Below are 60,412 nucleotides of genomic sequence, written 5' to 3'. Positions count from 1 at the left end.
CTCTTAGATGTATTGAATGTGTGTAAAGTGCTCCTGAGATCAGTGTATTCCAGAATATTTACTTTAGAAAAGGAAAGATAGGGGTGGGCTTGAGGATGCCTTTATTGATCTGGAAGATGATAGGAGTATGTGACACAGGGCTCCATTCTAAGGATAAGGTAACCAGTTGAGAGACGATTAATAACTGAGTGATGGGTGGGGTAGAAGATGTCTACATGTGTCAGCTAAAGTTCCCTTAGTATGTGGCCATTTCTTCTGTAAACCCTGTGGGCTGCTTTTAATGTCTATTTAGAACTGCTCCAGCCAAAGGGATCAGCTGTGTTGTTACATTCTCTTGGCAAGGAAATGTAAATATGTTCTTAAAGTCTCTAATCAGGTATGTTATTAACCTATTAACCGATTAGGCTCAGTGCCAGAGGAAGTATCTCCATAAGTATTGGATTGCCTTTAAATTTATGAGGAACAGTACAGTTAAGGGGTGATCCATATTGAACCAATCAATCTCAGTTCCAAATTTTAGCTCTGCACTTTCCTTGCTGTGTGACTCTAGGCAAGTGATTGGCCTCTCCCAGTTCCAACTTCCTCATCTATAAAGTAGGTATAAACAGTAAATATCATCTGCTTCTTTGGGTTGTGAACATTAGTAACTGCTCAGTAAATGATTAGTGTTATTTAAACCATGTTCACAAGCAGACCTACAATACAGATGAGTCATATTTGAAAGATGATGAACAAAAGGCATTGCTGTGTGTGTTCTTTCTAGAAGGGGTACTTACACTGGAGTGTATGCATACATACCTCTAGGGATATAAATTATCAGGGAAGGAGAATCAGGGTTTGATGAGACTAAGACAGGCAGAGAAGGAAGAAAGGGGCAAGGACCTGAACATCTGAGTAGAACCCATCATCCATGACCCATGGTGGGCAGAGCCTGTGTGTCTATAATCTGTTGCATATATACACCTCCCATTGCTTCAGTGGCTCATGCCTGTAATCCTAGCTACACAGGGGGCTGAGATCTGAGAATCACGGTTTGAAGCCAGCTGGCACAGAAAAGTCCCTCTGAGACTCAACCACTCCAAAACTGGAAATGGGGCTGTGGCTCAAAGTGGTAGAGCACTAACCTTGAGCAAAAATGCTCAGAGACAGTGCCTAGACCTGAGTTTAAGCCCTACAACTGACAAAAAAAGAAAGAAGCCAGGCACCAGTGGCTCATGCCTATAATCCTAGCTATTCAGGAAGCTGAGATCTGAGCAACAAGGTTCAAAGCCAGCTAGGAGATGAAAGTCCATGAGACTCTAATCTCCAATAAACCATCAGAAAACCAGAAGTGGTGCTGTGGCTCAAGTGGTAGAGTGCTAGCATTGAGCTGAAGAGCTGGACAGTGCCTAGGCCCAGAGTTCAAGCCCCATGACTGACAGGAAGGAAGGAAGGAAGGAAGGAAGGAAGGAAGGAAGGAAGGAAGAAAGGAAGAAAGGAAGAAAGAAAGAAAGGAAGAAAGAAAGAAAGAAAGAAAGAAAGAAAGAAAGAAAGAAAGAAAGAAAGAAAGAAAGAAAGAAAGAAAGAAAGAAAATATGTTTCTGTTGGGTGACCAGGAGCTCGTGGCTTATATCTGTAATCCTAGCTACTCAGGATTCTGAGATTTGAGGATCATGATTCAAAGCCAGCCTGCCCAGTAAAGTCCATGAAATGTTTATCTCCAATTAACCAGCAAAAAGCTGGAAATGGAGATATAGCTCTCAACTGGCAGAATATCAACCTTAAGGGAAATAAAACACACAGAAGGGTTCTAGGGAGAATGGGAACATGGCTCCACTGGTGGCTTGATTACAAGAGACAGCTGGCCTCTACAACAGTAAGAAAGACATTTTTGTATTATTTTCTTAGGGGTAGAGTTATTTATTTATTCATTCACTTATTTTTATTAGCATACATTAGTTGTATAAAGGGAGAGTTTCATTGTGACATTTCCACATGTGAATACAATATATCCCATCTACCTCATCCCTTCCAACATTCTCCTTTATTCCCAACTTCTTAAAAGAATTTCAACAGGCTAGGCACAGGGGCTCACAGACACTGGCAGAAAAGTCTCTGTGAAACTCTTGTTTCCAATTACATACACACACACACACACATACACACACACACACACACGCACACACACACCCCAGAAGGAAATCTGGGCTCAAGTGGTAGAGCATCAGCCTTGAGCACAAAAGCTCAGAGACAACACCCAGTCCCTGAGTTCAAGCCCCAGGACCAGTACACACAAAAAATGGTTAAGGGCTGGGAAGATGGCTCAGTGGTGCTTACCTTACATGCATGAGGCCCTGGGTTCTATTCCTCAGCACCACATGAGCAGAAAAAGCCAGAAGTAGCTATGGCTCAAGTGGTAGAGCACTAGCCTTGAGCTGAATTGCTGAGGGACAGAGCCCAGGCCCAGAGTTCAGGCCCCACAACCAGAAAAAAAAAAAAAAATCGATTTCAAAAGGTTTCATTTTTCTCTTTTTATACATGTATATAAAGAACTCTGACTATATTTTTCTTTTCCATTGATACCCACCCAAATAGGTCTGCTTTACTAGATATCTGACTGGGCTTTCTTGCTCATGGCTGAAGCTCTGCCACTTGGACCATGCCTACAGAGTTGCTTTTTACTAGTTATTTGGAGATGGACTCTAGTGAACTTTTCTGCCTTGGCTGATCTCATGTGAGGTCCTCCAGATCGTACTGCCTGAGTAGCTAGGATTATAGGCATGAACCAGGAGCATGTGACTGGTGTTTGGCACTTTGAGCTTAGCATTTCTTGCTCAACATAATGCTCTCCAGCTCCATTGACTTTCCTGCAAATTTTTTATGGCTGAGTAATATTTATTCTATGATATATGGACCATACTTTTTATTCATTAATCAGTTATTGGTGACCTCAGCTGGTTCTACCATTTGGCTATTTTGAACAAGCTAATTATGGGTGTTATGTACACTAATTTAGATTCCTTTGGATATATGTTCAAGAGTGGTAAGTCAAGCCTGGCGCTGGTGGCTCACGCCTGTAATCCTAGCTACTCAGGAGGCTGAGATCTGAGGATCACGGTTCAAAGCCAGCCCAGGCAGGAGAGACCGTGAGACTCCTATCTCCAATAAACCACCAGAAAACCAGAAGTGGTGCTGTAGCTCAAGTGGTAGAGCGCTCGCCTTGAGCTGAAGAGCTGAGGGATGGCGCCCAGGCCCAGAGTTCAAGCCCCAGGACCGACAAAAAAAAAAAAAGAGTGGTGAGTCAGTCATAGGTAGATTTAATTTTAGTTTCTTTTTTTCTTTTTCTTTTGGATCCGTGGCTTCATGCATGCTAGGCAAGTACTCTACCACTAAGCCATATTCCCAGCCCTAGTTTTAGGTTTTTGAAGAGACTTCATACTGATTTCCACTGTTGTTACTCTAGTTTGCATTCTCACCAACAATGTAGGAGAGATCCTTTTCTCTTGAATCCTTGTCAGCATGTGTGTCTGTGTGTGTATGTGTATGTCCACAGGTCCTGAGGCTTGAACTCAGGGTCTAGGTATTTTTCCTAAGCTTTTTTTGTTCAAGGTTAGCACTCTGTCACTTGAACCATAACTCTGCTCCTAGTTTTTTGGTGCTTAATTAGAAGAAGAGTCTCAAGGACTTCCATGTCTAGATTAGCTTTGAACTGTGATCCTCAGACCTCAGCCTCCAGAGTAGCTAGGATTACAGGCATGAGCCACCAGGGCTGGACTTGTTTGTTTTCTTGATGATAGCTATTGTAGCTGGAGTGTCATTTCAATTGCATTTTCTTTTTTCTTTTTCTTTTGTCAGTCCTGGAGCTTGAACTCTGGGCCTGGGCGTTGTCCCTCAGCTCTTCAGCTCAAGGCTATCGCTCTACCACTGGAGCCTTAGCACCACTTCCAGTTTTCTGAGTTGTTTATTGGAGATAAGAGTCTCACAGTCTTTCCTGCCTAGGCTGACTTTGAACTGTGATCCTAAGATATCAGCCTCCTGAGTAGCTAAGATTACAGGCGTGAGCCACCGACCCTAGACTTTACTGTTTTTGTTTGTTTGTTTGTCTTTTGTGGGTCATGGGGCCTGAACTCTGGGCCTTGGCTCTATCCCTCAGCATTTCAGCTCAAGGCTAGGCTAGTACTCTACCACTTGAGCCACAGCACCACTTCAGACTTTTTCTGTGTATGTGGTGCTAAGGAGTCGAACCTGGGCCTCATGCATACAAGGCAAGCACTCTACCAGTGAGCTACTTTCCCAGCCTGTTTTTGGGGTTTTTTTTGTTATGTTCTAAAGCTCTTTGTTTAGACTGGATATTAATCCTTTATCTGCTGACTAGTGGGTGTGAGTTGTCCTTTGGTTCTTGTGATTGCTTCTTTTGCTGTGCAGAAACTTTCTTTTTTATTTTATTTTATTTTTTTGTTTTTGGTTTGGTCATAGGGCTTGAACTCGGGCCTGGGCACTATCCCTGAGCTCTTTTGCTCAAGGCTAGTGAGACACAGTGCCATGTCCACTTTTCTGATGGTTAATTGGAGATAAGAATTTCACTGGGATTTTCCTGTCCAGGCTGGCTTTGAACTGTGATTCTCATATCTCAGCCTCCTGAGTAGCTAGGATTACAGGTTTGAGCCACCAGTGCCCATCTCAGATTTTTTTTTCTTTTTTCTTTTTCTTCTTGTCAGTCATGGGGCCTGGGCACTGTCCCTTATCTCTTCAGTTCAAGGCAAGCACTCTACCACTGGATCCACAGCATCATGTCCAGTTTTCTGGACATGATAAGACTCTTACAGACTTTCCTGCCCAGTCTGCCTTTGAACCACAATCCTCACATCTCAGCCTCCTGAGTAGCTAGGATTACAAGTGTGAAACACTGGCACCCAACTCAGAAAAATTTTAATTTGATGCAGTCTTATTTGTCCATTCTTGCTTTTATTTATGGGTGATAGGAGACCTATTATTCAGAAAATAATTACTTATGCCTAGAACATCCAGATTTTCCATATGTTTTCCTGTACTAGTTTCAGAGTTTTAAATGTTATATTTTTATTTTTGTTCCATATGAAGTGGATTTTTGTATAGGGTCAGAGATTAGGGTCTAGTTTCAATCTTGTTCATGTAGAGAGCTAATTTTCCCATAATTATTTGTTCAAGAGGTTGTCTTTTCTTCAAAAATTAGATCTGGGTGCTAGTGGCTCAAACCTATAAACCTAGCTACTACTTGCTGAGATGTGAGAATCTCGGTTCAAAGCCAGCTTGAGCAGAAAAGGCCTCATGAAACTCTTATCTCCAATTAACCACTCAGAAATTAACTACAATTAATCACTCAGAAACTGGAAGTGGTGGACTGGGAAGGTGGCTCAGTGGTAGAGTGCTTGCCTTGCATGCCTGAGGCCCTGGGTTCAATTCCTCAGCACCACATAAGCAAAAAGAAAAAAGCCAGAAGTGGCGCTGTGGCTCAAGTGGTAGAGTGCTAGCCTTGAGCTGAAGAGCTGAGGGACAGCGCCCAGGACTTGAGTTCAAGCCCCATGACTGGCATTAAGAAAAGAGAACGTTGCTCTGTGTGTGTGTGTGCACATGTGTATGTGCATGTGCATGCATGCCTCTGTGTGTGTGTGTGTGTGTGTGTGTGTGTGTGTGTGTGTGTGCTGGTACCAGGACTTATATATTTTTTTTGGGGGGGGGGGCGAGGTCCGGTCATGGGGCCTGAACTCTGGGCCTGGCACTGTCCCTCAGCTCTTCAGCTCAAGGCTAGCACTCTACCACTTATGCCACAGTGCCACTTCCAGCTTTTTTCTTTTTGCTTATGTGGTGCTGAGGAATCGAACCCAGGGCCTCATGCATGCAAGGCAACCACTATACCACTGAGCCACCTTCCCAGCCCCAAGGACTTATATTTATGGCCTCGGCACTGTTCATTATCTTTTTTTGCTACCACTTCAGACACATCTTCACTTCACAGTCTTGACCTTCCTGCTGTGGTTAACTTTGAATGGAGATCCTCAAATATCAGCCTCTTGAGTAGCAAGAATTACAGGTGTGAGGCACCAGTGCCTGGTTAAATGTTACTGTTTTTGAATGTTGATTTATGTCCTGCTAAATTGCTGAAAATGTTTACTAGTTCTAAAAGGTTTTGGTAGAACCATAAGAGTTTTTTAATTATAGAATTATACCAGTGGCTGGGAAGATGGCTCAGTGGTAGAGTGCTTGCCTTGCATTCATAAGGCCCTGGGTTCGATTCCTCAGCACCACATAAGCAGAAAATATCGTAAGTGGTACTGTGGCTCAAGTGGTAGAATGCTAGCCTTGAGCTGAAGTGCTGAGGGACAGCATCCAAGCCCAGAGTTCAGGCCCCATGGCTGACAAAAATAAAAATAAATAAATAAATAAAATTATATTGGGAATGTGGCTTAGTGGTACACATAAACAGAAAATGTCGGAAATGGAACTGTGGCTCAAGTGGTAGAGCACTAGCCTTGAGCAAAAAGAAGCTCAGGGATACTGTCCAGGCCCTGAGTTCAAGTCCAAGAACTGGCAAAAAAAAAAAAAGAATTATATCATCTGCAAATAGGAATAATCTGACTTCTTTTACTGAGTCTCATTTCTTTTTCTCACCTTATTTCTCTCACCAATATCCACTATGATATCAAATAAGACTTGGACCTGGATGCCGGTGGCTCATACCTGTAATCCTAGCTACTCAGGAGGCTAAGATCTGAGGATCACGGTTCAAAGCCAGCCTGAGCAGAAAAGTCCATGAGACTCTTATCTCCAATAAATCACTCAGAAAATTGGAAGTGGCCTAATGGTCCAAGTGGTAGAGCACTAACCTTGAGCTAAAGGGCTGAGGAACAGTGCCCAGGCCCAAAGTTCAAGCCCCATGACGGACCAAAAAAAGAAGGAGTACATTCCTTTTTTTTTTTCCTGGGGCTTGAACTCAGGGCCTAGGTACTGTTCTTGAGCTTCTTTTTTTTTTTTTGGGTCCAGACGTGGGGCCTGAACTCTGGGCCTGGGCGCTGTCCCTCAGCTCTTCAGCTCAAGGCTAGCGCTCTACCACAGCGCCACTTCCGGCTTTTTTTTTTTCTTTTTGCTTATGTGGTGCTGAGGAATCGAACCCAGGGCCTCAGGCATGCAAGGCAAGCACTCTACCACTGAGCCACCTTCCCAGCCCCTGTTCTTGAGCTTCTTTTGCTCAAGGCTAGCATTTTACCACATGAGCCACAGTGCCACTTCCGGCTTTTTCTGTGTATGTGATACTGAGGAATCGAACCCAGGGTTTCATGCATTCTAGGCAAGCACTCTAACACTAAAGCCATATTCCCAGCCATGAATGGACATCCTCTTTTTTTTTTTTTTTTTGCCAGTCCTGGGGGATTGAACTCAGGGCCTGGGCTCTGTCCCTAAGCTTGTTTTGCTCAAGGCTAGTACTCTACCACATGAGCCACAGCACCACTTCTGGCTTTTTCTGTGTATATGGTACCGAGGAATCAAACCCAAGGCTTCATGCATGTTAGGCAAGCACTCTACCACTAAGCCACATTCTCAGCTCCAGAATGGATATTCTTGTCATATGTCACATTCATGACTTGAGAAGAAATGATTTCAGTGTTCTCCCATTTAGTATGATGTTGGCTACATAAGGTTTATCATATATAACCTTTATTATGTTCCGGTACATTCCTTTTGTTACTAGTTTATTTAGACCTTTTATCAAAGAAGGATGTTGTATTTGTTAAGGGCCTTTTCTACATTAGAGGAGATGGTCGTGTGATTTTAGCCCTTGATTAGGTATGTAATGTATTATACTTATTGATTTCTTACTTATTTTCGTTTTTCTTGATTGTGAGCCTGGAACTCTGTGCCTAGGCACTGTCCCTCAGCTCTTCAGCTCAAGGTAAGCACTCTATCACTTGAGCCACAACACCACTTTCTGCTTTTTCTGTTTATGTGGTGCTGAGGAATCAAACCTAAGGCCTCATGCATGCAAAGCAAGCACTCTACCACAGAGCCACATTCCCAGCCCATGCTTATTGATTTCTGTATGTTGAACCATCCTTACAACCTTGGGATAAAACCGACTTGATCATAGTTAAAATACTTTAAATGTGTTGTTGAATTCAGTTTACAAGTATTTTATTAAGAATCTTTGTATCTGTGCTCATTAAAGATTTTGTTAGTCTTCATTGATAAAGATAATTTTGTATTTGCCCTCTCATGTAGCTCTACTTTAGCTCTACTTTCCCTTACCTTTTCTCTGTAGTCCTTATATCTGAGCCACAATACCAGTAATTCACTCTTTGTTTGTTTGTTTTTTTTTTTTTTTGGGTCCGGTGTGGGGCCTGAATCTGGGCCTGGGCGCTGTCTCTCAGCTCTTCAGCTCAAGGCTAGCGCTCTACTATTTGAGCTACAGGGCCACTTCTGGCTTTTTTCTTTTTGCTTATGTGGTGCTGAGGAATTGAACCCAGGGCTTCGGGCATGTAAGGCAAGCGCTCTACCCCTGAGCCACCTTCCCAGCCCCCAGTAATTCTCTCTTAAATAATATTTTCCCCTTTCTTTTCTTTTCTTTTTTCCGGTCCTGGAGTTTGAACTCAGAGCCTGAGCACTGTCCTTGAGCCTGTGTGTGCTCAAGGCTAGTACTTTACCACTTGGGCCACAGCACCACTTCCACTTTTTCTGTTTTATGGTATTAAGGAATCAAACCCAGAGCTTCATGCATACTAGGCAAGCACTCTACCGCTAAGCCACCTTCCCAGCCTGCTTTTCCCTTTGCTGTTGTTTTCCCCCCATTTATACTTTCTTCTTTATACAATTAGAACAGCTCTCGTACGTTGTTTTCTACTTTTCTCCTCCCATCCATTCTTATTACCTGCTATTCTTACCTGGTAACTACATTGCCAAAACATCATTTGTTTTTCTTTGTTGTTGTTTTTCTGCTTTGTTTGCATGTGTGTTTATCTGTTCAAAACAGCCAAACCAAATTAAACAAAATATAAATTTTCATGCATATGTGTACTCACATACTTCTCTGGGGTGCAATAGGCTTTGGGTGTCAGCTAATTTGAAGGGTCTGGGTAAGGGGCTCTGACCACTTGGCAGTAAATATATGAAAGAAGGGGACAGGTCCTGGAAGTTGAATACTTAGTAAATCTCTGCCTGAAAACTTCGCTGCCACCCTGGCTTCAGAGGATAGGCTTCGTTTCTGGCCCGGGAGGGTAGAGCTCCCAACAAGTCTTGTGCCTTTGGTATCCCAGCTGCCTCTAAGGGTACTTCTGCCAGGCATTTTAAGCAGCAGCTGCTCTCCACCATGGACAACTACAGCGGCTGCCACACATGTTTCTGTGAGCCTCCCAAGGGAGGCTCTAGCCTCAGCCACCCATCTCTGCCAGGTGTCTCAAATAGCTGCCTCTGGCATCTAAGCTGCTAAGCTGCCTGTGCAGTTCTCAACTTCAACTTCTCTGTGGGGCCATCTCATTCTCTCTCTCTCTCTCTCTCTCTCTCTCCCTCTTTCCCTTTCTCCCTTTCTCCCCTCACACACAAATTCAATGGCAAGGTGTTGTGAAACTCCTTGAATCATGTTGTCCCTTGTTCTCAGGCTCCCAGAAGAACTCAGTTTTAAACAATGGGCACTGTCTCAAGATGGCATCTGACTATTGCTCTCTAAGGTAAAGGGAGTGACAGACTGCCTTTTATTCACCAAGGATTGGCCTGCCACACTGGGGTAATCGCTGTCTCACAAATCCCTAAAACTGGGATTAAGACTTGTGGGATGTGTGGGTTTTTCCCACAACTAGAATTGGCAGTCTGTCACCAAGACTATATTACCTTGTGATTGAATCTTCACCTTCCCCAAACTCTTCCAGGGAGCCAAGGATAGATAGGCTTGGAACTTCTTATTGTTTTTCATCAGTTGGATTGGTTTCTCTGTAGTTTTCTCCCTTCTTCTTCTTCTTTTTTTTTTTTTTTTTTTTTGTTGCTGTTGTTGTTGGTCATGGGGCCTGAACTCTGGGCCTGGGCGCTGTCCCTCATCTCTTCAGCTCAAGGCTAGCGCTATTCTACCACTTGAGCCACAGCTCCACTTCTGGCTTTTTCTGCTTATGTGGTGCTGAGGAATTGAATAATTGAATCCAGGGCCTCATGCATGCAAGTCAAGCGCTCTACCACTGAGCCACCTTCCCAGCCCTTTTCTCCCTTCTTGTCCCTAGCTTGCTTTTTTTTTTTTTTTTTCCGACCATTGCTTGCTTTTTTTTACACAACTTACTTTCTTCTGCATAACTAGAATTCTCCTTTCATTTCTTTCTTTTTCTTTTCTTTTTTGTCGGTCTTGGGGCCTGAACTCTGGGCCTGGACTCTGTCCCTCAGCTCTTCAGTTCAAGGCTAGAGCCCTACCACTTGAGCCATGGAGCCACTTCTGGCTTTTTCTGCTTATGTAGTGCTAAGGATTCAAACCCAGGGGCTCGTGCATACAAGGCAAGCACTCTACCACTGAGCCACCTTCCCAGTCCCTCTCCTTTCATTTTTTTCTTTGTGTGTGTGTGTGTGTTTGTGGGCTGGGGGTGGGGTGGGGGAGGATGTTGTTCCCAGGACTTGAACTCAGGGCCTGGTGGGAGGGGTCCTGAGCTTTTCTTTGCACTCTACCATTTGAGCCACAGCTTCACTTTCACCCTTTTTGGTGGTTATTTGGAAACAAGAGTCTCATGGACTTTCATGCCTGGGCTGGCTTTGAACTGTGATTCTCAGATCTCAGTCTCCTGAGTAACTAGAATTACATTTATGAGTCACTGGTGCCCCACAGAATTATTTTCCTTCCTTCCTTCCTTCTTTCCTCCCTTCCTTCCTCCTCTCTGTCTCTTTCTCTCTCTCCCTCCCTCCCTTCCAATCTTCCTTCCCTTTTTTTTGTTGTTGATTCTAGGGCTTGAACTCAGGTTATGGGTTCTGTCCCTGAGCCTCTGTGTGCTCAAGGCTAGCATTTTATTATTTGAGCCCCAGCACAAATTCTGGCTTTTTTTTTTTTTTTTTTTTTGGTTGTGGGGCTTGAACTCTGGCCCTGTCCTTCAGCTTTTCAGCTCAAGGCTAGCACTCTACTACTTGAGCCATAGTAGCACTTCCAGTTTTTGGGTGGTTTATTGGAGATAAGAGTCTCATGGACTTTTCTGACCCATCTGGCTTTGAACCTTGATCCTCAGATCTTAGCTTCCTGAAAAGCAAGGATTACAACCCTGAGCCACCTGAACCTGGCAGAATTTTTTTTTTTTTCAGTTGTGGAGCTTGAACTCTGGGCCTGGGCACTGTCCCCCAGCTCTTCAGCTCAAGGCAAGTGCTCTACTACTTGAGCCACAGCACCAATTCCAGTTTTTAGGTGGTTTATTGGAGATAAGAGTTTTATGAATTTTCTTGCTTGGGCTTGCTTTGAACCATGGGAATATGGGCTGGGAACATGGCCTAGTGTAGTGTGCTTGCCTAGCATGCATGAAGCCCTGGGTTCGATTCCTCAGGACAACATAAACAGAAAAAGCCAGAAGTGATATTGTGGCTCAAGTGGTATCTTTGAACAAAAGAAGCTCAAGGACAGTGCCGAGTCCCTGAATTCAAATCCCAAGACCAGCACACATACACAAAAACTCTCAGATACCACTGGCTCATTTCTGTAATACTAAGCACTCAGGCTGAGATCTAGCTGCTTTAAAGGTAGCCTAGGCAAAAATGTCCATGAGACTCTGTCTTCAAAATAGCCAGTCAAAAGCCAGGCTGGAGGCATGGCTCAAGTGGTAAGCAAGCTGAGCAAGAGCATGAGGTCTAATTTCAAATACCAAAAAAGAGAAGAAAAAAAAGGTAGAATTTCTTTCTTGACATAATTTGTACTGAATGGAGTTTTGTAGTTTTCTGTAGTTTCTTATAGTAGTTCTGTAGTTTTCTTCTCTGAATATATACATACTTTTTTGTATGGGTGTGCCAGTCCTGGGGCTTGAATGCAGGGCCTGGGCACTGTCTCTGAGCTTCTTTTTTGCTCAAGGCTAGCACTCTACCACTTGAACCTCAATGCCACTTGTTTTTTTCTGCTTATGTGGTACTGAGGAATTGAATCCAGGGCTTTATGCATGCCAGGCAAGCACTTTACCATTCAGCCACATTCCCAGCCCCTGCATACATTTTGGTAAGTAATTCTCCTTCCTCTTCTGCAGTATAGTGTGAATTTTTTCACATCTAGTCTCATAAGAAAGGGAGAAGGGTGAAGACCAATACCTGGGAATGAGTACAAATAGCTTTCTGTACTCCCTTGTTCTTTCCTTTGTCTTTTTTATTATCCTGTGAAGCTTCCCAGTGCAGGGTTTTATGCTGTTGTTTTGTTTTAGAAATACTAACTCCTGATCATAGTCTTCAATTTCTTAGTTTGCCCTTAAATTTAATATATCTGATTAGAATTTCAAGACACAGAATATATCTTTCAGGAACTATTTTCAGTATAATTTAGAGTTCAGGAGATCATCAGGGAAGAAGGGATGCTAATAAAATAGCTCAAGGTATTTAAAACAACATGTTCCCATTTTCTTTTAGTCAGACTGGTAGAAATGCAAGGAATGGAAATTGTCTGATGTTTTTCTCACTTCTCATTTGTTTTGGACCACAGGCTCCATTCTGATTTAGGAGTGTTTCCTGCTCAGCATTTCAGTGATAATTCTCCCCATGGTCTACAGGATCCCTGTTCTCCTTGTTTCTATAGCAACAGTCCTGTGTTGCTTGGCTAGAAGCAATTTTCTGCTGCTGTGGTGAAGCCCTATTTTTTCATTCCTTTCTCTCCCGTTGCCTTGGTAACCAGCCTCTTCTTCTTCTTGTTTTTTGGTGGTAAATCTACCCCCCCCTTTTTTTTTTCTCTTTCTAGTAACAGTCACCTGGTCATGACTTGGACAGTACTATTCCACCTGTGAGTAAGCATACTCTGTCATTGTCAGACTGTCATGAAATCAGCCTCCCCTTTCCTTTCTTTGCATCATTTCTCTAGCCTGCCATCTCTCTGGTGGTTGCCAGGGTAGCAATACCCTCTGAAAGTCTCCAGGCAAAGGCTCTACAGCTAACAACCATCATGTGAGAGTGTCTGCCAGTATGTGGCTACACATCTCCATTTTAAACCTAGCCTCAGGCGGGTACACAAATTAGAGAGAAGAGAGCTTTTCATCAGAGAAGACTGGGTTGAGAGAAGGCGGTACCAAGGACCAAGAACTGATGTTCTCCAAACAATATATGTGGCTATAAGGTTCAGGCTGAGTCTGTAAGAGTAGTTATGTCTGAGGAGATTCAAGTGATTGACTAATATATTGGCAGTACTTCTAGGTAGGCAGCGATATTATATGCTATATGCTTCCAGAACTCAGTCCTTTGACACAAGGAATTATTCTGGTCTAACCTAGGCAGAGGCAATCTTAGGGAAATAGCAGTTAGAATCTTTATATCTTCTTTTTTTTTTTTTTTCTGGTACTGGGTCTTGAACTCAGGATCTTACCCTCTCTCTCAGCTTGCTTGCTGGGTCATAGCTTGGAGTCATGCCTCCAAGTCTGGCAATTTTCTAGTTAATTGGAGGAGCTGGGTGGTGTGTGTGTGTGTGTGTGTGTGTGTGTGTGTGTGTGTGTGTGTGTGTGTGTGTGTGTGTGTGTGTGTGTGTGTGTATAGTGGAAGTGGCTCATCCTTGTAATACTAGCTAGTCTAGAGGCTAAGATCTAAGCATCATGATTTGAAGCAATAAAATTCAAGAGACTCTTGTCTCCAATTAAACAGCAAAAATTTGAAGCAGAAGTGTGCCTGCCTTAAGTGAAAAGCTAAGGTATAGTGCTGAGGCTCTGAGTTCAAACCCCAGTACTGGCATGCACAAAAGAAAATTGAAGGAGTTTTTATTTTTATTTTTGTTAGTCTTGGGGCTTGAACTTGGCCTGGGAATTGTCCCTGACCTCTTTTGTTGAAGGCAGCACTCTACCACTCTAAGCCACAGCACCACTTCTGATTTCTTGGTGGTTAATTGGAGATAAAAGTCTCACACGGACTTTTCTGCCCAGGCTGGCTTTAAACCAGGACCCTCAGCTCTCAGCCTCCTGAGTAGCTAGGATTACAAGTGTGCAACCTGGACCCTGCTGTAGGAGTCTTATTAATTAATTAATTTTTGCCTGGGCTGGCTTTAAACCTTGATCTTAGTTTTCTAAGTAGTTAAGATTACAAAGGTGAGCCATTAGCACCCCACTAAAAAGTGTGTGTGTGTGCTAGGAATTAAACTCAGAGCCCTATATATGGGGGCAAATGTTCTGCCACTCCAGAAATCAAATTGGCTAACAAAAAGTTGGTCAAATAGGTGTCCAGGTACTTTTTATGCACATTTCTCTGCTCTTTGGCTGCTGCATTTACCTCTTGAGGGAAGCAGATGGAATATTATTATTATAATAATACAAAATATTCAACAAATTGTGGTTGTTATGTGCCAGGCATTTTCCAGACACTTTTTTCATTATTTTATTTTCTCTTTATGGCAACCCTGAGAAGAATGTAATGACAAGAATACAGAAGTTGAGAGGTGAATTAGAGGCTTGGAATGTAATCTAGTCATGGAGCCTATGACTAGTTCTGGGAAGTCCTATCTCCCCCAATAAAAGAAAAAAAGTCGGGGGCTGGGAAGGTGGCTCAGTGGTAGAGCTCTTGCCTTGCATGTTCGAGGCCCTGGGTTCGATTCCTCAGCACCACATAAGCAAAAAGAAAAAAGCCGGAAGTGGCGCTGTGGCTCAAGTGGTAGAGCGCTAGCCTTGAGCTGAAGAGCTGAGGGACAGCGCCCAGGCCCAGAGTTCAGGCCCCATGACCGGACCCAAAAAAAAAAAAATAAAAAAATAAAGGAAAAAAAGTGAGTTTAATAAAAAGTCACACAACATATAAGTTAAAAGAGTTGGGATTTGAACTGAAGTTCACTGTATTTCTTTCTTTTTTTCTTTCTTTTTTCCCCCCAGTCCTGAGGTTTGAACTCAGGGCCTGGGTGCTATCCCTAAGCCTCTTTGTGCTCAAAACCAGTGCTCTACCACTTGAATCACAGTATCACTTTGACTTTTTCTGAGTAGTTTATTGGAGATAAGAATCTCATGGATTTTTCTGCCTGGGCTAGCTTCTAATGTCAATCCTCAGATCTCAGCCTCCTGAGTAAGTAGGATTACAGGCATGAGCCACTGAGCTGGCTTGAAATTCATCTTATTCTAAAGTCTTTTTTTTTTTTTGATGTTCCTTTTTTAGTTTTGGTGCTGGTACTGGGGCTTACACAGAGCCTAAGCTGGCTCTAGTAGCTTTTCCCCCTACTTTTCAAAGCTGGTCCTCTAACACTGAGCCATATCTTTACTTCCAGTGTTTTTACTGGTCAGTTGAAGAGTCTCAGAGTTTTCTGCCCTGGCTGGCTTCAAACTGAGATCCTGAGTAGTTAGCATTACAGGAATAAGCCACTGACACCTAGCTGTTTTTTTTTTTTTTTTTTTTTTGGGTCCGGTCATGGGGCCTGAACTCTGGGCCTGGGTGCTGTCCCTCAACTCTTCAGCTCAAGGCTAGCGCTCTACCACTTGAGCCATAGCACCACTTCTGGCTTTTTTCTTTTTGCTTATGTGGTGCTGAGGAATCGAACCCAGGGCCTCAGGCATGCAAGGCAAGTGCTCTACCACTGAGCCACCTTCCCAGCCCCTAGCTGTTTTTGTTTTGAGACAGGATTTCATTATGTAGTTAGTCCATGATGGCTGGCCTCAAATTCATAAAAATCATGTTTCAGACATTTGAGTGCTGAGATTGCAGGAATGTACCATAAAGCCAGTTTATAGTTTGTTGTTTTCTTTGGGTTCTGCGGACTGAACCTCAGAACCTTATGGATATGAGGCAAATGCTCTACCACTGATCTACAACCCAGTTCAGAAAACCTTTTTTTTTTTTTTTTTTTAACAGGTCTTAGGGCTTCCAGTAGGCCTGGGCACTGTAGCTGAGCTTTTTTTGCCCAAGGCTAGTGCTCTATCATTTGAGCCACAGTTTCACTTTGGCTTTTTGGTGGTTAATTGGAGATAAGTCTCAGGGATTTTCCTGCCAGATCTGGCTTTGAACTACTATCCTCAGTTTTCATTCTCCTAGGCATGAGCCACTAGTAAGGGCTTTCCCAAAACTGTTTTTGAAACGGAAGTGTGCAAACTCTTAAACCTTGGTCCGTATGGTCCTAAGTTTTCCCATTCTCACTGGAATCTAAGGATTGTCAGTGCTTTATCCTTTCTGCATTCCTTTCATTTCCTTTTCTAGTTTTCTGAATTGTTGTTTACTTGCTTGTTTTTCTGTTCTCTCATCATATCTTTTGTATCCTTTGGCCAAGAGGATGGAAAATTTTGTCCTACCTTCTGATTGCATCTGAGGTTGGGAAGTGAAAACATTTAGAGCAGCCGCCCTTGTGTGAGAACTGAGCAGGTCTAGTTGTGGAGAATGTCACGCCTTTTACCTCCTTACCTTCAGCACCAAACAGGCAAGTCATTCTCTCCTCCATTTAATGATTGAGGTGGGGTGAAGGGGAGAGGGAGGAGTCTATTCTGTAACAGAACTGTGCTTGCTAGGCAGAAGAGATACAGCAATAACCTAAACAGAATTTGTCCTTTGTCTTTAAAGTCAGACAATAAAATACACCAGAGGCTAATAGACAATAGTAATATAAAAGAATGGGGTGTCTTAAAGAAAAATTGCACAGATCTACTTGGATGGAGCTGCCATTCCTCTTTTAAGAGAGCAGGTAGTTGAAGTTCAGATACTAGCAGCTAGTTTAGGGCAGTCTTCTAGTGACCCTCGATAGTCTAGGCACCTTTGTCTCCAAGCTCCCTCCTCCCTAGGGCTTTCCCTGGAGAACCCGAATTCCGCGCAGGCGCACTGACTGTTGCCATGGTGACAGAGGCTCCGGCGCAGGCGCAGGGGAAACCAAGATGGCGGCAGCGGCTGCGGCTGCACGAGCGCTTCCTGTGGGCTCTGGGCTCCAGGGTCTGCAACGCGCGCTGCCGCTTGTAGTGATTCTCGGGGCCACCGGCACTGGCAAGTCCACTCTGGCCCTGCAGCTAGGCCAGCGGCTCGGTGGCGAGATCGTCAGCGCTGATTCCATGCAGGTATGGCCCTGTGGCTGGCCCCGGGCTTGGGAACCTGGGAAGGCGCTTGCAGGCCTTGGGGGAGTGGACACCGGCTCGCGTGGTCGTGGGGAGTGACCTCCGAGCTTCTGCCAGCCGAGGAGGTTGGTGAAGAGAGCCCACTAGGCCCACATGTGCCGAACCTTTCTCCTTTGGTCATCTGATTCACTTCCCACGATGTTACTCTAACTCTCGATACTATTGTGATCTCCACTTAGGGGGTTGACATTGGAGCCTGGACAAATGAAACGGCTCTCCCCTTGTCACATAGCGCGTAAGTGGAGGAAATGGTGTTTCACCTTATGAAGTTGACTCTCCTAGTAAATATCTTTTCAAGTGGCAGTTACTCCAGAGCTTTTTGCTGTAATTCTCACCCTAATACGCTGAGATCAGAATAAGTAAAATGCACCTTTCAGTGTGTACTGGGGCAGTGGAACTGGTCGGTCAGTCAGAAGACTTGTATTCTAGTCAGATTCTACCATTGGCCACGTGGCTTGGGATTCACAGTGTCTTTTATTTGGGTGTTATTTGTGAAGTGGCTGGAGTGATTAATAAAGAGATCATGAGTGCTACAGTGAAGAGCAGGATGACCTTCCCGAAAAAGGCCAGAGGTATGATAAATACAGAATTAAGATTTTTAATCCTGTGGCTGAGCTAAGGGAGAAGGTTGTTTCCTTCTCTAAGCTGGGAAGCAAGGAATATAGTTTTTCATGTGGGAGCATTTGTGCTTGATTGAGAATGGGTGAATGAATCTAGCAGAGGAATTATAACAACTATTTGCTGGAGAGAATTTGCAGTATGAATGTACGTCGTGTAAATAAGATGTTGGACATGAAATGTCTATCTGTAAACCGAGCATCAGAAAGGTCCATTCTTCTCATTCCACCCCTGAGTCTCCTGGCCTGGTTTCTACCCCAATTGGTTCACTTGGGGTGACAAGAACATCAGCACACATGAAATGATAAGGTAATTCCACAAACATTTGTTTATAACGTATTTGCTGCTAACTTTAGGAGACAGAATTTAGCTCAAATCCCAGCCTTTTACAACTTCAGCCTAACATCTCTGTGGCTTTATTTTATTCTTCTGAAAAATAGGAGGGACAAGAGCAATAACACAACATTATTGTGGTTAAATGAGATAACACTATGTGAAACAGCAAGTACAATTTATAGCACACAGAACTAAAAATATGGTGATTATTTTCTGCAAGATCCTATTGCAGAGATAAGACCATAATCCCTGTATTTAAGGAGTTTAGTCTGGTTAGAAGTGAAACATGGCAGAGTAAGTATTTATGGTGCTTTGCAAGGTGGACAGGATTGGGAGAGGAGAAAAACTGTAAATAGGTTTTATGGTAAGCTGTTAAATATACAGTTTCTTTTCTTTCTTGCTTTCTTTCCTTCCTTGCTTTCTTTCCTTCCCTTCTTTCCTTCCTTCCTTTCTTCCTTCCTCTCTCTCTCTCTTTCTTTCTTTCTTTCTTTCTCTCTTTCTTCCTTTCCTTTCTTTCTTTCCTTTCTTTCTTTCTTTCTTTCTTTCTTCTTTCTTTCTCTCTCTCTTTCTTTCTTTCTTTCTTTCTTTCTTTCTTTCTTTCTTTCTTTCTTTCTTTCTTTCTTTCTTTCTTTCTTTCTTTCTTTCTTTCTTTCTTTCTTTCTTTCTCTTTCTTTCTTTCTTTCTTTCTTTCTTTCTTTCTTTCTTTCTTTCTTTCTTTCTTTCTTTCTTTCTTTCTTTCTTTCTTTCTTTCTTTCTTTCTTTCTTTCTTTCTTTCTTTCTTTCTTTCTTTCTTTCTTTCTTTCTTTCTTTCTTTCTTTCTTTCTTTCTTTCTTTCTTTCTTTCTTTCTTTCTTTCTTTCTTTCTTTCTTTCTTTCTTTCTTTCTTTCTTTCTTTCTTTCTTTCTTTCTTTCTTTCTTTCTTTCTTTCTTTCTTTCTTTCTTTCTTTCTTTCTTTCTTTCTTTCTTTCTTTGTCCTGGGGCTTGAATTCAGGTTGGAGGCACTGTTCCTGAGCATTCTCAAGGGTAGTGCTTTACCATTTTGAGCCACAGCTCAACTTCTGGCTTTTGGTGGTTAATTGGAGATAAGAGTCTCACAGATTTTCCTTCCTGGGCTGGCTTTGAACTACAATTCTCAGACCTTAGCCTCCTGAGTAGCTAGGATTACAGGTGTGAGCCACTAGCACTTGGCTTAAATATACTTTCTGAGAAGGAAGAAATCTGTGAAGGTTGGCATGGTTATGGAAAACTCTCTAAAACAGGGCTTGAAAAATAGATCAAGGGCTGGGAAGGTGGCTTAGTGGTAGAGTACTTGCCTAGCATGCATGAAGCCCTGAGTTCAGTTCCTTAGTACCACATAAACAGAAAAAGCCAGAAGTGGTGCCATGGTTCAAGTGGTAGAGTGCTAGCCTTGAGCAAAAAAGAAGCTCAGGGACAGTGCCCAGGTTCTGAGTTCAAGCCAGGACTGGCAAAAAAAAGGAAAATAGATCAAGCTTGGATAATAAGAAAGAAAACAAAGCATACTAAAGGAAGGAACATGAATGAAGATTTTAGAAAGTAAATAGTCATAGTGAATATGTGAGACGGTAAAGACTTTCCATAGGGAGGTATGGACCAGGAGATGAGTAGTATGAGAAAGGTAACATGGCAAAACATTAGTCTATAAGCAGTGTGTGATGAATTGGACTGGTAGGATGGGGCATATAAAATTTTTGTGTGTTGGGCTGGGAAGGTGGCTCAGCGGTAGGGTGCTTGCCTGCATGCATGAGGGCCTGGGTTCGATTCCTCAGCACCACATAAGCAGAAAAAGCCAGAAGTGGCGCTGTGGCTCCAGTGGTAGAGCGTTAGCCTTAAGCTGAAGAGCTGAGGGACAGCGCCCAGACTCAGAGTTCAGGCCCCATAACCGGCAAAAAAAGAAAAAAGAAAAAAAAAACTTTTGTGTGGTATAATTATAAATCTGACACATCAGAGTCTCATATCAGTGGATCGTGCCTGTAATCCTAACTACTCTGGAGGCTGTGATCTGAGGGTTACAGTTAGAAGCCAGGCAGGGTGGGAAAGTCTGTGAGACACTTGATTTCAAATTAGCTAGCAAAAAACAGAAGTGGTGCAATGTCTCAAGTGGTATTGCACTATCCTTGAGCTAAAGAAGCTCAGGGACAGAATTTAGGCCCTGAGGGCTGGGAAGGTGGCTCAGTGGTAGAGTGCTTGCCTTGCATGCCTGAGGCCCTGGGTTCGATTCCTCAGCACCACATAAGCAAAAAGAAAAAAGCTGGAAGTGGTGCTGTGGCTCAAGTGGTAGAGCGCTAGTCTTGAGCTGAAGAGCTGAGGGACAGTGCCCAGGCTCCGAGTTCAGCTCCCACAACCGGACCTCCCCCCCAAAGAAAAAAGAATTTAGGCTCTGAATTTAGACATACAAAAAAACAAATAAAAACAAAAAATGTATGTTTGCTTTTTTTTTTTTGCGCACGTGGGGGGGGGGGGGCGCGGGGTGTTGGTGGGGGGAGATGGTACTTAGGTTTTAATTTGGTGTCTCACACTTGTTAGGCAGGTATTCTAACACTTGAGTCATGTCCTCAGCCCCTACATAGGTTTGTTTTAATCTTTATAATAACTTTAAAAGTGGGCTGAGAAGGTGGCTCAGTGGTAGAGCGCTTGCCTTGCATGCCTGAGGCCCTGGGTTCGATTCCTCAGCACCACATAAGCAAAAAGAAAAAAGCCGGAAGTGGTGCTGTGGCTCAAGTGGTAGAGCGCTAGCCTTGAGCTGAAGAGCTGAGGGATAGCACCCAGGCCCAGAGTTCAGGCCCCCACAAACCGACCAAAAAAACCCCAAAAACTTTAAAATAAAAGTAAGTATCATTCTGCTCAAGTGGTAGAACACCAACTAAAATACAAGGTCCTAAGTTTAAGCCCCAGTATCAGCACAAGACAAAGCAAAAAAAACACACAACCAGGGGCTGGGAAGGTGGCTCAATGGAAGAGTGCTTGCCTTGCATGCATGAGGCCCTGGGTTCCATTCTTCAGCACCACATAAGCAGAAAAAGCCAGAAGTGGGGCTGAGGCTCAAGTGGTAGAGCACTAGTCGACAGCTGAAGAGCTGAGGGACAATGCCCAGACTCAGAGTTCAGGCCCCACGACCGACCAAAAACCAACAAAAAAACCCACAACCAAAGGGGCTGGGAAAGTGGCTCAGTGGTAGAGTGCTTGCCTCCCATGCATGAGGCCCACATAAGCAGAAAAACCAGAAGTGGCGCTGTGGCTCAAGTGATAGAGTGCTAGTCTTGAGCTGAAGAGTGCCCAGGCCCAGAGTTCAGGCCCCACAACAAAAAAAAAAACAAAACAAACAAACAAAAAACAACCAAAACCCCCACAAAACCTCACTTTGAATTCCCTGCTTCATCTAAGGAAATATGCCTAAGTAGTGATAAAGCATTGGGCATGGAAAGTAGAGACTTTTGTTCAACTCCAGATCTGCTGCTTACTCTGAAATCTTGGGCCTGTTAACTGTGAAATAATGGTATCTACTTTTTTGAACTCAGGGTGTTGTACTTGCTCTGTTTGCTTGCTCACTAAGTTGGCACTCTTTGTCATTTAAAGCTATTATGCCTCAAGTCCTGCTTTTTGCTAGTAATTGTGGAGATGCAGACTCAGACTTTTCTAGCTGGCTAGTTACAACCCATCATTCTTCAGATCTCAGCTTCCTGAATATGAGCCACCATTGCCTGGCTAGACGGAATAGGTTCATGCATGCATTCATCTTTCATAGGAGTATGCTACACTTTGATCAGGATATAAAAGGTATTTTATATGGGGTGAATTGTTACTGTGAATTCACTACAGTATCTGTCAGGTGGAGCTGACTGGTGAGGCAGGATAAATGTTCAGAAGGATAAAATGACTACAGTTGCAAGAGATAATTGTGTGTGTGTTTTGTGTGTGTGTGTGTGTTGGTTTCCTATACTAGGATTTGAACTCCCAAGTTTTGAACTTGCTAATCAGGTGCTCTACCATTTATTTAAGCCACACCTCTAGCAGTAAGAAATAGGATTTGAATGCCAAGTCAGTACCAAAGACAGAGAATGTTTACTGGAATGAAGGGGAAACTTGGTCTTCTGGAAAACTTAGCACAATAAATTTCTTGTTAACAGCCACCCACGGCTAAAGAGTAACTGAATGGAAAATAGGATAACCAAAAAGTTTTTTTTATGCTTCTTTTTTGAGTTGTTTTTATTTGTTTTTCAGACAGGTTGGAGCTTGGGATCCTTAGTCTTGTATTCCCGACACTGGTTTTGAACCCATGGACTTGAGATCCTTTGTCTCCCAACTAGCTGGAACTGTAGCTCCCTCCCCCTACTCCTACCACCAGGGAGCCAATCTTTTTATTTTAATGATCCTTTTAGGTATAGAAGTGTATCAGTAACTTAAAAAAAATTGTAAAACATCTTAAATACTAAATTGTCTTGTATCTTATTAGCTTTTGGTTGCCCTTTGTTCTACCTTAACCATAGGGTCTTTTGCTATTTTTTTTTTTGTGTGTGTGTGGGGGGGTGGGGGGCTGGGTGCTGTGCCTCAGCTTAAGGCTAGCGCTCTACCACTTTGAGCCACAGGGCCACTTCCAGCTTTTTCTGCTTATGTGGTGTTGAGGAATCGAACCCTGGGCCTTATGCACGCAAGGGAAGCACTCTACCATTGAGCCATCTTACCAGCCCCAACCATAAGGTCTATCCAAGGCATTTCCTTTTCAAAGAAGTACTTGTTTTGGTAAATATGGATTAAGTAAGTACTTTAAGTATGGAGATTGTTATGTGATGTAAAAATATAATGGGGTTGTTAAGGGTAGCAGGTCTAGAGTGGTGGTTTTGTCTTTGGAGCCTGGTATAAAATGACTTGTTTCTAAATCCACCTAGCATCTGAAGGCGATGCATGCCTGGCCTCTGGTTTCCCATTATTCTTTTTTTGTTGTTGTGCGCTGTTCCTCAGCTCTTCAGCTCAAGGCTAATGTTCTACCACGTAAGCCACAGCACCACTTCCAGCTTTTTCTGCTTATGTGGTGCTGAGGAATCAAACCCAGAGCCTCATGCATGCAAAGCAAGTACTCTACAACTGAGCCACCTTCCCAGCCCCCAGAACTACTTTTTGAGGGCTCATTTGCTTAGGCATTCTTATTGGGCTCTACCATAGATTTCTATATGGCAGATCTGACAAAAATGAAAATTCTGTGTTTAATTTTTTTTTTCACAAACCTTGTTTGTTTCACAAATTATAGGAACATAAATAGTTCCATTCAGTAGTTGAGAACCTGAATTCAAGGAGGGACCAGTAATATAATCTCTGTTTTCCAAGATGGAAAAACTGAGATACAGAAAGATTAAAGAGCTGACTAGAGATCCTACTGCAAGATGCCTGCACACCTGGAAATTGGATCTGGTCTCCTAACTCATTTGTAGAGACTGATAATATTGCAGGAAGATGATACTGAACATCTTCTTTTCAGCCTGAGTCATCTTCTTGGCATGTAAATTCAAGGTACAATGAATCGCCTTCAGTGACTGGATGAAACATTGTACTGAGAAATTTGAACGCACTTGCCAAACATGTACAAAGACTGCCTGGAAGCACAGACTAGCAATATATACTAAGAAAAAATAAAGTGTTCTGTTTGGGTTTGTAGAGAGGAAGTATCTCTGATGCCTCAATTCTTCTAGTCATGTGGAGAAGCACTAGTCAGACCTAAGAGTACAGTTCCCTTTGTGCTTTCCCAAACCTACAAGAGGATAAAAAAATGATTTTTGGCAGTCTGACTGGTAAGCACAGTATGTGTCATCTAATAGATGTGGAGCTCTGTGTTCTTTTTGTCTGCTGTGGGATGTAATTTAAGATCAGTTTTTTTTGTTTTGTTTTTTGTTTTTGTCAGTCATGGGGCTTGAACTCTGGGCTGGGTGCTGTCCCTTAGCTCTTCAGCTCAAAGTGAGCACTCTACCACTTAAACCACAGTGCCATTCTGGTTTTCTGGTGGTTAATTGGAGGTAAAAGTCTCATGGACTTTCCTGCCTGGTGCTGGCTTTGAACTGTGATCCTCAAACCTCAGCCTCCTGAGTAGCTATAATTACAGGTGAGAACCACTGACACCCAGCATGATCAGGGTTTTCTACTAAAGGACTGTCTGCTGGTGCTCAAGGAAGATTTGTGGGGGAGAGATATAGAAGAGATAGGCTGGTGGATCAGGACATGAAATAACACACAAATATGGGTTAACCAGGAGGTGGGGCCTACCAGAGGCTTTTTGCTATAACTGTTAGAGGTGGTCTTTTTTTTTTTTTGGGTCCAGTCGTGGGCCTGAACTCTGGGCCTGGGCACTGTCCCTTCGCTCTTCAGCTCAAGGCTAGCGCTCTACCACTTGAGCCACAGCGCCACTTCCGGCTTTTTTTTCCTGCTTATGTGGTGCTGAGGAATCGAACCCAGGGCCCCATGCATGCAAGGCAAGTACTCTACCACTGAGCCACCTTCCCAGCCCTAGAGGTGGTCTTTTTTATTTTTATTTTGTTGGTCGTGGGGCTTGAACTCTGGGCCTGGATGCTGTCCCTTAGCTCTTCAGCTCAAAGTGAGCACTCTAGTACTTGAGCCACAGCACCACTTCCTGTTTTCTGGTGGTTAATTGGAGATAAGAGTCTCATGGACTTTCGTGCCCAGGCTGGCTTTGAACTGGGATCCTCAGATCTCAGCCTCCTGAGGAGCTAAGATTATAGGCATGAGCCACTGGCACCCAGCAGTCTATTTTTATTTTGTGTTTTAATTTTTATTTATTTATTTTGTCAGTTGTGGGGCTTGAACTCAGACTCCCAGTGCTGTCCTAGAGCTTTTTGGCTAAGGATAGTGCTCTACCACTTAGAGCCACAGTGACACTTTTGGTTTTCTGGTGGTTAATTAGAGATAAGAATCTTCTTACAGACTTTCCTGCCAAGACTAGCTTTGAACCATGTTCCCTGAGTCACTAGGATTTCAGGTGTGAACAACCGGCAAGATAGTCTTTTAAAATGACCATGACAAGGGGCTAAAAAGGAAATCTTAAAATTTTTGATTCATCTACTATAAATATATAAGATCAGTTTTTAGGTCCCTGGGTTCACCTCTCTTTTAAGTAAATTTAGTTTTTCTTTGGCTGTAGTATTAAGCTGTCTAGGTTGTACATATCTGGTTACTTTTTTTGCCGCTACAGGGAGAACTTTGAAGTAAAACCTTCCATGTTAGGAGGGAGGAGAAGTGACTACTGGCCAAAGAGGAAGCCACAGGAAAGCACAATGGGGCTTGAAGATTCAGACTGGTGCTGAGAGGGGTTGCCCTGATGTTTCAGTGTCTGGGGCAGGGTGCTTCAACTGCAAACACATGGTGTACATGTGTATGTACAAATATATACACTTTAGGTGTATGTGCTCAATTTGATTTAACTGAATTGGACTCTTGGGTAGTTTGATTTTTTTTTTTTTTTTGTACATTTGAATTAGACCAGGGTCCTGTTTGCCTCTTTGCTTACAATTGGCATCCTGTTTCTGAGCCGAAACCTCACTGCTTCATTCTCATTGTGGAAGCTACAGTTAAAGCCCTCACTGCTGTACTATGAATGGCAAAAATAAACAATACTGGGAAAAATAATAAGATTAATACGTATCTACCAGACACTGTCCTCACATTTATATTTTCACATACATTGTCATATTATTATCTTGGTCACAGTCTTTTGGGGTAAGCACTGTTATTTCATCCTTCCCAAATTACTTTCTTGAACCCTTACCTCCATGCTGTTCCATATTTTCCCTCTGTCTCTTTCCTTTTTTTTTTTTTTCAGGGCTGAGGACTGAACTCAGGGCTTTGCACTGGCCAGGCAAGTGCTTATCCAACTGCTTATCCTACATCCCTTCTTTCCTCTCTGTCATACTGTGTACATTTTATCAGGCACACAAGCAGGAAGAACAGCATGAGCGAAGTGAAGGAAGAGCTAAAAGTCCAGTTCTTTTGTGTGTCTTCAAAGAATGGTCAGCAGCTATTTGGCACAAAGGATTCTTGAGTGAAAGTTATAGGAGGTAACACTAAAAATAAAAGACCCTGGGAACAAATTGTTGAGGCCTTCAGAAGCCACGCCTTGAGATTGGGGTTTTAACAGGGAAGTGATATTAAATCTATTCGACGAAGTAACTCGGTGGTTGGGTGTAGAGTGGGTTAGAGAGTGAAATCAATGGAAGATACTGTGACACTAGCCTGGATGAGGGGGCTGGAGTAGGCTGTGGCTGGGGGGAAAGGATAACCTATTTTGACACTTTTGAAATAACTTAGTGATTTGGAAGCTTTAAGAGAAGAAAACCAAATGAAAAGGCCTTTTGTGTTTGAAAAAAGAGAGACATACTTACTGAAAAAGATCCAAATAACACTAAAAAGTGCAAAGAAAATAATGTCTAAAAGTGTCCAGGGTGGTCACTTTTAATATCTATTGCACATACTTCCAGAAATAATCTGTGTACTATGTACATGTGCATATGTTTTATGTAAGTTGATACATAGTTGAGGCTCTGCTGTATTCTGCTTTTCCTCTTTATTTTACGAAGCTATCATGTATGTCTTTAGCTGTTAATATATATAACTCCATATTAGTGGTATCAATCTGGAATGGTTTTGCTTGCCAAGGGAATATTTGGCAATCTCTGAAAACATTTTATTTGTAGTAACCAAGGAGCTGGTTTCCTGGCACTTGGTGAATATAGGAAAAAACATAGTGAAACATTTTACTAAGTATAAGGCAGCGCGCCACAGTAAAGAATTGTCTGGACCCCAAATAATAATGGTACTGAAATTAGGAGAAAAACATGATTTACAAAAGTCTTAAAGATAGCACTGAATTCCAGTATATATTTTGAGTTTGTCCTAATACTAACATCTTGTGTCATCCTGTTACACTCATCACAATGAGGAAACTGATTGCAGGTCTACCTAGAGTAGGCCTGGATTTTCACCAGCCTTTTCGCTAGTGTCCCTGTCTGTTTGAAAATCCAGTTTAGTATCCCATGTTACATTTAGTCAGCCTGTGTTTTTGGCTTTTTTTTCTTCTTCCAGTCCTGGGGCTTAAACAGGGCCTTGAGCGCCTAGACACTGTCCTTGGGCTTCTTTTGCCTAAGGCTAACACTCAACCACTTGAGCCACAGCGTCACTTCTGGCCTTTTCTGTTCATGTTGTACCATTAAACATTCCCAGCCTAAGTTGTGATTTTTTTTTTTTTTTTTTGGCCAGGCACTGGTGGCTCATGTCTAGAATCCTAGCTACTCAAGAGACTGAGTTCTAAGGATCAGGGTTCAAAGCCAGTACCCTACTACCACTTTGAGCCATAGTGGCACTTCTTGTTTTCTGGTGGTTAATTGGAGGTAAGAATCTCATGGGGATTTTTCTTTTTTTCTTTTTTTTTTTTGGGTCCGGTCGTGGGGCCTGAACTCTGGGCCTGGGCGCTGCCCCTCAGCTCTTCAGCTCAAGGCTAGCGCTCTACCACTTGAGCCACAGCACCACTTCCGGCTTTTTTCTTTTTGCTTATGTGGTGCTGAGGAATCGAACCCAGGGCCTCATGCATTGCAAGGCAAGCACTCTACCACTGAGCCACCTTCCCAGCCCCCTCATGGGGATTTTTCTTACCAGGCTGGCGTTGAACCACGATCCTCAGATCTCAGCCTCCTGAGTAACTAGGATTACAGACGTGAGCCACCAGCACCCAGTTCCCCTTGCATTTTATTTTATTTTATTTTATGTTTTTAGCCAGTCTGACCTCAAACTTGTGATTGTCTTGTTTTTGTCTCTTTAGTGCTGGAATATATATCTATATATATCTATATATATATATCACTGTGCCAGGCCACCCTTGATGCCCATGTTTTGGTTTTACTTTCCTTCCTTTCTTTGACCTCCATCACTAGAAGTAATGTTAGATATTTAGATATGAGAAACTTGAGAAAGTGACTTCTCCAAATCTGAAAGCTTGATTTATGTAGGCCAGGTGTTAGCAACATGATAGGGAAAGAACATTGTGAGGTTAGATGATACAGATTCAGAGTTTGTCTGTGTCACTAATGACCTGTGTGACTTTGGGCAGGTTCCCTAATGCATCTGAGTTTCATTTTCCTCATTGGTAAAGAGAGGGTGTTGGAAGCATAGAACTCAGCATTTGTGCCTAAAGTGTTCACTGTTTTCCTTAGATTTAGTGCTGTGTTAGATGCTTGGTTGGACTAAAGGTGCATGTTTCATTTCTTCCCTCAGAACTTGTACACTAGCAAGGGAGATAGAGTATTTTAAAGTCATGTACAACAAGTTCTGTAATAGAGGAAGATGCAGGTTATGGTGTGAGGATGGGGAGAGATGGTTTGTGTGTGTGTGTGGTGCCACTTCTATGGCTTGAGCTCAGGGCCTGTCCCTAAGCTTTTGTGCTCAAGACTGGTACTCTACCACTTGAGCCACAGATCCACCTCCACCTTTTGGTTGGTTAATTGGAGATAAGAGTCTCACACTTTCCTGCCTGGGCTGTCTTCAAACCATGATCCTAGCTGGGTGCCGGTGGCTCACGCCTGTAATTGTAGCTACTCAGGAGGCCTACTTCAGACTTAAAAATAAGAAGGGTGTATAAAGCCAGTGCTGGTAGCTCCTGCCTGTATTCCTAGCTACTCAGGAGTCTGAGATCTGAGGATTGCAGTTCAAAACCAGCCTGGGCAGGAAAGTCCGTGAAACTCTTTTTTCTTTTTGTCGGTCGTGGGGCTTGAACTCTGGGCCTGGGCGCTGTCCCTCAGCTCTTCAGCTCAAGGCGAGCGCTCTACCACTTGAGCTACAGCGCCACTTCCGGTTTTTTGTGGTTTATTGGAGATAGGAGTCTCACAGTCTCTCCTGCCCGGGCTGGCTTTGAACCGCGATCCTCAGATCTCAGCCTCCTGAGTAGCTAGGATTACAGGCGTGAGCCACCAGCGCCCGGCTCCGTGAAACTCTTATCTCCAGTAAACCACCAGAAAACCAGAAGTGGGGTTATAGCTCAAGTGGTAGAGCGCTCGCCTTGAGCTGAAGAGCTGAAGAACAGGGCTCAGGCCCAGAGTTCAAGCCCCATGACTGACAAAACAAACAAAAAAAACCAAAAAAACCCATGATCTTCACATAGGTTGCCAGACAAAACTAAGCTCATTTACTATATTAACTCATTTAATTCTTAAGACAGCCCTGAGATACATGTTATTGTCTCTGTTTTACTGGTGAGAGATTGAGGTGCAGAGGGTTAGAAACTGAATACTCCAAGAACAAATAAAAGTAAGTGGTAGAGTTCAGAATTGAGGCAGCTTGGCGCCAGGGTTTTCTTCCTAACCATAACCCTGCACTGCACCTATCTGACACCCATATAAGTACAGGGAAATGGAAGACAAAAAATGCTTTTAGCATCTTTGTGGGCTCTGTGGAACTTATTATTTGTTCATTCGGTGCTCTATGTAGAATCAGTGATTACAGAGGGCACATTTAATTCCCAAACACTCGTTCCTATTTTCAAACTATTATTTTCAGATCTGTTCTCCATCTGAGACCTTGCATTTACACAAAGTACACTTGAACTTTTTAGTTCAATTGACAGATCAAGAGCTTACAGACAGGATATTGAGTATTTAGACTATGTGCTCACCCCCTGAAGCAGTAATTTGGATAGATCAAAATGTTTCTACTAGAGTATAGCAAGTATTAGGGGTTTTGACTTCAAAGTGTGTATGTGTGTGTTTTATATGTATCTTTGTAGATAGGCCACTTTTCCATAAAACAGAACCAATCTTACATGAATTCTAACAACCTTTTATAACCATTTAAATCCAAGAAATATTTTAAGTATTTTGAAGTAGAATTATGAGCAATGCAAAATTTTACTTTCTTAGAGATTTGTGATAAGTAGAATAACTTGTAAGTAGACTAAACAATACAACCTCCCTTTTTTCTTTTCTTTTCTTTCTTTTTTTTTGTCAGTCGTGGGGCCTGAACTCTGGGCCTCGGTGCTGTCTCAGCTCTTCAGCACAAGGTTAGCACTCTACCACTTGAGCCACAGCACCATCTCCGGCTTTTTCTGCTTATGTGGTGCTGAGGAATCAAACCCAGGCCTCATGCATGCAAGACAAGCACTCTACTACCAAGCTACTTTCCCAGCCCTTTTCTTCTTCTCCTTCTCCTTCTCCTTCTCCTCCTCCTCCTCCTCCTCCTTCTCCTTCCTTTTCCTCCTCTTCCTCCTCTTCTTCCTCCTCCTCCTCCTCCTTTCTCTCCTTCTCTTCCTCTTCCTCTTCCCCCTCCTCCTCTCCTCCTCCTCTTCCTCTTTCTCCTTCTCCTCCTTCTTTTTCCTCCTCCTCCTTCTTCCTTTTCCTCCTCCTCCTCCTCTTCCTCCTCCTCCTCTTCCTCCTCATTTCTTCTTCTTCCTCCTCCCCTCCTCCTCCTCCTCCTCCTCCCCTCCTCCTCCTCCTCCTCCTCTTCCTCCTCCTCCTCCTCCTCCTCCTCCTTTCTTCTTCCTTCTTCTTTCTTCTTCCCATTTTTGGAGCTTGAACTCAGAGCCTGGGCACTGTCCTTGAGCCTCTCTCTGCTCAAGGCTAACACTATCACTTGAGCCATAGCTCCACTTCTGGCTTGTTCTGCTTATGTGGTACTCAGGAATCAAACCCAAGAACCTTCTTTTGATCGTTTATAACTACTTCTTACTTGGGCATGGAGTTATACACCCATCTTCTTCTTTTTTTTTTTTTTTTTTTGGTGGGTTGTGGGGCTTGAACCTCTGGGTCTGGGTGCTGTCCCTCAGCTCTTCAGCTCAAGGCTAGCACTCTACCACTTGAGCCACAGCGCCACTTCCAGTTTTTTGAGTGATTCATTAAAGAGTCTCACAGACTTTCCTGCCCTGGCTGGCTTTGAACTGTGATCCTCAGATCTCAGACTCCTGAGTAGCTAGAATTACAGGCAGGAGCTACCAGCACTGGCTTTATACACCCTTCTTATTTTTAAGTCTGAAGTAGCTATTATTTGATAAATAAGCCACTGTTGTAATTTCTTCTTTCTGTGTTGAAGCTTGTGGATCTGCCTGTCCTCTCAGACATAGACTAGACCAGGTGTTTTAAGTCAGTCAAGTGTTTGGCAGGAAGGAGGAATACACAATCATCTTCCCCATTCCTCCTCTCCTCCCTTCCCCATCAAGCATACCTTTTGTGGAGGCAGATGACTTTCCTTATGTTCATTTTCTTTGCCTAGGTCTATGAAGGGCTAGACATCATCACCAACAAGGTTTCTGCCCAAGAGCAGAGGATCTGCCAGCACCACATGATCAGCTTTGTGGATCCTCTCGTGACCAGTTACACAGTGGTGGACTTCAGGAACAAAGCAACTGCTCTGATATCCTTAAAAAAGCCAGGTTAGGGGCTGGGAAGGTGGCTCAGTGGTAGAGCGCTTACCTTGCATGCATGAGTCCCTGGGTTTGATTCCTCAGCACCATATAAGCAGAAAAAGCTGGAAGTGGTGCTGTGGCTAAAGTGCTAAAACATTAGCCTTGAGCTGAAGAGCTGAGGGACAGCACTGAGGCCTAGAGTTCAGACCCCAAAACCGACCAAAAAATAAAAAGCCAGGTTAGGTGGGGGAAAAGCAACCAAAGCCAGGAAAGGAGTTCTCTTTCTCGTGGTAGTTCCTTCAAAGCAAGGGTCCCCATGACCTAAATACCAACAGGTAGCATGACTGCCACACCTGTGGGGCTTAAAAGATACAGAGCTTTTCCTACTTAAAAGTCTCAGCCACTCACAGCTGGTTAGAAATGCTGAATCTTAGATACTTCTCCAGAACTACACAACTAGAATCTGCATTATGTCAAGAGTGCCGAGTGATTCTTACGTATAGTAAAATTTGTTTTAATGACAAAACTCAGATTTAGGACTGAAAAAAGTAGTTCTGGATAAGACTTAAGTTTTTGAGAAAAGATTAATATGACTGTCCTTACACTTCAAAGTCTAGATTTCCTTTAGAATCTGAAATGCCAGATATTAAAATACTGAAAATTCATGACAATTATACTATGGAATTTAACATGAAGTTTAGCATGGAATACTAGAAAAATTATGGCACAGACTAGAAAATCCAGTTAGAGGTTCAAATGGTTATGAAGGTGGCATTTCACAATAATAAGAAATGAGGAAGTTGTTAATAATTATTCCTGTGACAGTTAATTGTTTTGGAAAAAAATTAGGTCTTATATTACATATGCCATAATAAATTTCAGATTGGTTTTGATATCTCTATATCTATCTATCTATCTATATATCTGTGTATATGTCTATGTATAAAATGAAACTGAAGTAGATAAGAGAGTATACATTTGATTGAATAGAGTCTTGTTGTTGTTATTGTTGTTTTATTTTGTTGATTGTGGGGCTTGAAGTCAGGACCTGGACTTTGTTCCTGAGCTTTTTTGCTCAAGGCTAGAGCTGTACCACTTTGAGCCACAGCACCACTTCTGGTTCTGGTTTTCTGGTAGTTAGTTGGAGATAAGAGTCCCACTGACTTTTCTGCCCCGGCTGGTTTTGAACTGCGATCCTCAGAACACATTCTCCTGCATAGTTAGGATTATAGACGTGAGCCACTGGCATTTGGCTCATTAGACTGTGACTTTAGAGTTTTGTGGAGCTTTGTTGGTAATCTTTTTCTTTTTTTGGTGGTACCAGGGTTTGAATTTAAGGACTTGTATAAGATATTGCACTTAATAGTAAAAATGTAAATTCCTAAGTTCCCACTCAGAAGAGAGTGTATAAAATTTGTTTTACTAGGGCTGGGAAGGTGGCTTAGTGGTAGAGTGCTTGCCTGACATGCTTGAGGCCCCGGCTTCCATTGCTCAGCACCACATAAGCAGAAAACTGGAAGGGTGCTTTGGCTCAAGTGGTAGAGACTGCTAGCCTTGAGCTGAAGAGCTGAGGGACAGCGCCCAGGCCCAGAGTTCAGGCCCCACAACCGACCTCCCCCCCAAAAAAATTGTTTTACTTATATAAATTCTTTTCAACTGTGAAAATGAATAAATTGTAGCTACGTGCATCAGTTGGAATGGAAGAATCTCTTTTTAGAAAGAGTGTAAATGTGGGAAGTTACAGAAGAGTACCTGTGTGTATATCCTATTTATGCTACTATAAATGCTAAAAAGGAAGCAGAACTAACCAATGTGTACTTCTTTATTGGGGACCCATACACATTACTAATAATGTAAGAAAAGTGATAGAATGATAGCATTTCAGAATGGCAATTCCATTTTAGATCGGAGCCAGGTGTTGGGATGAGAATGCATATACTGGAGGCTTCAGTGATATTAGCAGTGCTCTATTTCTTACGTTGAGTTCACAAGTATTTATTTTATTATTAGGCTTCATAATTTATACATGTTTCTTTCTACTGGTATTGGGGCTTGAACTTGGCCTTGGGCTTTTCCTTAGCTTTTTTTCTACTCATGATAGATGCTCTACCACTTGAGCATGCCTCCAGTTCCAGTATACAATATACATATTATGTATATCCTTTCATATGGAATACTTTATAATTTAAAAAAGGAGCCAGGTGCCAGTAGCTTACCCCTGTAATCCTAGCTACTCAGGAAGCTGAGATCTGAGAATTGTGGTTCAAAGCCAGTGGGCAGGAAAATCCATGAGACTCTTATCTCTATTAATCAGCAAAAAGCCAGAAGTAGAACTGTGGCTCAAGTGGTGGAACACTAGCTTTGAGCAAAAAAGCCCACGGAGGGCTGGGTATATGGCCTAGTGTATAGTGCCTTCCTAACATGCATGAAGCCCTGGGCTTAATTCCTTAGTACTACATACACATACAGAAAAAGCCAGAAGTGGCATTGTGGCTCAAGTGGTAGAGAACTAACCTTGAGCTGACGAAGCTCAGGAATAGCACCCAGGCCCAGAGTTTTTACCTTTTTTTTTTTTTTGAGTCCGGTAGTGGGGCCTGAACTCTGGGCTTGGGCGCTGTCCCTCAGCTCTTCAGCTCAAGGCTAGCGCTCTACCACTTGAGCCACAGCGCCACTTCCGGCTTTTTTCTTTTTGCTTATGTGGTGCTGAGGAACCGAACCCAGGGCCTCAGGCATGCAAGGCAAGCGCTCAACCACTGAGCCATCTTCCCAGCCCAGGCCCAGAGTTTTTAAACCCTATGACTGGGGGGAAAAAAAAGTATATAGAATCTCATCACTTTTTTTTTTTTCTTTGTTTTTTGGTTGGTTGTGGGGCTTGAACTCTGGGTCTAGGCATTGTCCCTAAGCTCTTTAGCTGAAGGCAAGTGCTCTACCACTTGAGCCACAACGCCACTTCTGGTTTTCTGGTGGTTAATTAAAGATACGTCTCATGGACTTTCCTGCCCGGACTGAACTGCAATCCTCAGATCTCAGCCTCCTGAGTAGCTAGGATTATAGGTGTGAGCCACTGGCACCCAGCTCCATCACTTTTTTTTGGACCAGTCTTGGGACTTGAACTCAGGGCCTAGGTGCTGTCCCTGAGCTCTATGCTCTACCACTTGAGCTTCAAGTCTACTTAGGATTTTTTTCCCGTGTGTGTGTGTGTGTGTGTGTGTGTGTGTGTGTGTGTGTGTGTGTGTGTGTGTGTGTGTGTGTGTGTGTGTGTGTGTGTGTGTGTGTGTGTGTTTTTAGGATTTTTTCCCCGTGTGTGTGTGTGTGTGTGTGTGTGTGTGTGTGTTTAGGATTTTTTCCCCGTGTGTGTGTGTGTGTGTGTGTGTGTGTGTGTGTGTGTGTGTGTTTAATTGGAGATGAAAGTCTCATAGACTTTCCTGTCTTGGCTGGCTTTGAACCCAAATCCTCAGATCTCAATTTCCTGAGTAGCTAGGATTAATGGTGTAAGCCACTGCCTCAGCTCAGAATCCTAGCACTCTTTGCTGCAGGAGGATCAAAAGTTCCTGACTAGCCTAAGCTACACAATGAGCCTAACTAAAAACAAAAGTATCCGGTCAGCCTGTTTTGTTTTGTTTGTAAATGGGGGTCTTGCTATGTTTGCCAGGCTGGCTGTAGCTCCTGGGCTTAAGTGATAGTCGTCCTGCTTCATTCTCCCACTTGTGGTTCAGTCAACCTTTTTCCCTTTTTTTTTTTTTTTTTTGGTACCAGAGATCTGACCAGGACCTTGTATGAGCTAAGCAAGTACTCTACTCCTGAGCTACTCTCCAGTCAGCCTTTTTAATTTAACAGGCAAAGTATTCATACTGAGGCCCAGAGAGGAGAGTATTATCCAAGATCACAATAGTTTCAGGGCTTAGGCAAGTATATTAAACTTTTCCCCATCAAATACATTGTACTACATTTCCCCCCTCTTTTCTACTCTCAGTCTGATATCTCACAGTTTTTCCTTCCTCTTCTCCTAGCTCCCAGCCCCTTTGCTAATTATGTTATATAATGATGCTTTATTTTAGTCTGTAATTATGTTCCCTGTACTTAAAAAGAATAAAAAATTTGTTTTTCTTTTTAAAATACAAGGCAGTGCTTTTTCTTTATGAGCCTTGATTGGTAACTTTTTTTTTTCCTACTCTACCAGGTCTTCTTAAGTGTTAGTGGGTTTCCTTCTGAAAGAAAGAGATTATCTGTTTCTGTGCCTACAGATTGACTAGGAAGGGAAGGAGGGTAGAGATGGTGATTTATCTAGTTACCGAATCTTTTTTTTTTTTTTAAATCAGTTGGGTTGCTGGTGGCTGTAGTAATCCTAGCTACTCAGGAGGTTGAGATCCGAGGATTATGGCTCAAAGCCAGTTTAGGTCTGAAAGTCTATGAGATTCTTTTTTTTTTTTTTTTTAACTTTTTTTTATTTTTTTATTTTTTTGTGAACACACTGTACAGAGGGGTTACAATTACATGGGCAGGATAATGCGTACATTTCTTATCAAGCATTGCAGCCTCCTCCTTTGTTTACCCTTCACATCCCTTCCCAACCTCCCCCCCCAATCCTCCATCCCCCCAATTCCCCCCCAACGTTGTAAAGCTCGTTTTCAACATGACAACTTGCACTTCTCATTGTTGCAACAGGTCCACCTATATCCTTAAACGACTTGTTTTTCCCCATCTCCTCTACAAGTTATACTGACATCAAATATAGTGAAAGCAGGGGTTATACTGGGGGGGAGGGACATACAACGCAACAAAAAGATAATCTTATAAATGCGTTAGAAACAAATGCATGAAAGAAAAAAAACATTAAAATACATATCTAAGGGTTCATTTTCCTAACATCATATTATCTGACCTTTTCCGCTTGACTCATACATATACTAGATATTGCAAATAAGGGAAACCATGGGACCTATGTTTCTTTGGGCCTGGCTTACTTCACTTAATATAATTTTTTCCAAGTTTTTCCATTTCCTAACAAATGGGGCAATGTCATTCTTTCTGATGGAGGCATAGAATTCCATTGTATATATATACCACATTTTCTTGATCCATTCATCTACTGAGGGACATCTGGGTTGATTCCATATCTTAGCTATGGTAAATAATGCTGCAATAAACATAGTTGTGCTGGTAGCTTTAGTGTGGTCTTGTGAAAGTCTATGAGATTCTTATCTCCAGTTAACCATCAAAAAAGCTGGAGGTAGAGCTGTGCCTCCTGTAGTAGAGCTATCGCTCTTGAGCAAAAAAGGTCAGAGAATAGTACCTAGGTCCTGAGTTCAAGCTCCAGGACACACACACACACACACACACACACGCACACGCACGCACGCATGCACGCGCATGCGCACACACACACACACACACACACACACACACACACACAGAAGTTCTTTTCAAAAGGAAAACCTCTGTTAAAGCAAATAGTAAGTAGCAGGAATATAAAAACAAGTGACTAAAGTAAATGGAGTGCTTGTTATTTTCAGGGGCTTTTAGTGGGGGCTTTACATGTTACATTGGACAGATGAGAAGACTGAATTTCAGACAGGTCGAGTAACTTGCCCAAAAACGGGGCTCTGGAATTTGAAGTCTCTCTGAGAACTTGTGCTTATTTGGTAAAGTCTTGAGTGACAAAAATGTGTACTTTTACCACATAGAAGTAGAGACTTCCTGAGTCTTAAGAGCTGTAGCTTAGAGACCAATTTATATTTTCTCTTAAAAAGCAAAGTTGCACACTGGATGTCACCTTAGTAGCTTCCTCTACAGCTGACACTTGGTTCTGTGAGAACCCTTGTGATTATGCTTGGTAAACTGATTTGAAATAAAAGTTAGAAATTTTCTTTTTTGTCAATACTGGGGCTTGAACTCAGCCTCATTTGTTAGTCAGGCTCTTCACCACTTGAGCTGCATACCTGGCTTGAAAACTTTGGCTTTTAGCAGCAAAACTCAGAAAGTTCTTTTTTTGGGGGGTGGGGGGGTCTGGTCGTGGGGCCTGAACTCTGGGCCTGGGCGCTGTCCCTCAGCTCTTCAGCTCAAGGCTAGCGCTCTACCACTTGAGCCACAGCACCTGTGGAATTGAACCCAGGGCCTCATGCATGCAAGGCAAGCACTCTACCACTGAGCCACCTTCCCAGCCCAAAACTCAGAAAGTTCTATAATAAAATAATACTGAAAAGAGACAAAAAGACCTAAAAATTTCTAGACCTTGAAGGTATTACTACCATATATATATTTATGCCTTGCCTTTTTTATGTAAGTTCCTTCAGAACTAAGTGGAAATGTTTGTGTGAGCTTAGAGGGAACATTCAAGCCTAGCATCAATTCATCTTTGTTCTACCTTTTTTTTTTTCTCTGCAAATGAATGGGATTTCTTCCTAGTACTCCTTCCCAAGTGTCAGGATTCTCTTCTTCATATTAACTATGATGATGTCTTCCTTAATGTCCACATTGAAGATATATTTGCTCGGGACAAAATTCCTATTGTTGTGGGAGGAACCAATTACTATATTGAGTCTCTGCTCTGGAAAGTTCTTGTTAATACCAAGGTAAGTTTAGTTCATTTGTAACTCACTGAGGAAATGGGTGTTTCTTTCATGATAGCTAGTTTTAATGGGAGGAAGGTTGACTCTTGGCTTATTTCTTATGCTCAGCAGTTGTAATTTTCCTACTTAGTATTCTGCAGAAAACACTACCTCCATATGTGAAGTATGTTCCTCCAGGCAGGCCTAAGGGCAGGGGCTGTGTGTGGGAAAAAATATTCTTGTGGATTAATTAGCATCTTCATGTAAGTTAACAGTGCATTAGTCTGATTCAGCATTTCCTGGCTGGCAGCATAATACATATGTCAGAGAGATGGCCAACACTGACTGACCTTTCTTGTGGAGATGCCTCTGTGTGTGGGGAGATTTATCCAAAGGTAATTTACCTGCAGTTCTGGTCCTCTCTTTAGTCATCCTTGCTGAAAGACTAGTTTCCTGGATATGTTAAATGGATGTGTTAGCACCAGTACAGGGAAGGGTAGCTGAGTACTTCCCTATGCAGTAATCCTTCCTTCTTTGTTTGCTGTGGCCTCACAGAACTTAGCATAGAATATTGAAATTTTTGGTTTATAATCTATCTCTCACTATACAGTAAGATCTTCTGATACATCTCTGTTCTTCATTCATAATGCTAACTAAGCAAAATGTCTGGCCCATACAGTCTAAAAGTATATTGCATTATTAAGTGACATTTACTCTAAATTGCATTTTAACAGTCTCAAGAGATGGGCACTGGGAAAGTAATTGATCTGAAAGTAGAGCTTGAGAAGGAAGATGGCCATGTGCTGCACAAACGCCTAAGCCAGGTGGACCCAGAAATGGCTGCCAAGCTGCACCCACATGACAAGCGCAAAGTGGCCAGGTAAGAAAGCAGCATGTGCCGGGGCTGGGAAGGTGACTCTCCTGGTAAGCTTGAAGCCCTGGGTTCAATTCCTCACCACCACATAAGCAGAAAAAGCAAGAAGTGGTGCTGTGGCTCAAGTGGTAGGGCACTAGCCTTGAGCTGAAAAGCTGAGGGACAGCACCCAAGCCCAGAGTTCAGGCCCCACGACAGACAAAAAAAAAAAAAGTAAGCATGTGACTACTGCTCCTGAATTCTTGTAGAGTTGAGAGGCAGAGAAGTTTACTTTGCCTAAGTAACAGAAGAATTGGTAATAGTGGAGATTGATACGTTCTTCTAGCTCAGCAGGTTAGGAGGCCCAGGACTTGAACTGAGACAGTTGGACTGTCTCAGTCCAACTCACTCAATAAACAGTTGCACCCTACTTTGTTGTTACATTTTAAATGCATAGTACATGATCGTTTTTTCCCTAGGGCCTATGTAATCTTGCTTCGTTTTCTATTTGATCTTTGCTTGTATAACAGTTTTCATATAAATTTTTTCTGGCATGTAGTCCGTTTACATTGTGATTTGGGTTTCATAATTGATTGTGCAATGCTGAGTTCTGCCCCAGCAGCTTTCCCAGTGGGAGGTGAATTTTGTAAACTGTCTCATAGATCAGCTCACCTTTGCACATGAACACTGTCTCATAGGGAAGAGACGTGGTGAATTACTTCATAAGGTCATGTTTTCTTAGGTGGTTTAGAATTGCAGTTCCATGTGTTAGCTTTACTTTTGTGCCATGTTGAGGGATTATCACATCTAGCACAACGGAACATCTAATGAAGCTGTATGGATACAGTTTACATAGTACAGTAAGAGCTGGGCTTCAGTGCCTCACACCTATAAATCCTAGCTACTCTGGAGGCTGAGATCTGGAGATTGCCATTCATGGCCTACATGGGCAGAAAATTTTTGCTAGACTCCATCTCCAAAATAAGTACCAAAAAGTATGGTGGGGTTATGGCTCAACTGGTAAGGGGACACCCCTAGCAATTGGGCTACAAACCCCAATGGGAGATACATATTATGGAAACATCTAGCAATCATAGAGGTTGTGAAGTAGTTTACCCAAATGATTTTTCTTTCTTCATTATTCTGTCTCCTAGGAGCCTTTTCAGAATATCTTTTCCTAATTGTACCACATCTGCTGATGAAATTTTTCATAAAAAATATTTATTTATTTATTTATTTTTGTCTCTGGGGCTTGAACTCTGGGCCTGGACACTGTTTCTGAGCTCTTTTGTTCAAGGTTATTGTTCTGCCACTTTGAACCACAGCTGCACTTCTGTTTTTTCTGGAGGTTAATTGGAGATAAGGGTCTCATGGGGACTTTTCCACCTAGGCTGGCTTCAAACCGTAATCCTCAGATCTCAGCCTCCTGAGTAGCTAGGATTACAGATGTGAGCCACCATTGCCTGACAGAATAAAATCTTTCCAGATAGGATTGTTGTTTAGAGGGCCACCTTTCATTCTAACTTTTTTTGTTCCTTTGGGCAATATCACTCATGTTCTCTCTGGGGTACAGAACCCTCTTTCTACTCACTGCTATCTGGATATTTGTAAGATCATTTGTAGACCATACAAAAGTCAGTATAGGCAGGTGGGCCATGAGTAGCATAGAAGCATATGTGTCTGGCCTGTTAGGTACCAAAAGATTTTAGCTGGTGCCAGTGGCTCATTCTTACAATCCTAGCTACTAAGGAGGCTATGATCTGAGGATCATGGTTCAAAGCCAGCCTGGGCACAAAAGTTCCTGTGAGACTTATTTTTTGTCAGTTGTGGAGCTTGAATTCTGGGCCTGAGCACTGTCCCTGTGCTCTTCAGCTCAAAGGGAGCACTCTACCACGTGAACCACAGCGCCACTTCCGGTTTTCTAGTGGTTTATTGGAGATAAGAGTCTCATGGACTTTGCTGCCTGGGCTGGCTTTGAACCGTGATCCTCAGATCTTAGACTCCTGAGTAGCTAGGATTACAGGCGTGAGCCACTGGTGCCTGGCATCCTGTGAGACTCTTATCTCCCAGTTAATCACTCAAAAACTGTAAGTGGAGCTGTGACCCAAGTGGTAGAGTGTTAGTCTTGAGCAAAAGATTTTAAGGGACCTTGGACTGGTTGTTTGCCACCCCTGTATGATGAAGTTTATACTTTCTAAAATCCAGACATTTTTTAAAAAGCATTTTAATAGAAATACTTCCATTAAAAAAAAAAACCTTAGGAATATTTTGATGAGCATTCATTTTTATGACTTTTTTTGGGGAGGGGGGAGGTTGGTTATGAAGCTTGAACTCTGGGCCTGGGCGCTGTCCCTCAGCTTTTCAGCTTAAGGCAAGTGCTCTACCACTTGAACCACAGTACCACTTCAGTTAATTGGAAATAAGAGTCTCACAGAATTTCCTGCTCTGGCTGGCTCTAAACCACCATCCTCAGATCTCAGCCTCCTGGGCAGGCATGAGCTACTGGGGCCTGGCTTATGACATGATTTTTTTTTTTTTTTGGTTGTGGGGCCTGAATTATGGGCCTGGGCTCTGTCCCTCAGCTCTTTAGCTCAAGGCTAGTGCTCTACCACTTGAGCCATAGAACAATGTCTAGCTTTTTTTTTTTTTTTTGCTTTTGTGGTGCTGAGGAATCAAACCCAGGGCCTCATGCATGCAAGGCAAGCACCCTACCACTGAGCTACCTTCCCAGCCCATGACATGATTTTTTTTTTTTTTTGGGGTCCGGTCGGGGGCCTGAACTCTGAGCCTGGGCGCTGTCCCTCAGCTCTTCAGCTCAAGGCTAGCGCTCTACCACTTGAGCCACAGCACCACTTCCAGCTTTTTTCTTTTTGCTTATGTGGTGCTGTGGAATTGAACCCAGGGCCTCATGCATGCAAGGCAAGCACTCTACCACTGAGCCACCTTCCCAGCCCCCATGACATGATTTTAAAGCGAGGTGTTTATTCTATTTCTATCAGTTTGTCTCTGTCCACCTGTCCGTCTCCTCAGTTTCATATTTTGTGGTCCTAGAAGTTGAACTCAGGGTCTCTATTTGCCAGGTAGATCTTGTACCATTTGTGCTGTACCTCAGCTCTTATTCTCTTATTCTCCACTCCTTGGACAAATCAGTTAAAAAATTGTTATTGTGGGCTGGGAAGATGGCTCAGTGGTAGAGCGCTTGCCTTGCAAGCCTGAGGCCCTGGGTTCGATTCCTCAGCACCATATAAGCAAAAAGAAAAAAGCCGGAAGTGGCGCTGTGGCTCAAGTGGTAGAGTGCTAGCCTTGAGCTGAAGAGCTGAGGGACAGCGCCCAGGCCCAGAGTTCAGGCCCCACAACTGGACCCCCCCAAAAAAACATTGTTATTGTTACTTATTAAGTAGTTGTATATACAGGTTACAATTCCATATATCAGGTAATGAGTATATGCTTCTTGGGTGTCACCCCTTCCTTCATTCTGTATCGTTCCAATTTTAGTATATGTGCTGCCGAAGCGAACACACCCCTTCCTTCATTCTCTCTCCCATTTTCCCCTTCCCACGGCTACTCTCAAGTTACATAGTTCATTTTTTACATAATGTAAAAATGTAAATTCAATATAATGACTACATTTTCTCACCTTTCCTCCCTGCATTCCTGTAGCCTGCCCCCCCTGTTTACCCCCAAAACATGCTTCCACTTCCTGGTATTCATTTTGATATTTTAGTTGTTCAGAAGAGTTACACCTTTGGATTCCTTCTCCCCTGAGCATACTGTACCCTCCTGTAAACAGTTTGGACAAATCAGTTTTTTCTCTCTTAGCATTGCTCTTTATTTTGCTGCTTCTAAACTAATATGAGCTTGAGGATCATGTTTTAATGAGTCATTAGAAGAGTTCTAGAGTCTCTCCTTTAGAGAAGACTGAGGGTTGTGTGTGTGTTTTCACCTTTATTTTGGGTTGAGTCTGCATTCTAAACTCCTTATAAGTGAAATATGTTACTTTTTTGTTTCTGATAAATCCACTTTCGTGGTCATTGATACTGAAAGACAAGGGGTCTCTACCCTTGTGTTAGAGTTTCCGAAAGTAGTAGTGAGTCAGAAAGGGAAAGATCACTTTCAAGCTGATAAGTTGCAATCATCTGGAGTGGTAGAGTATAGATTTGAGCGTTTAGTTACTTAGTGCTGCATAATATAATAGACACACACAGCTTAGAGTAAGTCTGTGTATTTTTTCTTCAGTGATCTTCGTGCCAACAGAGTACTGGATTAGCCAGGAGTATTCTTGATTAATTTTAGACATATTTAAGAAGAAAGTTGATGAACTGGATATACTACATACTTTCGAACTGTGGGAAAGGCACTCCAGCGAGACCAGACTTGTTGGCTTGTACAGAGTGTCCCAACCAAGCTCTTTTACTGTTCACTTGAAAGTGAGTCTCATTGTATTTGTGTAGAGAAAACTTAGTTATTTTTGAACCTATTTAACTTGTTTTAGAATATTGGTTGGAAGAATAATAGTATTTCTCACTTTCTATAGAATTTTCCTATTTAAGATCTTTCTGAGACCCTGTAAGATTATACTCACTCTGGACCTTGTTGGGGGGAAGGGGAAAAGATACACTATAAAATGAAAATGTGGCTTTCTGTAACATTTGTCCTTTTTCTTTGTTTCAGTTGGGAATGATTATTTACTAATAATTTCTATGGATTCCTTCCCCCTTTAAACAACTTAGGAGTTTGCAAGTGTTTGAAGAAACAGGAATCTCTCACAGTGAATTTCTTCGTCGTCAACATGCAGAGGAAGGCGGTGGTCCCCTCGGAGGCCCTCTGAAGTTCCCTAACCCTTGCATCCTCTGGCTTCATGCTGACCAGACAGGTAAAAGCCCTTTGATCACCTAGAGTCCATTTGAGGTAAAACTTACAATGCTAAGTTACTATTTATGCAGTGTTAGAACCATGGGTGGCTCATAATAATCACTAGTTAGTACTAGCTATTAAATTTATTATCGCAATTATTATTTGTTGACTTAGGCACAATGCCATTCCCTTAGGTATCTGTCTGAAAAATGAAGGTTAATGCTGGTTCTAACATGAGATGCATGGCTTGGATAGGATGAGATGAGTAGAATGGAAGTAAGATGGCTGTCTAGTGAAGGTCCAAAGGAGAATAGAAAAGGAAGTTTTCCTGTGGAAAGCATCCCATTGGGGTTGGCTGGAGGGTGGATCACTCATAATTTTAGCACAGGCCTGAGAAGTGGATATGATGATATGCTGATGGTGTTTATTGCTCAAACATAACAGTGTCCTATAATAATAGTAACTCATTCCTCCAACAAAGATTCAGTGAGCATTCTAATGAAGAACCATGTATTCTATGAAGTAACTAGGTTTCAGAGACGATGCCTGCTCTTAAGGACTGCCCAGTCTGGTAGGGTGCCAATAAAGAGATGGATATACTGCAGTGTGAGAAATGCAGGTTAGTAGTATGTTCAGAGTGTTGGGAGCCACAGAAAAGAGATGGTGATCATTCTCTCGGGAGGTAGACAGTTTGTAAAGGTGTGAGCTGGGGCTGAGAATGAGATGACTGTGTAGTATAGTCATAAGCAGAACTTGTGCCAGTACTAGCTAGGACTTGAACTCAGGACCTGGGCACTGTGTTAGCTTTTTTGCTCAATGATGACATTCTACCACTTGAGCCACACACAGTTCTACTTCTGGCTTTTTGGTGGTTAATTGGAGATGTGAGTCTCAGATGTTTTTGCCTTGGCTGGCTTTGGACTGTGATCCTCAGATCTCAGCCTCTTGAGTAACTAGGATTATGAATTATAGGTTTGAGCTACCAGCGCCTGGCCTGTGTGAGTTTTTAGTTTACTTTCTGTGCTCCAGTTCTTTTATGAAATGGAGATATCATAGAACATATTTCATAGCATCAGTGAGGATTAATGAATTAATAATACATACTGAGTTGTGGGTATATAGCTCAGTAGTAGAGCATTTGCCTGACATGCACAGGACCCCTAGGTTAAATCCCAGCACTGCTAAGTAAAGGAGTTAATAAATGAAACACAAGATTTTTTTTTTTTTTTTTGGGTCCAGTCGTGGGGCCTGAACTCTGGGCCTGAGCACTGTCCCTCAGCTCTTCAGCTCAAGGCTAGCACTCTACCACTTGAGCCACAGCGCCACTTCCGGCTTTTTTCTTTTTGCTTATGTGGTGCTGAGGAATCGAACCTAGGGCCTCATGCATGCAAGGCAAGCACTCTACCACTGAGCCACCTTCCCAGCCCCTCACAAGATATTTAGAATGTGCCTGGCAAGTGGTCACCCTCAACAATGCAAACTTTTTAGGAAAGTAAGAAAGTATACTTCATTGCATGATGGTAAGTAGCAGAGATAGCAATGGAGAATGTAACTGAAATGATAAACACTTGGTGTTAAATTATTCTGTTACTAAGTTTATGGAAAAAATTATATATATTTGTGATGGTCCTGGGGTGTGAACTCAGGGCCTAGATACTGTTTCTGAGTTTTGTTTTAGGTTTGTTTGTTTTTTGTTTTTTTTTTTGGTCAGTTGTGGGGCTTGAACTCTGGGCCTGGGCGCTGTCCCTCAGCTCTTCAGCTCAAGGCTAGGGCTCTATCACTTGAGCCACAGCACCACTTCTGGTTTTCTGGTGGTTAATTGGAGATGAGTCTCACAGCCTTTCCTTCCTGGACGGGCTGTGAACGCGGATCCTCTTATGTCAGCCTGAGGATCTTTTTTTTTTTGCTCACAGCTAGTGCTGTATAGAGTCACAGTTCCACTTCTGTCTTTTTGGTGATTAATTTGACATAAGAATTTCATGGGGGCTGGGAATGTGGCTTAGTGGTAGGGTGCTTGCCTTGCATACATGAGGCCCTGAGTTTGATTTTTCAGTATCACATAAGCAGAAAAAGCCAGAAGTGGCACTGTGGCTCAAATGGCTAACCTTGAGCTAAAGAGATGAAAGACAGTGCCCAGGCCCAGAGTTCAGGCCCCAGGACCGACAAAAAAAAGAATCTCATGGACCTTCCTGGGCTTTGAACCATGATCCTTAGATCTCATTCTCCTGAGTAGCCACTAGCACCCAGCTCAGAAGATTTTTTTGTGTGTGCCAGTTTTGAACTCAGGGCAAGAGTGCTGTCCTGGGCCTTTTTTTTTTTTTTTTTTTTTTTTTGCTCAGGGCTAGCCCTGAGTTCGGTCGTGGAGCCTGAACTCTGGGCCTGGGCGCTGTCCCTCAGCTCTTCAGCTCCAGGTTAGCACTCTACCACTTGAGCCACAGCACCACTTCTGGCTTTTTTTTTTTTTTTTGCTTATGTGGTGCTGAGGAATCGAACCCAAGGCCTCATGCACATGCATGCAAGGCAAGTGCTCTACCACTGAGCCACCTTCCCAGCCCCCGAGGATGGTTTGAATGAACTTCTGAGATCTGAGGAACATGTTTGAAACCAGCCCAGGCAGGAAAGTCTGTGAGACTTACCTCCAATTAACCTCTAAGTATATACTTGAATGACAGTTCAAGTGGTATATTGCTAGGTTTGAATGAAGAAGCTCAGGGACAGTGCAAGTGACAAATACAAGATAAGAGTTAAGAAACAACAGATGCTGGTGGCTCATGCCTGTAACCGTAATACTCAGAAGGCTGAAACCTGATGATAATGGTTCGAAGTCAGCTTGGGCAGGAAAATCTATGAGACTCTTGTCTCTTAAGTACCTCAAAAGAGGTAGAAATGGAGCTGTTAAGAACAGTAAACTAGGGGATCCTTACTCACCTTTACAAAGCTAGTAAGTGCAGTTTATATAAAAATAAAATATTAGGGCTGGGAATGTGGCTCAGTGGTAGAGCTATTAAGTGCACAGTTTATATAAAAATAAAATATTAGGGCTGGGAAGATGGCTCAGTGGTAGAGTGCTTGCCTTGCATGCATGAAAAAAGCCAGAAGTGGCGCTGTGGCTCAAGTGGTAGAGCGCTAAGCCTTGAGCTGAAGAGCTGAGGGACAGGGTCCAGGCCCAGACTTCAGGCCCCACGACTGGACCCCCAAAAAATAAAATAAGATATTACCCTTTACACAGCTGTATATAGCTTTATATAATGAGAATGGTTATGTTTTATTTTGGCCATTTTTGTTTGGAGTTGCTGAATCTGTCATATGAGTTAAGTTATATAAATTATTATCTCACTTTTTCTTGGGTTGGTTGTGGGGCTTGAACTCAGGGCGTGGCCCTGTCCCTGAGCCTCTCTGTGCTCAAGGCTAGTGCTCTACCACTCAAGCCACAGCACTACTTTCTGTTTTTGAGTGGTTTATTGGAGATAAGAGTCTTATGGGGACTTCTCTGCCTAGGCTAGCTTTGAACCATAATCTTCAGATCTCAGCCTCCTGAGTAGCTAAGATTACAGATATGAGCCACTGGTACCCAGCTATTATCTCACTTATAAAATCTGAATAGCTCTTCCATTTGAACAGATTCTTTTCTTTGTGGCAGCCTGTCCATTTACTATGTAAGTGTACAGGAGGTACCTGCAATATATTGCTAGTTCATGGGCTAATTTGATTTAAGTTTTAGATGAGCGCTTGGATAAGAGAGTGGATGACATGCTTGCTGCTGGTCTCTTGGAGGAGCTAAGAGATTTTCACAGGCGCTATAATCAGAAGAAAGTTTCAGAAAAGAGGTGAGTATTTGACTGTGACTTTAAAACTCTCCACTCTTTGCCTTTGGCTAAAAGACCAGAGACCTAAATACTAGCTTTGGATCTTGTTTATCAGTCTTTGCCCTAGGCTTTGGGAGAGCTGGAAGGCAGATTAGTGTACTTGTTACTGTTGCAGTTTTATTCAGGCATTCCTGGGAGTTACTTTTCAAGGAAGTAATCTGGGAGAGAAGGGGGAGAATTTTAGAGTCAGTAATTGCTCAGAATCTCAATGTTTTCATCTGAAATGAAATGGTTCTAGAAGACAGTGGCCAAGGCTTAGTTTTCAGAGGCAATGGCTCATCTGCTAATGCTCTCCTGTTCCCAGCCAGGACTATCAACATGGTATCTTCCAGTCAATTGGCTTCAAGGAATTTCACGAGTACCTGATCACTGAGGGAAAATGCACACCAGAGACAAGTAACCAGCTTCTAAAGAAAGGTGTGAATCCATCCTTCTAACTAGTCTTGAACATCCTTGGATGAGAGAGCACCCTACTGTTATGGTCTGAGCAAGAGCTGAGGCTAGAAGAAGCCCCCAAATGGCCGTCAGCTCGAAACTGAGATTGCTGCCTATGTAGTCTAACTTTGTGCTGCTTTTCTTTTTCTTTCTTTCTTTCTTCCTTTCTTCTTTTCTTTCCTTCTCTCTCTCTCTTTCTCTCTCTCTCTTTCCTTTCCTTCCTTCCTTTCTTCCTTCCTTCCTTCCTTCCTTTCTTTCTTTCTTTCCTTTTTTTTTTTTTTTTGCCAGTCCTGGGACTTGAACTCAGGACCTGGGCACTGTCCTTGAGTTCCTTTTGCTTAAGGCTAGCACTATACTACTTGAGCCACAGCGCCACTTGCAGCTTTTTCTGTGTATGTGGTACTGAGGAATCGAACCCAGGGCTTCATGCATGCGATACCACTAAGACACATTCCCAGCTCCTGTGCTGCTTTTCTCTGTTGGGTTGTGTGGGCCTTTTCTTTTCTTTTCTTTTCTTTTTTTTGGGTCCGGTGGTGGGGCCTGAACTCTGGGCCTGGGCGCTGTCCCTCAGATCTTCAGCTCAAGGTTAGCACTCTACCACTTGAGCCACAGCGCCACTTTCTGGCTTTTATCTTTTTGCTTATGTGGTGCTGAGGAATCGAACCCAGAGCCTCATGCGTGCAAGGCAAGTGCTCTACCACTGAGCCACCTTCTCAGCATGTGGGCCTTTTCTTAACAAGGAAAGAAATGCTTACCTAAATTCTCCTGTATCTACCATATCTTTCAGGTATCGAGTCTTTGAAGCAAGTAACTAAGAGATATGCCCGGAAGCAAAACCGATGGGTTAAAAACCGTTTTTTGAGCAGTAAGTCTCTTGTTTATCATTATCCCTTGGGACCATTCTTGATAGAATATAGGTATCCTCCTCTCATCCAGAAAATGAACTTCTGTTTCTATACCTTGCCTGGGGGAAGACCTGCCTATATAAATAAATGATTGTTCAGGGGTATTTTCTTGTGATATCCCAGAAAAAATCCAGACAAAAATGACTTAAGTTTCTATTGAGTAGTCTCCTTACACTTTGATGAGATGGTATTGACTTCTAATATATAAGGGTAAATGAGCAATGTATCAGCAGAGTTGATGTTCATGGTTGATTTTAGCTTCAGCTTTGTATCTAAAGAACACTTAGAAATCTATAGGGTGGTACTGTGGCTCAAGTGGTAGAGCGCTCGCCGTGAGCTGAAGAGCTGAGGGACAGCACTCAGACCTAGAGTTCAAGCTCCACGGCCTAGTTAGTGTGAAGTCCTGAGTTCAAACTACAGTACTGAAAAAAAAGCTTCTGAGCCAGGTGCCGGTGGCTCACACCTGTAATCCTAGCTACTCTGGAGGCTGAGATCTGAGGATCCTGGTTCAAAGTCCATGACCTGCAAAAAAAAAAAAAAAAAAAAAGCTTTTGAGCCGCATGGTCACATATAAAGACAAAACTGTGCTGAGTAAATATGGCTTAGTGATAAGAGTACTTACCTAGCATGCATTAAATCCTGGGCTCGATTCCTTAGTACCACATAAACAGAAAAAGCCAGAAGTGGCACAGTGGCTCAAGTGGTGGAGTGCTAGCCTTGAGCAAAAGAAGCTCAGGGACAGTGCCCAGGCCCTGAGTTCAGGCCCCCAAAAACCTTCAAGCCAGCTGGGTGCCAGTGGCTCTAGCCTATAATCCTACCTACTCAGGAGGCTGAGATCTAAGGATTACACTTCATATTCAGCCTGGGCAGAAAAGTCAGTGAAACTCTAAACTCCAGAAAACTGGAAGTGGTGCTGTGGCTCAAGTGGTAGAGCACTTGCCTTGAGCTGAAGAGTCCAGGGACAGTACCCAGGCTCTGAGTTCAAGCCCCACGATAAAAAAAAAAAAAACAAACCCAAAACAAAAAAAACCACAAACCTTTAAACCAGGTGCTAGTGGCTCATGTCTATAATCTTAGCTACTTAGGAGGCTGAGATCTAAGGACTGTGGTTTGAAGCCAGCCTGGGCAGGAGAGCCCCTGAGACATTTTTTTCTTTTTAATTACAGTTCTGAAACTTGGTACTTGGCACTTTTGCTCATTGGCTAGTACTCTACCAACTGAGCCACACCTCTAACCCCAAGAGCTGCTTATTTCTCTTCTTTCCCCACCCCCCATAAGGCTTTTATCTCCAATTAGCCACCAAAAAGAGATAGAAGTGGTGTTATGAGGTCTCAGAAAAAAAAAACACAACAGACAAAAACAGTTATGGCTCATGTGGTACAGCATTAGCCTTGAACAAAAAAGCTGAGTGAAAACTGGGCACTGGTGGCTCATGACTGTAATCCTACCTTCTCAGAATCTGAGATCTGAGGATCATTGTTCAAAGCAGCTCAAGCGGGATATAAGACTCTTATCTCCAGTTAGCCACCAGAAAACCAGAAGTGGCACAGTAACCCTGAGCAAGAGCTCAGGGAGAGGGTCCAGGCCCTGAGTTCAAGCCCCATTACCAACAACAACAGAAAGCTTAGGTACAGCGCTTATACTCTGAATTCAAGTCCTATGACTGGCATACACAAAAAAAGACAAAATCTTCACTGTTTCTCCCAGCATCTTCTTATGGTCAGAAATGGTTTCATTTAATTACTTCAAATGAAATGTTAGCTGAACAGAACTCTTTTTTTTTTTTTTCCAGTCCTGGCGCTGGAACCTAGGCCTGGGTACTGCCCCTGAGCTTTTTTGCTCAAGGCTAGTGCTCTACCACTTGAGCTACAGGTCCATTTCCAGCTCTTTGGTGGTTAATTGAAGGTAAGAGTCTCATGGACTTTCCTTCCTGGGCTAGCTAGCTATGAACAGTGATCTCATATCTCAGCCTTCTGAGTAGCTAGGATTGATTATAGACATGAGCCACCAGCACTTGGTTGAACAGAATTTTTTTTCTTTCTAGTTCTAGGAATTGAACTCTGGGCCTGGGCACTATGGCTGAGCTATTGTGCTCAAGGCTAGCCATTTACCACCAGTGCCCAGCCAAACTGAACTTAAAAAAACGTGTTTTTTTATTGTTACTATAAAGGTGATATGCAGAGTGGTTACAGTTATATAAGTCCGGTAAAGAGTACATTTCTTTCTGGACAGTGTCACCCCTTCTCTTGTTTTCTTCTCTTGTCCCACTCACAAGTTGTATAGTTCATTTTCAACATAGTTTCTATTGAGTACCACTGCTACATTGAATTTTTTTTTGTCAGTTGTGGGACTTGAACTCTGGGCCTGGGCCCTGTCCCTCAGCTCTTTAGCTCAAGGCTAGTGCTCTACTACTTAAGCCACAGCACCACTTCTAGTTTTCAGAGTGGTTTATTGGAGGTAAGAGTCTCACAAACTTTCCTGCCTGGGCTGGCTTTGAACCGTGATCCTCAGGTCTCAGCCTCCTAAGTAGCTAGGATTATAGGTATGAGCCACCGGCGCCCAGCTGAACAGAACTTTTAAGGGAAGGAAATTCTCATAAGTTGACCCTGTCTCCTGTCTCTTGCCCTAAATTTGGTGTTGTGTGTAGTGTGTATAGTGTTGAGCCTTCAAGATGTAGAGGCTATATCTGTCTGTTTGTCTGGCTGCCTGTTTATCTATGTGTGTATTTATTTTTGCCAATCCTGAGGTTTGAACTTGGGACCTGGGCACTGTCCCTGAGCTCTTTTGCTCAAGGCTAGCACTCTGCCACTTTGAGTCATAGCTTCACTTCTGGTATTTTGGTGGGTAATTGATTATAAGAGTTTCATGGGCTTGGGCTGGGAAGGTGGCTCAGTGGTAGAGCGCTTGCCTTGCATGCCTGAGGCCCTGGGTTCGATTCCTCAGCACCACATAAGCAAAAAGAAAAAAAGCCGGAAGTGGCACTGTGGCTCAAGTGGTAGAGCGCTAGCCTTGAGCTGAAGAGCTGAGGGACAGCGCCCAGGCCCAGAGTTCAGGCCCCACGACCAGACCCCCTCCCCCCCAAAAAAAAAAAAAGTTTCATGGGCTTTCCTACCCAGGCTGGCTTTGAATCATAATCCTCAGATCTCAGCATCCTGAGTGGCTAGAATTACGGGTATGAGCCACCAGTACCTGGCTTTATTTCTTTTTATAGGTATAAGAAAATGAAGGACTTGAGAGATTAAACAATTTGCCACAAATACCTCAGCTAGTAGGCAGTAGAGACTGAGTGTAGGCCTGACTCAAAAATCTATACTCTTCTTGTTTCTTGTACTGTACTGTTGCCTAGGCAGCAGTGGTTTTTCCTTAGGTTGTTGTTTTTCTTTTTCTTTTCTTTTTTTTGGGTCTGGTTGTGGGGCCTGAACTCTTGACCTGGGAGCTGTCCCTTAGCTCTTCAGCTCAAGGCTAGCGCTCTACCACTTGAGCCACAGTGCCACTTCCGGCTTTTTTCTTTTTGCTTATGTGGTGCTGAGGAATCGAACCCAGAGCCTCAGGCATGCAAGGCAAGCGCTCTACCACTGAGCCACCTTCCCAGCCCCAGGTTGTTGTTTTTCCTTGTTGTTGTTGTTGGTCATGGGGCTTGATCTCTGGGCCTGGGCACTGTCCCTGAGCTCCTTAGCTCAAGGTGAGCACTCTACAACTAGAGCCACAGCTCTACTTCTGGTTTTCTGGTGGTTAATTGGAGATAAGAGTCTTATGGACTTTCTTGCCTGGGCTGGCTTTAAACCTTGACCTCAGATCTCAGCCTCCTGAATAGCTAGGATTATAGTCGTGAGCCACTGGTGCCTAGTTAAGTACAACATTTCTGAGCTTATGAACTAAAAGGAAATTAAGTGTGAGTGAAACTCCAGTATTATCCCATGGAAACTTTTTTTTTTTTTTGTCAATAGTGGGGCCTGAACTCTGGACCTGAGTACTGTCCCTCAGCCCTTTAGCCCAAGGCTAGCGCTCTACCACTTGAGCCACAGTGCCACTTCCAGCTTTTTCTGCTTAAGTGGTGCTGAGGAATCAAATCCAGGGCCTCATGCATGCAAGGGAAGCACTCTACCACCGAACTACTTTCCTAGCCCCACTGTGGAAACTTTTAAATATGCTTCTTAATCATCTCATATTTGTGTTTTGTCAGTAGACTTCTGCATTCAGTTATAAGGAAGGCTAGCTGAAGTGTCTGCCCCTGTCTTTTGGTACCTCTGAGTATATATACCTTATCCTGTGATGTGACCATTAGATTGCTTTCTTCTTACCCTCTTTTCTTTGTACATCTTGACAGATAGAGGGGAAGATAGTCTCAGCTAAAGTTGACATATTTCCAATATAACTCTTTTCCTAAGTTTGACAATCAGTCTGAAACAAAAGGGCCCTTTTTATAATAATTTAGAACTTCCTTCTATGATTACACTACAACTCCCCCATCTCTGAGGCAGGAGGAGTTGATGGCATAGTGTGTCATATGTCTGTTCCTCATTCACGTGTGCTGGCACAGTCCTGGTGCTAGAGTGAAAGGCACAGCTGCCCTGTAAGTCAGGAGCCACGTTTGATTGGCCATGGCAGATCTTCTGGGATATGGTCTGGCATGAAGCCAGAGGGACTTCCCCACCCCAGCTTGGCCTTGGATCCAGGCCAGAAATAGCAGCTGGGAGCCGAGAACTTGTTGAAAGGTGCTTAGACAGGGCACAGAAGCCCAACAAAGGACTTAGAGGAGAAAGGAAAATGTAGAGTGTCCTGGAAACAGGTGCAGAGCTTAGCCAAGGCCAGGTGTGCTGTGGGTGCTGCCTGCACCCTCATAGTCTCACCTTTCCGTGTGGTGGCAGGTGCAGCCCAGTCCAGTTTACGAAGAATCTTATTTGTGGTTGGCACAATCAAAAGGCTAGCACCTGCCAGCCGTTGGCATCTCCATTCCTTTGATGTTTTTGTCCATGGAACAATGTTCTTTGCCTTTCAGTAACTGACTTTACCTGGCCAGGGAAGGTAAGTGTGTCTAGTGGCTGGTGAAGCTATCTGCAGAGACTAAACTCTGGCAGCAAGGCTGACTGAAGTGATAAATGAATGCCTGGAGCTGAACTCTTGGCTGCCTCCAGTCTCAGCCCTACTTAGAAGTGTTGTTTGAGTACTCCACTAGATCTGGCTATCAAAGAAAGGGTTCAACTCAGTCGATTCCAGGGCTCTTTCTAGTTCTCAGTTTCGGTTGCTTATTGGCTCCTGTTATTGTTCCCAGCCCACCTTATCAGCATGCTGTATCCTGAACACTGGGCTGCCAAAGGGATATGCAAATTTGAGGCTAGTGTCTACTTCTAAAGAGAGCCGTGAACTTTCTTTTTTTTTTTTTTTTTTTTTTGTCGGTGGTGGGTGAACTTTCTTTCTTGCCACAGAGAGCCATAGATGTCATAGAACTTAAAACAGGCACTTAAAGCACTTAAAGCTGTGAGTTTATTTCCTTCTATGATACACTGTTGTTATTTTTTACTTAAAAAGTTTTTGTTTTTGGTGCTAACTGGGGCCTGAAGTCAATACCTGGACCTTGCACTTGTTAGGCAAGTGCTCTGACTTGAGCCATACCTTCAGCCCATGTGCTGTCTGTATGTTGTAGTCCATACATAAGTCATAGAACTGTTATTCCATTCAGTTTACTGATTTTAAAGATTGTGCATCCAAGTCTCTGGTTGTATGTTTTAGGTATTGGCTGCAGGTGAGTCATGTTCTGGGTCTTTCTTGGACCGTGGGTAGTATTGATAATGAATAGTGTAGTCAGAATGATGATTCTGTCATCCTTTCTCTTGAGGGGTTTAGTCTTAAGAGTAGAATAGGATATTGACGATGACCTCCCAAATTTTCTTTGTCTTATTAGGACCTGGTCCCAATGTCCCCTCGGTATATGGCTTAGAGGTGTCTGATGTCTCCAAGTGGGAGGAGTTTGTTCTCAAACCTGCTCTTGATATCGTGCAAAGTTTTATCCAGGTGACTATTAATAATGGTTGAGTCTATTGTTAGATTTTCAGCGCATTTTTATTTGCTGACACTTTTGTTACTGTGTCAGGAAACCAAGCCTTCTTTTTTATAGAATGAAGCAGCAGGGCTGGCTTCTTTTAAATCTGGAGGCTCTGTTTCTACTTTCACATTTAGAAAGGTTGTTGCTAAAACCTGTTCACAGCCCACCTGCTTCCTGGGGTACAAAAAAGGAATCTTGGGAAAATCCTTCCCCTCTTAATATCAGAGAATTATATCCAGATCTCTTTGAATCTAATGTTCCACTTATTCTGGTTTTCTTAGGGCCACAAACCTGCTGCCACTCCAATAAAGACATCACACAATGAAACTGAGAACAAGAGAAGTTACCATATGTGTGACCTCTGTGACCGAATCATCATCGGGGACCGTGAGTGGGCAGGTAGAGTTTAGGGAAGGGAATGGAGAAATCATAAGCGTGGGGGAGGGGAGAGTCATGCTGACTTGCTGAAATTTAAAGGTCTTGGTATTGAACTGTTGGAACGTTAAAGGACTGTCAGGTTCCTTTAAGACCCTGTGCTTATATTCTTTGGAGGTTTTCCCATACTAAAGAGCTGCTTCCACATTCTGAAATGCAAAGGAAGGGCATATGACCTCTAGCTCCATCTGGCATGGGTGTTCCTTTGACTTCATGATTCTGCTCAAGAGGAGTTTCTTGACCTTTCATGTTTAGGATTCAGTGGAGGTGAGATACCATTATAAAGGAATGAAGGCAACTCATGCAAGAGACTGAAGAAGCAGAAGCATAGCTGGGAGGGAGCAGGAAGTACAGTCATTCCTTTGGAGCATGGTCTTGAAAAGCCATGCCTCTTCAGTACTTCCCAAGGTAGTTTATGGAAGTACTGTAGTGGCTGAGATTGTTCTGAAAGATGGCAAGGGAAGCTTTAAGAGCCAACCTGTCAGTCAAATGTAGAGAGTAGTAGTACCACTGGCACAAAGTCACTGCCCAGAGGCTCAGTCTCTGCTTAGATCCGCCCTCTGATAGTCACCATTCATTCTATTGCACTCTCCTGTGGGATTTCTGTAGTCACACAGTGAAGGCCCAGGAGGTCTCACCCCATTTGAATTTAGTCACATTCCAGGGCTCACTTCTTTTAGGCATGGTGGGTCTTACAGTTTACCCAGCAGCCTGGAATCCTGCTCAGAGTACTGCTTTGCTTGGATTCTTAGAAAAGTGTTTTTTTTGTTTTTGCTTTTTTTCCCCATTATCAACCAGTAGAATGATTAGGTCTATTAACTGGTAACCCTGGCAAAATGAACTCCATTGTCAGAGACTGGGGATGGCTGTGATTGCCCAACCAGCAGAAGAAGCCACGATTGTTCTTGGTTTATAATGATGAAAGGGGAAGAGAAAGAGTGTCTGATTGTTTTGTAAAGGAAACTTAGTGATTTGGTTTGTCAAATGTCCTTCAGAGAGCCTTAGAGAAGCAACATTTGTGAGTCTTTGTGAGCTTGGCTGTGTAAGCCCATCTATAGTGCCATCTGTCAAGTCCTTGCTCCCATCTCCTGCTGCCATGGAGAGTCAGTCCAGAGCCCAGTTTTTTGCCTTAGGCTCTAGCTGGAGAACAAAGCTGACTTTTCTCTCCAAGTAAATTGTCTGACTTCTAACCTTTTTCTTACTTAGGTTTGCTTCTGAATCCTTAAAAATGATGTTTTAAATATACAAAAGAATTTATTCTAGCCATCCCTCTCTTTAGGTATTTCCAGGTGAGGTTTCCTTGGGTGGATGAGTACAGACAGGATAGTGAAAATGAGCCTATATAAGTTAGCCAGCCTATATAAGTGGTGCACACCTGTAAGATAGCTACTCAGGAGGCTGAGATCTGAGAATCATAATCCAAAGCCAGCCTAGGCAGGAAAATCTGTGAGACTTGTCCCCAAATTAACCACCAAAAAAATCACAAATAGAGCTGTGGCTCAAGTGATAGAGTGTTAGCCTTGAGCAAAAAGCACACAGACAGCGCCCAGCCCCTGAGTTCAAGCCCTAGGACTGGCTGGCACAACAACAAACAAAAAGAAATGCTAATCAGGTAGGTTGGTAGTACATATCTGTTATCTCAGCACTCAGGAGGATCACATAGTTCAAGGGCAGCCTGGGCTACATAGTGTGAGCCTATCTCAAAAAAACAACAGCTCTGCTTCTATATGTGTCGATCCTGTCATTCATTATGAAAGGATTGTATAGTTAAGTTTAATATATCTTTTAATATTAAATTTTGAGTTTTTGATTGTTTGTTTTTGTTTTCTCAGCACATAGGAAATCCAAGTCTCACTTGTACCACCTGAAGAAAAGAAGAAAATTGGACTCAGATGCCATCAATACCATAGAAAGACAGAGTATTTCTCCAAACTGAAACATAGAACTTCAAGAGAAGAGATCCTCGGGACAGCATGTCAAGGGCCAAAATAAGCATTTAAGAGATATGTTCAGTGGCCTTTGCAAAGGAGGGAGGGTCAAGTTCAGGAAGGAGGTTGCATCTGTTTGTACTGCCCTGGAACGCAGAATGCTGGACAGAACGCCCACCATGCTCTTTCTGTAGTATGGTCTTAAGGTCTCCTGTCCCTGGCAGCAGGCTTTCAGCTCCAGTGTGGCTGTTGTGTCTGGTAATGATATAGTTCAGGATGGGATTTTTTTTTCTTTGAACCTTAAAGGTTTGATTTTAGAAAGAGGCACAGATTGCACATTTAATACATGAGCATCCTTTTAGGGGTGAACACAGGAATTCACTTACATCCCTTAAAAGAAGGCTTTTGTCCCTGATACTGGCTAAAAATATCTGATTTGCAGATGCTTTTGTAGATGACTGAGGTATTGTGAGGCACAAATCAGGAGTTCTGGATTTGGGTACAGCAGGAAAGGATAAGCCCTAGTGAGATAGTTAAGTGAGCCAGAGCAGCTCTTAGAATTCCAGAGGAGGAGGAACCAGGCCGAATTAGTTGTGACCTAGAGTATAAAGACAGAGAGCTGTTGGGCTGTTCCTGTGTGATAACTGCTGTCGCTGATATCTTTCTAGTAAGGTAGAAATCTATATTTTTATTGAAAATTAAATAAAAAGTTTGCAAGGGTCTCTACAATCATTTGAAATGTACATATGTCCGTGGCTGGTTTATGAATTATGTGCCAAGTATCTTTTTATTTTTTTGCCAATCCTGGGGCTTGAACCTAGGGTCTGGGCACTGTCCCTGAGCTTCTTTTGCTCAAAGCTAGCACTCTACTACTTGAGCCACAGCATCACTTCTGGCTTTTTCTGTTTATGTGGTACTGAGGAATGGAACCCAGGGCTTCATATATGCTAGATAAGCACTCTACCACTAAGCCACGTTCCTAGCCCACCCGAGTATCTTCATAGGTCATGCTTTCTACTGATTTGTGCAGCAGATGTGTTCCTGGAATAATCTGGATGGTTTGTCATTAGAGGTCTTTTGTTTAAAGCTCTTACTGTAGTGATTTGAGCTGCCAGCAGTATTATTTATTAACTTGCAGGAATTCAACATCTGTGAGGCAGTAACTCTGACCAAAATGAATTTGTTCAGAATCTTGGTATGAGAGGCTCTAGACTTAGGTAATACAGAGGTGAGATGTGACTCTTTGTTTTCAAGGAGCTTATATATATTGTGCACATAACCACCCAGTCTAGGTAAGAGGGTATCAAGGTATATAAAAGTTGTGCAGAATTTCATTTTAGAGAGGAGAGAAAGGAATCATGGAAAAAGGAACATTTCTTCTGGACCTTAAAAAAATGCTTTTAGGCTGGGAAGGTGGCTCAGTGGTAGAGTGCTTGCCTGGCATGCATGAGGCTCTGGGTTTGATTCCTCAGTACCATGTAAGCAGAAAAAACCAGAAGTGGCGCTGTAGCTCAAGTGATAGAGCGCTAGCCTTGAGCTGGAGAGCTGAGGGACAGCGCCCAGGCCCAGAGTTCAGGCCCCACGACTGGCCCCCCCCTCCAAAAGCTACTTCTGTGGTGGTTATACACCTGTAATCCTAGCACTTAGAAGGCTGAGGCAAGAGATTGCAAGTTTCAAGCTACATAGTGAGATATCCTCCTCTCCCCCCCAAAAATGCCCCAAAGGTTTTGCTCAAATTGTTGTTACGGGGGCAGAGGCCCAATGAAGAGTACAGCCAACAAGGGACAGGGCTGGACTTGAGATAAGCAGCTAGACTGGAGCTCTTAAGTGCTGGGTTAAGCTGGCTGCTTTTAAGGAGGAAGTTTAGTCTCCGAAATGTTCTTCACTCAAGTTGCTAAATATGTTTAATGCTTTAAAAAGTCTCAATGGACAAACAGGAAGAACTAGTTCTAATAATCCTGCTTCATAGAGCTTTTAATCCTTCCATCTAAAATACCAGGGCAATAACTTCTCACTGAATTCACTGCTGTCTCTGCCAGTTGGATTTCAGGAATTCCCCCCCTTCCCCAAAAGAAAAAAATAATCAAAGTGCATATATATATATATTTTAATTCTTAATTTTTTGCCAGTCCTAGGGATTGAACTCAGGGCCTGGGCACTGTCCCTGAGCTTCTCTTGCTCAAGGCTAGCACTCTACTTACCACTTGAGCCACAGTGCCATTTCCAGCTTTTTTCTGTGTATGTGGTACTGAGGAATCAAACCCAGGGCTTCATGCATGCTAGGCAAGCACTCTACCACTAAACTACATTCCCAGCCCATACCTAATGTTTTTTTATTAAACGCCTGTTAAATTAAAGGCACTGTGATTGAGCTAACTGCTCACATTTTTTTTTTTTTTAATTCACATTCTTAGAAACTGTCGTATCAGCAAGAAGAAATTTATTCCAGCATCACCACAAAAGATCCTGGGCAAGATAGAACATTAGGAATCTGCTAAGTGCCCAGGTATGAATGAGGATGGGTCCCCTCAGCCTGCTTCTCTCTGGGGACTGATGATGAAGGCAGGAGAGGATTCTTTTGTGCCTCGTGATTGTCTTCCAGGTAGAGATGAAACAGTCCTTAGCATCTTTTTGTATAGTTGCGAAAATGAGACCCCAAGCAAATATGTTACTGTCATGGTAAAGTTGGGATAATCTTTAAATCACTTCCCTCACCAGCTCCTAAATCTCATGCCAATTTTTCTTTGATAACTAGGAATTCCCATTGAGACCTACTTTGGCTGTTTGTTCAGCCTGGAGTGAGGATAAGGAATGCACCAACTGGCCTTAGCTAGTCCCCAGAGAAGCAGAGCCTTTCAGTCTAGATACTCAGTCTCCAGGCCATCAGCAGTGCTATCTAGATGGCTCTGGGAATTCATTTCAACATTTTGTGAGGCATTAGGTTCCTCTACCTCTGTGAGTAGAAATCTTGATTTGTCTTCTTGCAGTTAGTACTTCT

The 60,412-nt window shown here is 43.0% G+C and overlaps 1 protein-coding gene across 2 annotated transcripts; it reads left to right on the top strand.

The window, feature by feature from the left end:
- The first annotated feature begins 16,951 nt into the window (after positions 1 to 16,951).
- Positions 16,952 to 58,143, top strand: Trit1 (tRNA isopentenyltransferase 1). 2 transcript variants are annotated; one of them, XM_042684644.1, is made up of 11 exons: positions 16,952 to 17,138; positions 31,415 to 31,555; positions 38,021 to 38,119; positions 38,830 to 38,975; positions 43,679 to 43,821; positions 47,518 to 47,629; positions 47,973 to 48,085; positions 48,891 to 48,968; positions 54,911 to 55,020; positions 55,333 to 55,450; positions 57,319 to 58,143. In XM_042684644.1, the coding sequence occupies exons 1-11, from the start codon at positions 16,962 to 16,964 to the stop codon at positions 57,420 to 57,422; spliced, it is 1,341 nt and encodes a 446-aa protein (XP_042540578.1). In that variant the 5' UTR covers positions 16,952 to 16,961; the 3' UTR covers positions 57,423 to 58,143. The 2 variants fall into 2 exon arrangements, with proteins under 2 accessions (XP_042540578.1, XP_042540588.1); XM_042684654.1 differs by lacking the exons at positions 54,911 to 55,020; positions 55,333 to 55,450; positions 57,319 to 58,143 and adding an exon at positions 54,281 to 54,365.
- Positions 58,144 to 60,412: the final 2,269 nt, after the last annotated feature.

Source organism: Dipodomys spectabilis, unplaced genomic scaffold, assembly GCF_019054845.1.
Source record: "Dipodomys spectabilis isolate Male_0828 unplaced genomic scaffold, ASM1905484v1 ptg000002l, whole genome shotgun sequence".
In the NCBI taxonomy this organism is placed as follows: domain Eukaryota; kingdom Metazoa; phylum Chordata; class Mammalia; order Rodentia; family Heteromyidae; genus Dipodomys; species Dipodomys spectabilis.
This window is presented reverse-complemented; position numbering and strand designations above follow the sequence as displayed.

What these genes read in the sequence shown, in the direction of transcription:
- Trit1 (XM_042684644.1), top strand. Translation starts at nt 16,962, where the DNA reads ATGGCGGCAGCGGCTGCGGCTGCACGAGCGCTTCCTGTGGGCTCTGGG. An exon ending in GACAAGCGCAAAGTGGCCAG is followed by an intron (nt 38,976 to 43,678) that starts GTAAGAAAGCAG and finishes TAAACAACTTAG; the next exon opens with GAGTTTGCAAGTGTTTGAAG. An exon ending in TCGTGCAAAGTTTTATCCAG is followed by an intron (nt 55,021 to 55,332) that starts GTGACTATTAAT and finishes TGGTTTTCTTAG; the next exon opens with GGCCACAAACCTGCTGCCAC.